This window comes from Anopheles darlingi, chromosome 2, assembly GCF_943734745.1.
Source record: "Anopheles darlingi chromosome 2, idAnoDarlMG_H_01, whole genome shotgun sequence".
Classification (NCBI taxonomy): Eukaryota; Metazoa; Arthropoda; class Insecta; order Diptera; family Culicidae; genus Anopheles; species Anopheles darlingi.
Window position 1 is genome coordinate 42425979 of NC_064874.1, and position 72089 is coordinate 42498067.

Consider the following 72089-nt stretch of genomic DNA (forward strand, 5'->3'; position numbering starts at 1 on the left):
CCCGGTGCCATGCCGAGTTTTTTCGTAAACTTTGCGTTCATGCTCAGCAACAGAATGTAGAACAACCCATTGATCGATCCGTTCGTCTGGATGATGGTGCGCATTTTGGCCAAGTTCATGTTTTTGGCCTCCTCCAGCAGTGTCTGCTCATCGTGGCGCAGTATGTGGACACGCGATGGGCACAGTTCCAGCATGACCACGTTGGGTTGCACGTTGCGCATCACCAGCGATACGTCCCGCTGTGAGCTTTCGCTGAAGTGTGCCGTCCCCACCAGATACACTTTGGCACCATCCGGTGTCGTTAGTACGGTGACCGTCTCCGGCAGATGCCGGTCGAATTCCTCCAGCGAGCCGTACACGGGAATCAATGGATCGCCGCCGCTTGTGGTGGCGATGCTTTCGATCGGTATCAGCGACACGTTAGCCGTAGTGTCCCGAGAATCTCGCTCTCCACCAGCCGTTGTCACCGTGTCCGACGTTTCGGAGGACTGTGACATGTTGATGCTAACGTCCGCTGGGCTCGGGCGCGGTTTCACACCCGCCGGTTCCGTATCCTCTTCCTCCGAGGAGCTGACGAACGAAAGTGTCACATTGTTCGCCGTATCGGAGGCACTCAGATCGAGGCTTAGCGTGCTGGCGGTACTGTTCAGTGCGTTACTCGTGTTGTTGTTACTGCTGGCATCCCCGATGCTACCACTTCCCGCTGTCTGTGACTGCTGGTTTAGATTATTGTTACGCAGACTGTCCAGGAGTTGGCGTGTGGAATCTTTCACATTTTTGCTCTGCCGCGCCCGGAGCGTATCATTCCAGTCGCTAGTGAGGAGGCTTACATCTTCGGTATCTGTGAGATGGTAAATAGCTAGATTAGAAAACACGCACGGTCCAATCATCAAAACCTAAACGCCCGGCCCTGCGTACATTACCATTGTCCGAGTTGTCCAGTTTGCTTGAGTCGAGCGTGGAGTTGAGCGTCGTATCTAGCGCACTGTTGTACTCCGACGATGAGCTGAACGGGGAAGACATGTTACAAGCGGTAGATGGTGGCGGCGTAACGATGCCACCGCGGATTAGCAAAAGGATCTCTACGAAACTCGCTGGACACCTGGAACACCCGACCACTGCCACATACACACAATGCAGGCCCACTATCAACAATCCACCACGTAATCGCTTACGCACAAAAAAATCGTCATACGTTGTGGTCTCGAAGTACGGACGAACGAGAGCATAGAATTTGTGGCTTGCTATGATGGATCACGGAACAGGGAGAAAAGTGCCACGAATTCAACCTTTAGCTGCCCCCTTTCATTTGCACCCTCGGAATTTTGCTGCGTAAATGCGGTGCAGCGAATCGAAGAGGGCACGGTGGGGGAGCGGCTCGCGTGCACCTTTTAGATTTTAAAACACTATTTTTCACAAACTTTGTTAACACCTGCATCTAACAACTTTTTTCATAGTGCTTAGGGTGCTGCTACACCTCTGGCTACGGTGACAGCTGCAACCGAGCTCACAAGCTCAATATTATTGGTCAATATTCTGGGTTACCTGGATTTATTGGCGTATTTACGATCTGCAAAATATTTTTAAGTTTCTGAAATTATGGACCTGAAACCTGGAATGTTGCTCAATAATCAATAAAAAATACTGCAAAATTTATCTTAAAAATCAATCCAAACTAGCATAAGGTGGTGATTGTTCCAGCCAATTTGGAATCTATTTCCCTAAGTAGAAGGGGGCGACGAAACCGGATTAAGCACCCTGGAATTTTGAACTCGACGTTGAAAAAAGGCACAGAATTCCTTAAAATCGTCGGCTCCAACGTGCAAATAAGCGATTGCTACTTTCTATTTTTCATAAATAATAACTTACCTTATTGCAAGAGTACGGCTACTTACCTCTTTCCAAAATAGTAAACGGTTTACATTTCGCGCTATTCAAACTCACCCGAGTGTTCGCGCTTTCTTTGAACTCAAATGAAAGAACCCCAAGTGGGTTTTGCTTTTATATCATAGATTTTTTTTGTCATTTAGGGAAAAAATTATGCACCTTTGAACCATTCGATGACCAAACAACAACGAACAGCACTGCCTTTTCGGTGTGTTTGATCGTTTTTTGTTTGTTTTGCAACTCGATTACACAACTTCGCTTTCACACTTTTACATCTCTCACTTCTTCGGTATGCAGATTCCATTCATGCATGCTCCGGCTCATCATCACATGTGCACGCCTACTTAGCTTGACGATCACCATCCTTCCACACGCCATCCTTTCTCATTACTTTAACGTTCCTGTGCGCTGTGTGGCTCCACTAATCGTCGTTTGTGGATAACTCACTGCATGCTTTTCGCTCAGCCGTTATTTTAAACGGCACTTTTCGAGACGACTCGTCCAACTACAGCCTCCTATGTATATTACTTCATTATTAACGCTGCGCAATCATCCTTTTTTGCCTTTTTCTTTTTACATTGGGAAAAACAAAACGGGTTCGCTCGCTGCTTGCTGTACTTTAATTTACTAAATTATTCGATATTAATGTAATAAACTACCTCGCTATGTTGCCTTTACCTATAGTTTCTTGTACCGCGTGTCGGGCAGAGGAATGCGACAGCTCAAACGCATAGCTCGACAGACAAGATTAGAGCACTTCTCGGACAACACCGTAATAGAAAATTGATAGTAAAATTAAAATATAACCACAACAGTACAAAAACAAAAGAACATCTCTAACACGGATGTTTGATGGTGTTTGCTTTCTACTGCCGCAAGGTGTGGGTTTTCTTAATGCTTTTCTTGTCTTTTTTTGCCTAGAGAGGAAAGCGCCAGATCACTACTGCCGTTTAAAGATTGGTGGAAGAGGCAAAAACACATTCTGTGATGGTGGAGCATCAAGATTTGATCGAATATGAACTACGGAAACCCTATCCCCGCCTAGTGCGTGGCTGGAAGCCATTGTCTCGCCTGATGAAATCGGATAGCATGTTACATAGCGTCGTAAAATAAACCTACAGTAAGTTTCCATTCTATAATAAATCGTTGGAAAACAGATTCAAACCTCTTCCAAAAATAACACACCCTTACCTCCCGGTCAGCAGACACTACCTCGCCGCTTCTCGTTGTCGGTACTAACATACCAGCAAAACATCATCCAACGGACATCCTTCTGTTCTCTATCTTTGCGATTTTTTGTTTTGTTTCGTTTATCATTTCGTTTTTCTACTCAGTCTTTTTTCGGCATGGTGGTAAGTTGTTCCAAGTATTCGAGTCAAGTGTAAAAGCGTAGCCAGCAGCCGTTGTGGGTGTGAGGAAAACAACAGAAAAAGGGACATCGCACGAATCAGCTGTAAGTAAGATTCCCTCGAGGACACCTCGATGTTCTGAAACAGACAGTGGAATGAACGAATCCAATCTATCAACAAAAAAGAACTCTGAAAACTCCGCGATCTACCTGCCATATCCGTGTTGTCTCTCCTTATGATCGCGCTTAACACTCGGTTGTTGACAAGGTTTACGTGCGTTCTAGTTACTTTCGCTTTTGTTATCATATCTAATAATTGTTATGATCCTGCTTACAATTGCTTAAGCACCTCATTGCTGTCGTCTTCGTTCGTTTGTTGTTTTGCCCAATTGATTTGAATCATCCGTTAAGCTACCCGCTCTAATATGCTTTACCTCAACGTCGGATTGCGGCGACGCTTAATCACATCCTTCGCACTTTTCTCAACCTGCTATGTGTGTCATCTCTTTATGTCAGGAAGAAGAAAAATCTCCACAACACAACCATCCTTTCAGTAGCAGCATCGTTTGGAGGGGTAAAGATTGGTTCCTTGAGCAGTCGGATTCATGCCACTCTCATACTTCCCTATAGCCCCTATAGAACCGGGTGCATAGGGTTAAGTGCAATTGTTTTGAGAAGATATGGATCCGCCAAAGAGACGAAGCACTCGGTTTATTTCGTTTCATATACACAAACCACCATCAACTGGTGCCATTCGTTATGACAAACGATTGCGCCATCCTATGGTTTCTATGATACGGTCAATTGCATTCTCTTTGTTCAGTAGAGCCCAACATTCACCACCTCATAGTGAGTATCTAAGATATTCGGTTTGTGTATCTGTGTGTTTTTCTATGTGCAATTTACGTTTTCTCTTCCCTCTTCACTCACCGTAAGATTTTTTTTTTGCATAATTTTATCCGTTTTTGCTCCTAAGACTTACACAACTATAAAAAAAGAAGGTTTCTGCGATATTTGATCGCGCCGAGAAGAACCCATTGTTCAAGGTTCTTGGTGTGCTACGTCCTATTTTCATCACTTTCCCGCCTCTACCAATCACTCACTTTCGCTGTCGCGCTCTATATTAACGAAGATCTTTAGATCAGTATCTAAAAAAACCTTAATCGAGTCATATTTGCAATCTTTGTCTTACACAATTACACGCCATTTGCTATTGGCTCCACAGTTGTTGCTTACACTTTCTCCTTTGTTGCACCGTTCAACACCTCACCTGTGGTTACTACACAATCTCATTGCCTGTCTATGATCCCATTTCAAACCAACCATTTTACGTGCGCGTGTTGTTAGTTAGTTTTTGTTAAATTTTGTTTTAACAGGTTTAAAATTAAAACTATCCAAATGTGAAATTGAATGATCATCCACCTCGCTGGCTGCCTCAATTTAAGGGCGATCCAGGAGGAAAAGTTGCGATGAAAAACGGGGAAGGAGGAAGGAGATGGTAAACGGTGTATCACCATTTCCTATCTCTACACTTTTGTCGTATTTTTTACACCAACCCCATAACGCTACACCTTTATGATCAATTCCTTCCTTGCATATCCTCCCATTTTCCTTTCCCACATTTTCCACGCTACCACACAAACGCACACGAAACAATCACACCTTTTCATACACACAAAACACCCAAACAGGCCGGCATTTAATTGAGCAGTGCCTCCATCGTGTACGGATGGGGTGGCTGTTGTTGCGATTGGTTCTGTTGCCGATGCAGTATGCTATTGCCACTTTGCTGGTGGTGATGATAATGACTGCTGGGGTGATGGGATAGGTGTTGATGCAGCTGCTGTTGTTGGTTTTGTTGGTATGGTTGGTGTTGTTGCAGTAGCAAGTGTTGCTGTTGGTGGTGGTGGAGATGTTGCTGTTGCTGTAGCTGGGAGTTATTATAGTGTCGTAAATTTTGTTGTTGCTGTGAGGACTGATGATGAAATGTAGGAAGTTGGAGATGGGAATGATATTGCTGCTGCTGCTGCTGCTGCGGTTGGCGATGTTGATTTGCGAGTGTCGTTGTAGTCTGTCGATGCTGTTGCTGCTGCTGCTGGTGAAGATGATGGTGCTGCTGCTGTTGGTGGTTGTGGTGGTGATGGGTTGAAGGTTGAAGTTGGTGGTGTTGCGAAAAGTGCATATTTTTCGGCGGTTCGGGTCAGTCTAGGATTACAACCTGTAGTTCACTATTTTTGCTATCAGCAGCGATTGCATTACTGCTGTTGCTGCTTCCACTATTGTGGGTACTACTGTTAGCATTGCTGTTACCAGCACCAGTCGCCGTAGAACAAGCCAGAGCAGAGGATGCTCCTACCGGTGACGATACAGCAGGAACGCCAGCAGCACCACCACCAACTCCTCCGAGGGTCCCACTAAGGGCTAGCGATGAAGCGGCAGTTAGAGGATGGGCGCCTACAAGCGCTGCGGCAGCGGCTGCCGCTGCTGCTGCAGCATTGAGATTGAGATTAAGATTCGCTGCCACGGGATGAGCTGAACTAGCGGCCGCTAACTGGGCGGACAGTTGTGCCGGTAGGCTAGCGGGCGAAGGAGCGGCGGGCAAGAGTGCAGCCAATATTGAGGTGTATTTCGGATGAACGGTTCGCCATGGTTTGCGGGCAGCACGACGTAATTCCATCATAGGTATATCGCGCCGCAATTTACTAGAATATTGAATGCAGGAAATGTATCGTGACTAAACCTTGTATGTGCTGCATATGAGATGACAATGGTAGACGAGATATGCAACTTACCGGCCCACTTTGGTGGAACGATAAAAGACATCATCCGGAGCATCATTCCAGCTGATCACTTGCTTCCGACCAGAACCGGTTCGTGCCATTTGGGCAATTTTTGGTTTACCATTCATCTGAACCACGGCGGAGTCCAAAGAAACATAGAAAAAGATTAGTTCTAATCTATCTTCTATGACAAAACACGATTATGATCCTTACATGGTGACGTGGAAGAGGTTGTCCGGCTGATTGAGCGGCCGCTATCATTGCTGCATATTGCTCCGGTGTTGGACGATGCGATGGCATCGGGTCTTTGTTTGGTCGCTTAGCCGGTGGGGCAATAGTACCTAATAAAGAGAGAGCCCCGTCATGAATGAGATTGATCTCTTCGAATTGGACACGGATTACTTACCATCGACACCGTTCGAATCTTCGTAGGTTCGTCGCTTTAGCGATGAAACCCCGCTAGATGAATTTAACACATTCGGAGATTGAGCCATGTTGCCGCTGCTGTTAGTAGAGGAGCTGTTGCCTGACGTTAGTGCAGTAGCATGAAGATTCATAGAAGCTGTAGTACCGCCGGCAGACGGAGTCAGAGCCGTACAGCTGGAGGACGATGTGCTGTTGCTGCTATTGGATCCGATGACGATCGGGGTGACGGCGAGGCCACCGGAACCGACGAGTGGTGCCAGTTTACCACTGAGCGCCCCACCAACAGCTGCCACTATATTGGCGGCAGCGGAGGTACCGGTAGGCATCAATAGCTTCCCACCACCAACACCGCCTGGGGTCGATGATGGTGACTGCAGTGTCACGTCATCACACTTGTTAGGTATCCGCTCGTACAGTAGCGTACCATCCGGAGCTTTCGGAGGCTTTGGAAAAGCTACCACGTCCGGTTTTGGCATTCGGTCCTTCGGTGTCAACAGCAACCAGTCACCAACGGTACCCCCCGGATTGCCTAAACGGTTGGCGATGTGTGTCACGCTGCCACGCTCCTTTTTGCGGAAGGTAAGCAATCGACGGATCTCTGCTGAACTTTTCCCAGTTTCGGCTTGAGCAACTATAAAGAAGGCAAATGATAAATTGATCGATTGATTGATGATGCTGCAATGTCGTCTAGTATACACCATTCAGAACCTGCATACTTACATTCTTGTTTCACACTCGCAATGTTAATTGCGTACGACGGCTGGCGTGCCGCTTTCTTAGATCGGATAATATGGCGACAGAGCCGCCGCGATAGGCGCGTCGTAAGGGTCGTGTGCAGATAGAAAGCCGTTCGTGTTTTCATTATCGGGCGAGGCGATCCGGATCGTATTTGAATACCGTGCGCTTGAGCGTAGTGCCGCGCAAGATGAGCCTTCAGCTTAAACTCCTTTCCGCAATTCACAATCGAACATTTGAATGATGGGCTGGCAGTTGGAAGAAAGGGTTCGTTTTTATTAAAATTTGCAAAATATGCAATCAGCCGCAATTGCTACAAGTTAACTACTACTTACCTATGCGGTCGATGGTTGCTCATTCCACCGACCAAGGCACCGCCCGGAGCAGTAGCACCAACGACTAGTCCACTGCCCACTGATGTACCGCCGGGGATACCGACACCTGCCACCAGAGGCCCGGAACTAGCAATGATCGTAAGATCCTCATCCAGGTCACTTCCGGCGCTGCGCTTTTTAAGCGAGACTGGCGATGCCGTGTTGCTGCTGTTAATAGTGGCGGCTGACGGATCAATCTCGCCGTTATCCGCTAACCTGGATGCGACTTTAAGGCCACCATACCGCTTCCAGTAGTTCCAGCAACTCTGGCACAGCTTGTTACTAAGATGGGCCGGTCCCCAGGAGTACCACTGTAGATATGATAAGGCATTGCATTAAAACGAGTTTCGATACACTCTTCTTCGCTTCTCTCTCTCTCACCTGTGGCGATGCCGTCGTGGCACACGACTCACAAGCCCTACTGCTGCTGTACAGCATAATGTCGACGTTGCTACCGTTGGAGTTACCATTCAAGATACTCTTATTGTTGTTCGTAATTAGGGCCGGGCTCGGTTTGGTGTAGTTCGGAATGTAAACCTGTTTCAGCTTCGATTCCGCCTCGACCGCTTTGACACGCTTTTGCTGCACGTACCGATCGGTTGTCTTCCACATGTAGTAGTACTCTACTATGCTTTTGAGAGTTTTCCAAGGAAGCTAAAACAGGAAGATTCAACGTTATTCAGTTGCTTCAATCAGGTCGCCTTCCGATTTTGCTCTTCTCTGTTTTCTCGTTTATACTCGGGCTGATAGGAAATAGTAAAGGTAGCTCGATAGGTACTCTCCCAGTTACTCACAAAGTCGTTTCTGATATCGTTAAAGTCCTTGCCGTACTTCTCGAGTGCGTCTTCGAAGAGATTCGCTTCCGAGGCGCTCCACTCTTCCATCTCATCGCGACACAGCACCGGTCCGCTCGATGGTACCAACGAACACATGGCAGTCTCTATCGAATAGTTGTGTTTGTGAAGCGTATCCATCGCATGAAACTGTCGGGTGGTGATGTGCGACAAAAAAAAAACAAAATGAAACATGAAATGTCGTTCTACGGATGACTCCAGTTACGTATTACGAAAGGGGCATTGGCTACATACTAAGGTAATATCACGGCTGGCAGCGGCAGCAGACATGTGGAGGGACGGTTGCTTTACGGAACTGGTGCAGTCGAGCGCACGAGCAAACGTACCAACCGATCGCGATACAACCAGAAACTGATCAATCTTCTTATCGGTCAGCGAATGCTGCGGGGTCCATACGAGCGTTTCCAGCTCTTCCAGCACACGATCATCCTTGTCGCCAGGCTTCAGCATCTGCTGCAGATCGGTCTGGTAGCGGGCTCCGACTCGAATCTCGCCCTTGTCCGCCAGTAGCGTCTTCTGCGTTGGATCGAACACGAGGCAGTAGAAGAACGTGTCCTGCAAAATAACAACAAGAGTGTCTCTTATTCACTTTATCCTTGTCATTCACAACAAGACCATCACGACCCACTAGTACCACACCACGACAGTGCATCGATTCCTTCTGCCCTTGGGTGACCCCCTACTCCCAATTATTACACTCTCTTCTAACACAAAGCGCCGGTTTGGAAATCGATCCTTTACTACTACTCACGTCTTTGTTCAAGTAGCTGAGCAGCGATTCTTCCTCGTTCAGCAACGTCACAGAGCATTTGGCCCGTATTTGGGTGGCAGGGAGTGTTTCAACTTGCCGCGACAGGAACAGTTCTCGCTGTTTCATTTGGTGTCGCTGTTTCGGGTTGAGGTGCTCGCCACGCTCACTTCCACCACCACCACCGCCACCTCCCCCACCGCCCGTGTTGTTGGGACTGTTCCGTTCCTCCTCCAGAGCAGCTAAAAACGGAAGAAAAAAGATAAGAAAATGAAATCGATTGCGCAACTGGTATGATTGTAAACTGCTAGACTGCCGAAAATCATATATCTCCTATCAATAGAACACACATTTTGGTTGAAATGCGTTAGTTGGATGCAATCGCCCAAGTTTACTTTGTTAGTTAGAAAACATAGTTACGGCGAACCTAAAACAATTGACAATAGTTGTTTGCCATTACAACCCTCAGTCAAAACATCATGTTTTGCCATTACAACCCTCAGTCAAAACATCATGTTTTGCCATTACAAAACTCAGTCAAAGTAACGTGACTTAATTCATTATTAAATTACATTTTATACGCAAATAATACAAAGCATATTAATTGGAGCTACAATAGTATTATTTTTGTTCGTGTGTTATTCAAATACAAAGCTGTCGAAAAGTTCACGATTAAGTGAAGTGACGACAAGAATCCTAAACGCAATAAAAATCAATGATTACACGGACATTGAAACATGATAACGCAACCACACTCAAGGATTAAGTAGAAGGTTGAATTCTCCAAGATGGTACAACTAGGTTGTTGCAGAAACTAAGCGGGATTTTGGATACACTATGCGTATTTTTACGAACTCGTAAATTACTAGCATCTCTCGATATTTGCATCAATCCCATACTAGAGCTTTTCGTCATTTTCGACCAATTCGTTCGTTTCGATTATTCCGCTGTACAGATGCGTGGTTCGAATTTTCGCTATATGTAGGCCTACACTCTCTACATAACGGCATTAGGGCGGAGAACAAGAGACCAGAGTGGCCGATACTCGTCGCTTCCCTATGCGCTAAACGCTAAAGCAACAAGAGCAAGCAGTGAGCCAGGTCCAGGTCGTAGCAAGCGCGCATCTGAAAGCGCAAACCATATCAGATAGTGCGGAAGCTTGCACCGAGCGGGCGCTTATTCCGAGTCCTGCACACCTATATATGGGTTCCACGCAACGCTCCGCAGAAAACCTCCGCAAACAACCGGAAGGCGACCGTATTAATTAAGCATGCATGCAATCAATTTCATGCATGTCCGCGTCATCATCGCTTCCGAAACGGGGCTTGATGTGATACACACAGGAGGGGGGGAGCAGTAGAAGGATGAGGTCATTCTTGTTCATGCGTGAATATTCCCTCCCCCGGTACGTTTTTCTCTATATACAGTGCTGGCTGCGACAAATTAATTTTCTTCGCCCACCATGTCCTGTCCTCTCCTCTCTACGCAACATCCGCTACTGCCGGATTGAGCTTCGCCGTTTCGGCGAGAGCAAAGCACAGGTCATTCTCTCCTTTGCGTATACGAGGAGGACGGCATTGGCCTCCTCCTAAATATTGATTATGTGATGGAGGTTCTGACGATACGTTGACCATTATTAATATTAGATATATGTATATATTTTCCAAACGGCGGATACGCGTTCAATAGTTTCCTTTCTGAAGTAGTTCTACCTCTGCGAGCATACGAAACACTCGGCCCATAAAAGAATGTTATTTATGATACCTCCACACACCGTGTCAAAGGCGAGTTGTATGGAAGGCGCTAAAAGGCGCTCTTCTGTTAGTTGCTTTATGACCAGCAATTCACTGATGACGTTTACCAGCTGCTGGTTAGGTTTTTATCGTTACCAATCGGAGCGCGGATCCCGGCCTCTGTACCGGTACCGCAACTTTATTTACATTAGCTACCATTATCAGCAGTTCAACTACAACAAATCATCCGTAACCATCCGACGGCTTCGTCAATCGGAACAGTAGTTGGGAGTAGAGTGCGAATACTAAAACAAAAAACTAAAATAAATGTAAAACCACAAATACCGTAGAATATAGTCGGTACAAGGAAAGATATATACTTTTTAAAAGTAATGAATTATGAACGGAGCCATATTTAGAGAGATATCACATATGAATGATAATTAGAGTGTCACATATTTGGCTTTCTGCCTCGCTACTTTGCCTAATCTTTAATCAATCCGTTCGATTCACTTTACATTCTTGTTCCCAGTTGCACCTCAGCCCGTTACTGGTGAACCGCACGACGAATCGAACCATTTCAAATATATGTAGCTCGCGCGGAAGGAATATCGATTTATTCTATTTTCCCAGGGGTTTGGGAGCTTCAGGTTTAGTATTCCTTCGGTAACATTGGCATATCGCGCCGTGAAGTGCGCGCTGCGCGAGTCTTAACATACAGCGGCGCGTGACACAACAAACACAGAGAGAAAGTGAACATGAGAGCGAGAGAGCGTGAGAGAGAGAGATGGGGTGGGTGGGCGAGGGGGAGGAGGAGAGTGGGGAGGAGGGGAGTTCTGCATATGTACGTTGCTGTGTACACCATCATTGTGCATCTGTCACCTGACCATGCAATCTCCCAGCGTCTGGTTATATCCTAAAGTCCGCGCATCTAATGTTCAATACATTAACAAACAATTTTCTCTTCCTTGGCTCCGTTTGGTTTTCAAATGATCCCTAATTATGCATCTCCACCAGGTTGCTAGTTTTGTTCAAAATGGCAACCAGTTAGTGCTGAGTGTTTCATGACATACTGTTTCACCTTGTCCAACCACCGTGTCCGAACTCGAAACCCCAAATAATTCTAGTCTCTAGTCGTCGAATGTCGAAAAACAAAATCGCCTACTATGACCCAGTAGAAGAGATGCTACAATTCAGCTCCGATATTAGGTAGAAGCGGTGGACTTTCGGCGAATAATTTATTCTGATGTATGATCCCCGCCTTCCTGTTCCTCCAGCTTCTGGTCCTCGGTGATGTCTGCACACTACATCTATCGCACATCCTTCTCACTCTTCCGGCCAACATTTCAGCGGAACCACAAACGACCGCTGTTGTGTGTGTGGCCGCTTGGAGCATGAGCAGGTATTCCCATCGCACGGCATGCTATACGTGAATCGGTCATGCGGATATCTGCGGCTGTATTCAAATTGTGACTGCGAAAGTGTGTGTGGTTAAAAAAAAAAGAAACTGCCCTGGGTAAGGGTATTCGGTGATGTTATTAAAGCTGCCACATCTTCCTCCCTCCGCTGCTATTCGCTACGGTTCAGTCTTCGTCGAGCATCCATCCATCCCCATCCCTGTATCGGGTTGCTACAGCCAGAGCGGTCTGGTAGGCTTGCGTGCCACCATCCTCCATATAAAATGGAAGCGGGAGAAGAAAGGCCTAACGTTCTCTCCTTCTAGCCAGCCTTCGAACGGAAGCGGACAACACCGGATGCGAATATGGTGGTGCACCATGAAGGATCTTCCTATCGACCGAGCGACCAGCTGGCAGACCGACCAGCCGGCCGGCCGGCTGGGATCGACACTAAAAGGACACTTTCTCCCTCTCACTAGTGCGCGCCCGAACACGCTACACATGGGGGGATGGTGCGCGATGTTTATTTGCGCTTTGTTTACGCACACCATTACGCATGCAACCCGTTTATTCTGTTCGCTAGTGTCCCTTTTCCTACAACTTCTCCTTAACACTCCTCCTCTAGAGCACGCCCCAGGACCGGGGTGATGCCCGGACTGCTGGCTCGCTCGATTTGTGCCGGTTTTGGATTCCTGTGCACCCCCCGATGGAGGGTTTTTGATTTTGCGAAGCGCTATACAAGTACACCACAACCACACACAGGCACATACACTTATTCATACAAAAACAGGATACTAACGGTGCGCGTCTCGGTATTGGAAAGGACTCATATGTGCATGTGTGTGTGATAAAGGAAAGGAAGGAGTGGTGGGGGGGGGGGGGAACATTGAAGGATTTCATATCAGGAATTAAATGCTTGAGGGTGGAAGGAAAAGTATAGGAGCAAAGTTAGACAGTTCCTGTTTTTCTTCGAAAACTGTAGTATCTGTTTTCACATTAACAATTTGGAAATTTTTTTCAAACTGTTTAAGACATCAAAGGCAGCCTGACACGGTACAGGAGACAGCTGAACATAAGTGACATAGCCTACTGCGAAATGTAGAAGACAGCACGCGATATGCTCTGTTCGAACATGTATGAGGGAAACCTCAGGACTTTACGACCATCCTCTGCCTTCCGCTGTATGTTGTGTGTGTGTGAGTTAGCACTGTATGTGAGAACAGAGTGCACTCCCTGCGCTAAAAAAGCCTTTTCGTGGTCACAAATTGAAGGGAAAATCCATTTGTTTTTCTCCCTTCCTGCTTCCCATTTCTAAAAGCTCACCTAGCTCCTCTTCCTTGCTCGCATACACTACCGCTATCCGGGGTGATGAAGTGAGGCCCAGTGCGCTGGTGGTGGGTATTGTGGTACTTCAGTTTCGACAAAATTCGATTTCTAAACCGAGGATACAACAGAACAGTACCACCGCCGTTGCCTTTTCCGCGCTACACACCATGACAGCGATGGCGACCGTGGAAAAGTTTTTACAGATTTCCATAGTAACTCCCGGTGACGAGAGAGCAGGAGAAAAAGAGAGAGGGAGGGAGAAAGAGAGAGAGAGAGAGAGAGAGAGAACGAGCGGTACGCGTTGGTTCCGGTTCGAGAGATGTGCTCAGCACAGTGTTTCCGGTCATACGGGGGTCTCGTGAAGATGAATGACCAGTCACCAAAGTGTTCTAGGGTTAAACGAAATTGAAAATGCGGTTCCCAAGCGCAATGTTGAGCAACTGCAAATTAAATATTATTTTCTTTTTAATACGTAAAACATTATTATGTTTTGTACCATTTGAACTAGAAGATAAACTAACAGAAGAAACGCAATTTTTGAAATCGAACTGTGATAAGATATACATGAAATAAACATTATATTTTAAATAATATCAGCGTCTAATAAACGCATCAACATCTAGTGAGCAATCGAAGCTACCATAGAAAAAGAAAATGGGGCCCGGTTCGCGGATTGAAACTGTATACAACCGGATCGTAGAAGATGCTTCTCCAAAAAATCTCAGAACTCCGGAGATTAGAGATTTTGGTCGCCGTTAGGTCGATGGCTTTGCTGTGCGCGAATTCTTCTGTCCGGGAGCAAGCAGCCAAAGCTGCCTTTGTGCTGGGTAACCAACCAGAATGCCGGAACCTTTTCGAGCAACGAATATAAAAGAACACACGTCGTCGGCACCGGTGGCCGGGTAGAAACCGTCCACTCCCTCTCGATGAAAACATGGCGTGAGCGTTGAGCGCAGAAGAAGCAACCAGCATGAGGTGATGGGCGAGTGGAAGGCAGGAGGGCAATGGGTGCTCAATATTTAATGAAATTTCTCCCACTTTTCTAATTGCACCACAGCGAAACCTTCCGATGACGGACCTCCTCTCGTATTAGCATTGCGCCATACTGGTAGCACCGACCGACCGACCGACCGACCGGCAAGGGTGGCAGCAACAGCAGCAGCAGTCCGTACTCTTCTTCTCCCATTCTCTCTCGCTCTCGCTCTTTCGTCCTGTTTTTCCGCCATCCGCCAGGACATCGCCAAACTGCGTGGAGTCGGGCTGGAAAGGTGATGAACCGACTGTACACCCTTAACGGCACAGAGCGGTGGCTGCTGTGTGCCAACCCCAGCAGTAGCAGCAACAGAGAGAAAGGTTTTTGTATCGAAAATTTTCGTATAATCTACCCACCCGCGCCAACCGCCAACCGCCTTCCTTTTCCCATTTTCTCTGTATCATCCACCATCCCCCTCTCGCAACGCAATGGCCACTCGTGCAAATGCCTTCACTCTTTTCGCCCCCCTTCCCGGTAGCAGGGAGAGTTTTCGGAAAAAAAACGATTTTCGCGGGGTGAAATGAAAAAAGGAGGCTGCGCTGCTTCTGTTGCTCATGGTTGCCGGTGCCCGGAGTTGAGTTGAGCTGGTTGCTGGTTTGCTTCTTCCGTTGGTAAAGATTTACATACTACCACACTCGCTAAAACACACTCACACACAGATATACCTACATAGTACATTTTGACAGAAATCTACTAGGCGTAACTTCCCTACTTCGCCTTCCGCTGCCTTTCATTCATATTAAGCGAAAGCATGTGCGGTAAGCTATCGGTAAGATGAGCGATTTCTTATTTTTATTTTTTGGCTTTTACTCTATGAATATTTTATTAAAATAAAACCAGTTTTTGTGCTACTACATGGGTAAGCATATTATTAACCAACACACGCATCGGAACGTGTAGTAGCTTGGAAAAGGACATTTCACATTGCCGTACCAAGCTCGATTCGGCCAAATATCATGTCAAATAACATATTTCCTAAATGCGGCATGATAATATCGTACGATAGAGAGTAAACAACAGAAACTAAATTTTCTGTTGTTGCAGACTGGCCGTTGATTGAGGACTACATACATAAGGATGAAACGTTAAACTTCTTTTAAAACATTATGATAAGAGATGTCAATTAGATTAGAAAGAGTAACCCAAATGGCATTTCCTTCGGTAGCTTTTAGAAAGCTAGATAGAGAAAATTCACCCAAAGAGACGTCTCATGATGTGAAATATTAGTCAAAGCCAAAATCTACTAAATCCCAATAGTCACAGCTAATATGTGTAATAATAACGTAAAACATTAATTGAAATCACTGAACCATTATCAAAACAGTGGCAATCTGCGTTTAGTTAGCTTAACATTTGATCGATTTTGTTTACCAAAATCTTTTTCGATAAAACAGATCTTCCAAAAGACATCTGAGAGCGGAATCTACAAAGTAGTGGTGGATAAACGGTTTAATATGTCACATTACGATATGTAAACAGTAAGTAGAAATATCCGTTCGATGGATATTGTGACAAAACCCATTTTATTTCAATGCTGAAATATAACGAAGGCACAATATGTGTCAACACAACGCTTATCAATCAAGCGCTGGTAAGATAATGTGTTGGTGGGCGTCGTGGTCAACCACAAAAACCTTGCGAATGGAACCATCGGCCTGCCGCTACCTGTCAACAGAGTAGTCCTATGCTGCGCAGGGTAACAAGCATGGCCATCTACTGCCTGGCAAACCGGATGACAGTGAAAACATAATTACGACCGTTTTGCGTATTGTACACTTCATGTGTCATGTGTCATGTTCCTTTTTGTTTTTATTATTTATCCCTGACACCATTCCAGTGTTCCGGATTGTTCCGGACGCTTTACGTTCATACCAATATTCAGATGCGAATCAGGGCTTCCGGTATGCGATAATGAAAATGACGATCCCGTCAATGGGAATCGCAAAACCATGAATCTATGGTTCGTGAACATCTGATTTCATGGATGCTGGCCGGGTGCTTGTGCCTTCACAGCCAATAATGGTAACCACAATTTAAAACGCAGGCCCGAGAGTCTGGACAAGCCTGTATGGTTCAGCAAATGATGTCAAAACAGTCGAATGAAAGGTTATTAAAGGGCAGCGAGACACATGTTGGCGGTTGGTGGTACATCGATAATGAGAGATAGAGAAAGAGAGAGCACACGCCGGGCCAATGCGCCATCCTGTCGAAAATGTTTTATTTTTTTAATGTTGTTTGCACTCCAAAAGTCAGATTTAACAGTACTCTCCCGTCCTCTTTAGTCACGTAGCTGGTTGCACCACTCTCCGGAAGGGATGTGACGTTTGGGGACACAATGCCATTAAGCTGTACTGTTAATCGATTGTTTTCAATAACCTTTTTTTTTCGTTTGGCTTTCATTTTTACAGCGCTCGGAAGTGTTTCAATTATACGCTGCAAAATGATCAGATGAGGGGTTACAGGTAAAAGGAGAGGAAAGGTATATGAATTTTCATGATCCACTTGCACTATTGACCATCGCACAGCTACTATACCAGGAGATTGCAGGCTATGATTTTCAATTTTTCTGACATTATCGATTCACTGACACGATTTTACATGCAACACATATCGATTGGGGTCATCATCATCATCGGATGCTGTCGGAATTCCGAAAGGTGTTATCAATTTCCCTCTCATTGACCTTCGCGGATTGCTGTGCCATCTGACATTGACACTAATAAACGATTTACGTCGCGCCTCTCAAACACAGGATCATAGCCCATTGCTTCACAACGATTCGTAGGCGGCGCTGAGATATTAGTGCACAATAAAAACAGATCTAAAGCTAAAAAAAACGATTTGGATGTTGAAAAAGATACACTGCTCAAGAATCACACTCCGGTATTTAAATACCTGTTACAAAAATGTTTATCGTGATCATTTTAATTCTTGTTACAATGAGAATTTTTAAAAACGATGAGATATCTAATTTTTGTAAATTACAAAAGCCACATTTGCATTATACTAGTAGTACCAAATAATGTGTTCTCATTTTCTTAGTACATCTCACACATTTTAAACAGTTCGTGACAATATCAGCGAGCTAAGCTTGCATTAAAGTCACTTGCCAAAAGTCCATCTCATTTGGGGTCATTTTGGTAAAAGGCTCGTTCCACCTTACGGGCCTGGTAGTCATGACAGGCGTTATCTTGTGACACGGTACATAGCTTAGCGTAGTACTGGTTTCTCCATAATTCAAGCCCCCATATGGAGCATAGGATCTTTATGAGAAGCTTCCAACCGAGTGATTCTAACAGATGAATTTATCGTTACTAGTAGTTCAGATGGCAGTGACGTATGTTAGAACAGGCACATTATAAAGGCTCGCAAACGGTATTGTTCTTGTGATTTTTATATGAATGAATCTCTTTCACCAGAAGAATGTAGTATCCGTAATCATATCCCCTCTGGTCATTGGTCATCCCTATTATATTCACTCCTCTGGATATTGAATTAAAGATTGCTATTAGGTAAAAAGCATAGTTTGGTATCTTCTACTCATCGTTGCTTGATACGTCCAATCAAGACGTAAGGACCAATCTATCGTAAAACAATGAATATGTTTTTCTATACATTCGAATGCAGCATTGTGGACATTGTACTCCTGTAATTGTTGCAGTTCAATTTCTTCATTTTCTTGAAATTGAAATTTTCTTGAAATATGCAATCTATCAGCTCAGCATTGACTCACTCCGACAGCAACACTCCGTCGTTTAAGAATGTGGACAGTGTTTATCACCCTGACTTATCATTCCAAGTAAACGACTTTTACAATGTTCAATCAATGACACTTTGAGTTGCACCTAATCATGATAGTTGTATCGTTGATATTCGAAGCTGCGCAGTGGGATCAGTAAATTTCAGATTTTACCATATGATATCGAACCCTTCGTGCCCATTAGTTGGTTGGTTTTAACGAAATTAAAATTCATTACAGGCCCCCTTCCCAAGATGGGAGATTTGGGATGAGTTAACCGTGAAGTGATCGACGTTTAAGATCCTAAATAACAATATTTTTCTGATGTTTTTGAAGTCTGCTAGGGATCTTCTACTGTCTCCACACTCTTAGGCTAATGCTGAAGTTGATTCGCGCGATTGTACGTCTAGATTCTACAAATGATATCATGCTAGAAAAAGGATAAGAAAGGCGAACGAATGAAAGGAAACTAATGCGAGTGCATATAAAACCGTATACCAGCTAGTACTCAAATAAAGGAAGTCTGACCTAGAGGACCGCCAAATGTAAACCCAGAGTGGTATCTCTTACACTCCCTATGGCCCCTATGGGCAACGATAAGTGCAATCGCAATAGAACGTACAATAAAACAACTGAATGTGTTTCAGTTCTCCTGTTTCTTCCTCGCCCTCATCCCAATTTAAACTATTATCAAATTAGTTCATCGTCACTGGTAGTGTAGTGACTAATTCGTCCGCTATCCGTTATCAGTCATTTTTCTAACTAAAATTAGGTTCCCCTTGGCCACGCCAACTTTCAAGCCGGTCAACGCACCACCTACGCCAACTTGAAACAGCGATACACGCCATTAACACACAAACGAGGACAGTTCCTCTTTTGGGCCTCTGCTGTTGTTCCTCGCTCACATGCGCGAAAGCCTTACGTCAGCCAGAACACGCATTTCGCGTGATACACGGCCACTAGCAGCAGGCGGACGAGGGGCGGGGGAGACAAGCCGACCAGAACCCGCTTCTTATCAATCCGTACGGCAAGCGTCAAACGCGCAAAACCAAAGTGCGTGTAGCTGGTGTGCTTTTTATACTTCGTTTCCGTTGCCACCGCTCCGTGATTCACGCACCCATTCTCCCTGCTATTTATCCTATCGGGAGGAGCATGAAGCCGAATGAAACAGAACACCACCACCACACGACACGACACACAGCATGATCTTACTCTCCTCCGTAGGTCACGAGTCGTCACTCCTTCACCGGATGGAGCGCGCAGGCACATTGACTGCAAGGATGATTGTTGTGCGAGGGGTCCTTGCAGGGGTGGTGGTAGTGGTGCGTAATTTTATTTTTCCACTTTTCCAATTTTATTTTTTCCTTTTTCCCGCCAACAACAACAAGCACCAGCTCCAGTGGCAACAGCAGCAGCAACGGTGCGCGGCCCCCCGTTCTCCACAAATCATGCGCTGCTCACACACACACGCACACACAGTCACACATACATATACAAATACCGCTCTCTACACTGTGTTTCATCCCCACGAAATTTCCTCCCATTTTTTTTGTTCATTTTGCCTCCCCCTCGTTGTAGCCTTTGCCCAGCCAAATAAATTCGCTCCACCACCCTCCACCCCCAACTAACACTCTCCCTCCCTCCTTGCGCCCTACCCCTCTCTCTCTCTTTCTCTCTCTCTCTCTCTCGGGAGAAGGTCCTCCCGCGGTCCGACGGGATATATCGAACCCACATCCCATGGTGCGGATCCGCCCGAAAGGCGGTCAAGGAGTAGAGGGTGGGAAATATGGCGGAAGGATCTTCATCCTTCGGTTGACGATGGTTAGGAGGTGGGAGAAGGGGAGGGGGGGGGGGTGTAGAGAATGAGGAAAAAGCGCGTCAACTACCCCCCGTGCCCAGAGTGGGTGGTGGTGGTGGTGGCTGTAGAATGCAGCTACCAAAAGCATGAGGAAACGGTGGATAGGTGGGTGGGTAGGTGGGAGGATGGGTGATGGCTAGTGAGTGTGACTTCTCTCTCTCTCTCTCTCTCTCTTTCTATCTCTCTCTTGCTCTCTCTGTTTCTCTCTGTCTCCCTCTGTTTCTCTCTATCTCCCTCTATCTTTCTCTCTCTCTTTCTCTCTTTTTCTATCTTTCAACGAATGTAATATGTTGGCTAAGAGACCGGAACGGGAACGAACGAGACGGAGTGCTCCACACAGCATTAGTTCTGAGTTCAATCTGCCCCGGCTTCGCGACGCGTGTGAGTCGACTAGAGGGGTGTGGGAAGGGGGGCGAGGGGTGTTTGGAGGACAGACGCAAGTGAATGTAATTCATTCCAAGTTCAGTACTTTCTCTCGCCTCATCCCCAGTAGGCTATCTCATTCACATACTCTCTCTCGCGCTCTCTCTCTCTCTCTCTCTCTCTCTTTCTCTCTGCCTTTCTCTTTCTCTCGCCGGTCCCCATCGTTGTTACCTTTGGAAAGGATCAACGGAAAAGAGGAGAACCACCACCATCCGAGAGCACCAAGAGGGTTGGGAGGCGAGGGGAGGGGATGGGGGTTTGGGTGGCTGGTGTCGGAGATTGTTTAAGCTGAAAGCCCTCTCTTCCCTCACCAGCAGGGCCCCAAAGGATGCTCTCAGTGTGGACAGGCGACAGGCGGTGGTGGTGACTGGGATTGGGAAGGAGAAGGACGTTGGGTTTGTGATAAGGATGAGGAGCACCAGGGAACGAATGGAACGACGTAACTGGGCGGGGGTGGCGGCACAAGTTTCGAGTTTACATTATTTTCTGCATACATCGAATACGGGACCACCGCGGAAACTGATGCTGTCGGCTCGGGTGGGCGGATGGGGCGTTTGGGAGAAGGAAGTGGGAGAAGGGGGAAGAGGGAGAGAAGGGGATCTTTTTCTCCGCGTAGAGAACCGGGGAAATTGGGAAAATTTGTATTCGACGTTGGCGAAAAATGGAGAAGGTTCGGGGGGGCTAACAGAAGGAGAAAGAGAGAGTAGGGGCATGAAGAGACAGAAATAGAGAGAGAGAGAAATAAAGATGGAGACGGGAAGATCGAGAAGGAGCGGGGAGGGAGTTGGGGAGTATGGTGTGCTGTTGGTTTGGCGGTTATTGGGTGGGCAGTGATGATGATAGTGATTGGATCGGGTGGTAGATGCCAAGGACGAAAGTGTTGGTAGTTGTTGGGGGAGGGGGGTGTGTTGAAATTGTACCACAGAGCATCAAAGCACTAACAACAACAACAACAGCAGCAGCAGCGCCGCCAATGGGGACGAGCAGGCAGTACGAGAAGGCGAAAAGTGATGCAGCAGCAGAAGAGAAACAGAAGGAACGCCGGGATGTGGGAAGAGGGGGAGGGGGGGGGAGGTAAGGTATGAAGGGCAGCCACCCAGCCGCGAAAGGTGGTCGCTGGTTTGGGTGGTTCGACTCCCGTCGTCCCATCACAAACCGTGCAGCAGCAGCATCGCATTCGGTTTCGGCCCACGATTTAGTGCACAGTGTACGAACGCGCACACACGTGTGTGTGTGTGTGTGTGTGTGTGGTTGTATTTGTAGGTGTGCGAACCTACGTTAGCCATGGCGACACACACAACACACACACACACACACACACAGCGACAAACCTTGCGCCACTCCACGGACATACGGAACACCCGTGGTATCGCGCGCCCGGCCATAGCAAAGGATTCTCCCCGGAATATCTGAGAGAAAGGCAAAAGAGAAAGGGAGAGAGAAAGAGAGAGAGAGAGAGCACACGAGAGAGAGAGAGCGAGAAACGAAGAGTTGACCCAGAGCAGGATCGGAAGAGGGTGAGGGAGGTGGGGGTGATGTGAAAAAGGAAAAACCAACTGGCGCTGGCGATATATTTCACCACCAGCGCCGCGTTGCCTCCTTACCACCCACCACCCACAACCAACCTCCCACTCACCCTTGTACTGTGTACTTCCAGTCACCAAGGACGACTTGGATTTTGTGGATGGTGTGTGGGACGGGAAGCTAGGGAGGGAGGGAGGGAGGGAGGGGGCATTGATGATGCCCAGGATATTGCTAGGGACAACTGCGAGTTTGGTGCGCGGAGCGTCGTTACCGACGCGCAAGCAAAAGGGTCAATGTTTGAACATGCCGAGTGCGCCGATGAACCCCCCCCCCTTCCTTCACCTCCTCACCCCTACCATTTCCTCTTCCTTTGCCCTCGGCCGGTCCTGGAGTGCTGCTACTGGATGGAGATGGTTGTGTTGGTGCTGTGCTCGTGGTTATGTATGGGTTGTATTTTGTCAAGCAGCGCGCTGACGACGCTACTGTTATCCTTCTGGTGAGCGCGCTTACGGGCGTTAATGTGAATTGATATGTTTCAGGGAGTCCCCGGCCCGCTAGGCCTAGTGCACACCTTATTATAATGATCGATCGAAGGAACACTATCAACGAACACCAGAGATCAGCGGTGGTGTATTGCTGGTTAACTATTATGCCATGCACTGTATCTGCATCACATTGACGAACTATGAGTAACTCGAACTGTTTTACAGGACAAATGTTCTCCTCGTATACAAGCTTTCAAAGAAGGACGGTTATCGAAACAAAAATGTGATCTTCACACCTGATACTATTTCCGCATATTCCCATTCCTTTCGTAGTGCCATGAATTATCGATCTGCGTGTGCTAGATAGAAGAACTGTAGCAAACAAGTGACAGTCGTTGTCGCGTTGTATTCTTCGTCGACCGAGGGCTGGTAGTTTCATGAACAGAGCACCGGCGACATCAGGTGAACTATGATCACAAATAGCAATCATCGTAGACGTTCAATCATCTCAGTAGACCGGTCGTTTCATTGCATCGGAAAGCCCTGTAAAGTAGGGTTCGATGTACCTATTTCGATTCTTTCAAAACCTTTTTCCGACTAATAAGCATGTGAACTGCATGTGAGCGATAGAAACAAGTAAAATTAACAAGTAAATTAAACATCTTTTCCTGAAGATATTACGCCAAAGATTTAAACACATCAACATCTTCCATTTACGAGCAACAAACATAATTTTGATACGTGAAGCATGATATTATGACCATTCTTGCTTTCGATGTATCCTTCAATAGCTTGGTAACCGCTTGCATTGCTCCGGCAAGATGTTGGGAACGATTTTAGAAACCTGAAAAGAATATCAAATACACTTGCAAAATAGCACATTCCATGCAATAGAAATCCAGTACAGCAGACATCCTCCAACACTGGTATAAGAGACTACCGAAAATGGATTAATTCTTTCTAAAAGCGAAGATACTATTCTATCTTCAGTCGCCAGCAGTACAGTTCCCCATCCAACCAAAAAACCCAAGACATCGTTCCATTACATGTTGCTGACGGTAAAACCTTGAGAGGTAAAAACGTAAAAGTGTAAACGACACTCTTCTCTTTCTTCACGCTCATGCTCATCGGTCCATTCGCTATTCTTCAACCGATGGTGACACCATCGCCAAAGGAACCGTTCTACAATCTTTTTCTCACTATCTCTAATACCATGGCACGTCTGAAAAGGATTCTTCTTCCTTCTCGTGATGCACAGCAGTTCATTTGGAGAGTTGATCTGATAATTTTTGCCTCGATTCACAAGGATTTAGTGGGATACCTAAAATGCATAGACCAATGCTTGGCGTTAAAGGGAGAAAAGAAGCTCCAATCTGAGAATAAAATAGGCTATTTTATGAAGAATTTCTATTGCACACTTAAGCCCTAGATAATTTTTTTTGTTGATAACAAACTTTGCAAGTGGCCGCTAAAGAAACATTGAAAAAGGATGTTCATTTCAACCATGGCCACCCCTTTGGAAGGCCAAATAATGGCGCGCTAGACCTGAATTACGATAAAACTTGGAAAGCGCTGGTACCACGGCGCGATACCGAGGACACATAACGGCGGCGGATTGTGAGACCCCGAGAAGGAAGAAAAAAAGGAAAAATAATTCCCTAATTGCTAGCAACCGGTCAGTGAATGCAAATTATCCCCGAAATGAGCGAAACGAAGGAATGGAGAAGAATTCAGGACGAAAAACTGCGACAAACGATACCAAAACTTCAACCACGCCCAAAGGAATCTCTCAAATGGCCAGACCAGGGTGCTCTCTGCCACCATCACCACATCGGTTCCCGTTTGTGATCGAAGTTCAGCAGTTTGCCTTCGAGCCGTTCCGGAGTGTGGGGTAAGGCAGTACAGAATATCGAAGATGAAAATCGCTCCTAAGGCGTCATCCAAACTATAATTATGCTTTCGTTCCTAAGGGCATCCAGCAAGAAAATTGCCATTTAGCTCCCGCACGCTCTTCGAGGCTTGTTGTGCTGCTTTTGCTTTGCTTCAAGGTTATGTCAATATTTTATCGACCACGATAAAGGCAGTAAAGCGAGGAGTTTTACGAAATTTCTCTATCGGAGTGAGAGCAATAGGTTTGCTGAGGAATGAGGAAATATCTACCAAATGTATAGAAAAATCTTTGAAAACAGAAAACGACCAGAAATGCGCTGTACAATGTCGTTTCTACTTGACATTCTGGTTCCAGGAAATTTTCAATGTAAAAAGCATCCATACCAGCCACTAACTTACCTAGGGCAGGATCGAGAACTGCTTGGGCAGCCTGCTCTTCGCTGACTGGAGTCTTCAGCCACATCTTCTTCAGCTTCATCGCCACCGGCGAATCCTCGGATGTTGCCACTGAAAACGAAAGAATAATCAGCGATAGTCAGACGGCGTTTGTGGAAAGGGGGACACAGAGATCTAGCGCGAGTTGAAAGAGAAGTAGAAACCATTTCAAGCGTTTCCTTTCCCTTGGTTTGGAGAGAAGTGCCATTGCCGGTCGGAGCTTGCTACGTTTCTCGGCGGTCTTCCTGATACACCTTTCCATAGTTGAAGGTGCGGTAGCGATGGTAATGCGGATGTGATTGCGATTGTGGTGCATTGTCGCTTTCAGAAACTCATTGGCGTTTGGTCTGCTTGCTGCCAAACGATTTCTAAAGAATGCTTTATATAATTTCTGTCAGTTTCTGTTCCTTCGTACTCTATTAAAACTTTAAAAGTATTTCTAATGACTGCACTTGTGCTTAAATATCCATTTTAAGTTTTTAACTTTTCGTTTCCAATTTTCCGATGTGTGTACGTAGAGTAAAAAAAATTTCAATTATTTAAATAGTGGATTTGTGCATCTAGTTGATTTGATTGGCAAAAAATTAAATTTAATTAAAAAAAACAATAATGTTTCATGTTTTTGTAAGTGAAGTAATTCACTTACATAAATGAAGAGTAAATAATGCAAATTAAATAAAATGAACGAGTGATTTATATTGTATGTATGTCGACACGATATCGTGATAACATGATTTCAAGTTATTCAGTTCTGACGGCCGACTTATACCAAGAATTCACAATCAACATTCTTTACTCATTCGTCTATCCATCTATCAAACGAACAAGTTAATGTGACAAAAGTACAGAAACTGTTTGAATTTGACAAATGATCAACGTAACATCTAGGCATCAGTTGCTAATATCTAAAGATACCTTTATGAAAAATGCGATTTTGCTGCATTTTTCCAAATAAACGCGTACAACATGAGCACTGGTGGCGAGTTCTTCATATGTTTTCCATACCAAAAAAAAAAACAGTTCGATGAAGTTATTTTCTAAAGTGTGCGCTACCCTAGTTTCAATGGACTATAGCTGATGTGAGAGCGAAAACCAGAGTGCACCCAAAGTGCATTTTTCACGAAAATATTTCGTTAATCGAAACTTCACCGAGACCCGGAACCCGATCGATCGGTGATGTTGAAGGGGTACACAACAACTATATATGATGAACCAGCGCCACTAGCCAGCGAGCTCTAGTCCTCAGCATGCCTGCCTGCCTGCCAGCCGGATGATAACCGAGAAAGCATCGAGCACTTCCACATCCCAAACCCCCAACCGTGTCCCCGCCACCAGTAGAAGGGGGGGGGGGGGGGATTGAGAATGCACAAATAAATGCATTTCACATTCTGCTGACCGCCACTGCGCGCCAGCACCATTACCCATCATCACCATCTGCCTTCCAGGGAAGGAGCGCAGAAATCGATACTTTTACTCGTTACGCGTAGCGAGCGAAATGCATATGGCCGGATCTGAAAGATCGCTTCTCCGACGCCCAGGCCCAGGCCCAGGTACCCGAATCCCACACATGCGTGGATATGCCCGGACCCTGGAACACCGCCGGCACGGCACCGGCGAGATCACCACGCACCAGGATTTCGGTACGCACAATTTTGTGCCTTGATGCTGCACCAATTTAGATGCACTTTTGGGCAAGAGCGAGCGAACGAACAAGCGAGTGTGCTTTGTCTGTGTGTGTGTGTGTGGAACGGGTGGGTGCGGAGAGCGGCGTTGTGTGGAGACCGCCACCTGCCTTCTCGCCGCCACTAACATACACCGCGAATTGCAGTGAAACAGGAAACGCATCGACATCGTCTGTCCACTTCTCCTCACGGGCCCAACAACGATGTACACGAATGCATACAGCACACACACACATACACACTGGGCAGTGCATCGTATCCGCTCTTGTCCAGGGGTCCTTGTTCATCCTCGTCGTCGTCGTAGTCGTCGTCGTCGTATCTACATTTCCCGCGAAATCAATTCGAAATCAGTTTGCTTCGAGGTGCATCCCCAGTACACCACGATAATGCCTACAACGGAACCCCGGGCGACGAGCAGGACGGACGACAGACCAACTAGCGGACGGATCGGATGAGGGGCGCTTGGGAAATGCGGAAAGGGATCCTAGTAGATGCACTCTAGGAGCAGGAACCACCACCACCACCACCAGTGCCAACCATTACCCAAAAGTACGCAGATGAATGCTTGTGTTGTGTTGTGTGCTGGGGGGGATGAGATATGCTATATACTCTCTTCCTGTACCCATCTCGCACGGTACTATCCTAACTCTCTGTCTCGCTGCTGTTTGGTGGCTGCGGGTGCCGATGTAGCCCGAGAACGAGCGCCTTTATACATATATGCGTAACTGTTATTGCGGGAAAGATTTGAGAAGTGCACATGTGGTGCATCCCACCGTTCCGCCATCATTCCGTGGCTCAACAACGGTGAATAGAATTCGATCCGTCAACCGCACACACTAGGAGCGCTGCCCGGTTCCGCCCGGTAGGAGAGAAAGTCTCGTTTAGTTTTAGCCTAAAAGGCATCGAAAGGTGATAAGGAGCCCCCCTAAATACTACACACAAACACACACACACACCCTAGCCCTGGCCCCTGTCGTTTTCACTCTATTTCGTTCCCCACATCCATCGCTCTCTGTTACGTTTTCTCTCTTTCTCTCTCTCTCTCTCTCTCTGTTTCTCGGTCTGTCTCTCGCTACCGCGACAACGGCTCGGCCTCGAACTTGGCGGAAAGATTGCGCTTTTATATAAACATATTTGGAGTACAAAACTTCCGAATTATATGTACACCAACGGACGGACGGACGGACGGACGACGCGCTTGGTTTGGTCGTATCGTTCGCTCGCTCGCGACACGCTCACCACCACACGCATGTCACACAGGAGGAGTCGCCGGTCCTCTATCAACCACCTCAACGCCCACCACACCAAGCCACCCCACCTTTAGCTCCCTTTCGTCCTTCCACCATTATTTGTCGGATTTTCAGGCTTGGCCAAGGAGCTTGAGCCCTAGTGGTGCCCCGGGAATACGTAGAATGGTGGTGTGGTGTGATGTGATGCACCAGCAGAACCAGCGCTACCTACTACTACTACCCATATGATGATGGGGAGTGGGTGGGTTGTGGTGGATAGGATTTTCACCACCCATTCTCATACCCAGGTGGTGCTGGATACAGCGGAATTATTTCAACCGCGAGAAACTAGCCCTTTCGAATGGGGTTGAAGAGACATCAGGCAGAGGAAGAGAAAGAAAGAAATTTACGTTCAAACTAAAGGTTGTGGTCTGTGATGGGACCGAAAAAAATAATCGGTTGAGAGTTCTATACCAAAACAGGATCGTCAAAAAAAATCGTTGGGTATTGAACTGATGGGAGATGGGTAAAAAATATGACTGCAAATGATACGGATTTTGGACGGATTTTGAGAACTTATCACAACGTGCTAGTTATATTGTCGAACAAAATCAAATGTGTTTCCAATGTTGAGTAGTTCTTGGAACTTTTCAATTTTCCCTGCGTATAAGCTTTATCGAATCGTTCTTGTTATGCTTCAGAACGAAGGAGGCGCATGTTTTTCACTTTACAACCTGCGGTAGCAACGGTGCAACCAGCGCACTATAAGTTCTCGCGAGAAATTACTGCCAAATATCAAGAAATCGACGATATCGACCTTATTGTGGCCATCGATCTTATCGCACGGCCAAATGAAATGGCCGACTATTTTTATCACCTTTAAATTAGACTAGCTAATTTGGAAAATATTAAATGGATTCTTTAAAAAGTTTCGAAGCCTAAAAAATCGCCATACATTTCAGACTATAAGTACCAGCACAATGCTAGTACGTTGTATTTTCCATTCCATTAATTGAATAAATTCGAAAATTTTCGTCTTGTCAATGACTTTCGGGACAAAAATTAAATAACTAGGAAGATGTTTCATGATGAATTGTACTTCCATTCAATAGACGTTCATCTCCTATACCATGCACATTTACATACAGGTTCAAATCATTGTAGTTGTTTAATAGAAGCAAAAACAAAAAGACCACATGCGTGTGCACGTGCACACGACGACTACAGCGCTTAAAATCCCCGTTTATCCCCGGTGCATATCAATCCGTTCATCCGGGGATGCAAGCTGGTAGTTTGTGCTGGTTGGCTAGGTAGACCCGGGAATTGATGGTAGCGTCCGTAGTGTCCGTCTGTCTTCTATGATAATGCCGTGGTGAATACGTTTGCTCCGAGAGTCCAGCTAATGTGTTACCACTACGCTGCTTTCGGTTCCGTAACGATGATGATACTGCCCAACTACATCATCAATGGTTATGAACGCATAGACTCTAATAATTAATTATCCAGACTGAACAAGAACAACAAGAACCGAGAATACTCTACATAATAGAATACTCTCTTAGGTTGCTCTAGAGTACCACCAGCAGCAGCAGTAGTAGCTGCACCCAAGATAATAATATAGGATGTGTGTTCCTAACTGCTGAACGGTTTTCTAATTTGCAGCATGCTTTTCAATGATGAGTTTCTACCTGGTCGACTCGTTAACTGCAAGGAATGCAACTGGAGTTTTGTAAACGAAAATTATAATATTGAAGCACCTCATTCAAATAAGTTCAATCAAATTTGTTATGCTGATAAATTGAAAAGAAGATACTGAAGAAAAACTTGACTGGTTCTTTTTTTAATTCTTAAATTGATAGTTTATGCAGCTCATTGTATGTATGTATATATGTATTGTATGGAATTTGTGAATCAATGCTGAAGTAGTGCTGAAGGTTAACGCTATACACCTTAAACGGAGCGCAACTCTAGATCCTTTGTGAACGGATCTAATCTTTGTCACGCATGATCGATTATTTACTGTGTGTACTTCTCTAAACGCAGAACATTGGCTGATCTTTCGATGTTCGCGTAGTCTTGAGTACATTTTATTTGGTTTAGTTTTTTGTTTAATTTTAAAGATACAAATAACGTTATTCAACAAATGAGAAATATATCGCAGCTGCAAAAGAATTAAATTTCTAGATGCTAAACTATAACAAAAAATATGCTCGCAAACATCAAGAATAACGTGCTAAAAATATGCAAAGTATTACTATTTTCTTCTAGCAATAGCAATCTAAATCAACATTACACAGTCCAACTAGCAAACCTTCAATATTCAACGACTAAATGGACAGCTGTTTCCTCTTTTCATTTCCCAGAAGCATCACATCCGGACAGAAATTACGATGTCCAAACTGGAATCTCTTACTATCGTTTTGCTTGCACCACCTTGGTCGAGCAACTGTACATCCAGAGACATTCAAACACACCAGCTACGACTGTTTAGCCACTGGTAAAGATCAAAGGGAGGGAGGTAAGTTGCTCGAAACTTCTTCAACTCTAGCCGTCTTTGCCAGCTAGTCACTAGCCACAGTAACACCACATTTAGTAGATCGGTACTTCGTTTTACTTCACCGCAGTTCCAATACTACTAGTTGCTTGTGGTGTTGAGTAGGCCGTTGCCAAACTTCCTGTTTCAATCAGGGATGTAACAATAGTTGTGTAGAGGAAAACATTTTATCTTTGCATTATCAGGGAATATTTTTATAGTTTTGCTTATTGAACGATTGTCGGAAGTTATGGAAGAAGATAATTCATTTATTAAGATGAGTCGTTAATTATATATTCATCTTAGTATCTTTTTATAAAACGCCGTAAATGGTTTGTTACAACTCTACGACATTGTCACGCTTGAGAGAAACTAAAACATAAACGTAACACTTACTCTGGTGCTTATCAGCTAACTGTACAAGCGGCGTTGGAAGATCTCTTCGCCTGTAGAAGCACATTACTTTTGCTTCGACGTTGCCGTTCGGTGTTTTGTTCAGTTCCTCGATACGCCGAATCTGGAACGGTGTCGTGGGCGAGGTCTCCACGTACACGTAATCTGAAATCGAAACAAGATTGTTTAAATTACAAAAATGATAAGTTCACATTTTTTCCAGCAAAATAACGATCAGAAATATAAAAACACAACTCAACAGATGTATTACAAAGCAAGACCCGTCAAATAAAGTACATCTTTGTTCTTTGTGGTGTAAAATACGTTGAACAATTGTCAAAGTATGATATTACCCTTTCCATCCACAACACAACACACTTTGGTTATTCTCCGATTTGCATCCGTGCGAGCGAATAATAATATTGAACTAGCGTTTCCAAAAGCTAAACTTTTCGCAAAACACCTCGGCACATCACGAAAACCAAAGGCTGGTATAGTGTGTCCATGTTCAGGTCACATGAAAAGAATTGAACACCAAACACCTACCCCAGTGGCACCAGTTCGAACATAATGATGACGCAAACATGAAAGCAGCAGAAACGCAGAATGCTGCAACAGGGGGATGCCAGCACGAAGAAGGAAAAATGAAACCATTTTTCGCGTAAGAGCATTGCCTACGACCAGGTGGAAATGACGATTTAGCAACCCCTTTCCCTCTCTCTTTGTCATAATTTATCGACCGCAGACATTTTGGAAAAAATCACACGACCACTTTTCGATTTGCAACGTGTCGAGAGAACACCACTTTATCGAACGTAAGCAGTAAAAAAGCCATGTGGTAACCATCTCGCTACTACTTGGGACTATTTATGAAAACAATTAATTACGTGTAATTACGTGTGTATTAGTTTATGATTATCACATACCGAGGCCAAATATTCAATAACTATGAGATAAGCTTGGCAATCATGCTATCTGTTCTTTTCGTGTTTGTTAAAACAAAAAAGATACGGCTGTTAAAATAAAAACTTTGAAAAAATCTCCGCACCGTGTTAACTGCACCAAATTCCAATCGTCGGTTATAGGGTGTTATAATCTAGACTGTAGAAGAATGAAACCGAACAGAATTTGAAATCATTGTATGGTTCTGAAGATTTGGTCGGATTAAATTACCGAATATATTGAGATTGATATTGAACTTGGCTTTGTAAACACTGACGAATCACTGAAAAAGCAATAGAATCAAAGCATTCTGCGACTAAATGCGTTTGTTTCTGATTAACTGAAAAGCATCAATTTGATAACTTTTGAACCAAATTTATGTCACTTGTGCATAAATTGGTAATAAAAAATATACGATTATATACATTACGATTATTTGAACGATTTGATTTCATTATTACTTCAGCATTTTACAAATAGTATAGTCATATCATCAGTGTTAATGTTTTTGCACGAGCAGCAATGCGTTCGACAGACTGTTCAACGATTACCAGCCCAAAAGTATTCCACCTTTAACCAGCAGAAGAAAGCCTCAGAATGCATAGGTTTCTCACGGATTTCCGCCTTCGTCGTCGTGGTAAAACTTGGCCTCCTCCGTCTGATGTGCTACTGGCGTTACCTAACGTTCCATCTATCTTCCAGCGGTTTTTAACAGCGCAATGCAAATCAATGGCTACACGATGGATGGCTGCTGGCTGTTGCGTTCAAATCACTGGGCAGCATCACCAGATTCACGCGCCAGAGGTCGAAGAATCAATCATGTGAACGAAAGCACCATTGCCAAAGGTGTGCAGTAGCGCAGGGGAGAAGTTCATCACATACGCAGTGCGCGCTGCTGGTGGTGGCAGATTGGTCCATCAGGCCATTCAACTCTCCCCGCTCTGCCGGTGCTTCGGGCAATAGAGACAGATACGTTTAGCTGGTGGGTCGCGGGTATAATGGTTAGCCGGGGGATGTTGGAAGTTGTTATACAGTGATGGCCGCATAATTAACTCACTCAACCATCTCCTCGCTTTTTCTTTTCGTGGTTCGATTCTTGGCTGGTTATATTCACGTTTTAAGCATCATTTGAAGAGTGAGGTACAAGTCCAGGGATTTCTCGAGACTTATTCAAGTTAATTATCTGTACCATAGGCATGAAACGTTTGTTGGATGATAGTAGCAGTCCTAAAGACATTAACTGGAGCATATTTTCATGAAAAATGCTCGCCAAAGAACTAGCGTCCTAGAAAAAGGACCTTTACACTGTGTACATCATCGTCAAGAAGGAAGCAAAACTCATCTATATATATAAAAATCTCGTGTCACATTTTTTTGTGTCCAAACTCCTCCGAAACGGCTGAACCGATTCGAACCAAACTTTGTGGGTCTCTTCTGTAGGTGTCAGAATCGGATGTAAACTATATTTCATTCCCATTACTTAACTTTTTCAAAAAATAGGAAAATTATTTTTCGTAACTTTCTGTTAAACTATGATTTGATATTTTTCTTAGATTTTTAATACAAAAAAACTAATAATATCAAATTTTCTAAGTCCTAGCTCAAACAGTTATTTTTTTATGATTTTTTGAAAATCCACTAATTCACCGAACAGTAGTTGCCATACTGACCGCCAGGTAGCGTTGCCAGCGCAAATTAATTCAATTGATGAGAATTTTATCCTAGAAGGCTTAGCTCAGACCGGTTTAAGCAGGCAATATGCATAGTTCGAATTTTCGAAATTTCATCAAAGATCAAAAAATTATGTATAGAAAATTAAAATGTGCACACACATTACTAACAGTTTAGGATGTACTCGATTGCACGTTTAGTAGGAGGTAAAAAAATCCTCACTTTCCCCAAACAACAATGATGATAATTGAAGCGCAATATGAAAAATCCAGATATTTTCAATCGTCGAGTTAGACACCGATATCCGGCCGTATCGATGAAAATACGGAACATTCATATTCATGTTGAATTCTATAGTTTATTTGCAAGCATTTACTACATCATTCATCACATCAGCTAAAAAAAATGGGATTCATATCGAATTTATACTGAATGGCAGTATATATCAAATATTAACATTATCATAAGTGCTGTTCCCCGGGGTCTAAACTCCAGGTGGCAACGTGAGGAGCTCAACTCAGTTATTGGAAAAATGAGTCATTATGTGTGTTGTGTGTAAAAGGGCAGTAGATTAGCGAATAAAGGAGAATGTGACTAGAAAACTCAGATTCTTTGCGACGCTAATGGTATCCCAAAAGCGAGGACCCCTTTCCGAGGGCCTAGCACCAACGACAAAAACCTGAGCTCGATAGTCCCCCAAAAGCGAGGAGGAATTAAAGGCAACGGGATTACATACACAACAAGCAGTCTGCGTTAGTCGCAGCAATGCTTCCGATTCCTTCGCAGGCAAAAGGGAAGCGTGCCAGCCGAGTATCAACTGCCAATGATAATTTAGTAATAGTAGCTGATTAATCCATGAAATTCAAAAATACGCTCAATACCATGGTTGGCGATCATGTAACCAAGTTTGAATCATCGGCAAATATTAACAACCATCATAACACACAAAGTACTAACACAAAGAAATAGAACATTTCAGTAAAACCTAATCTTCTACGCGTAGCGACGCACGCGGGTCATGCTAGTTACACTATATGCGCATATTTCCGCTCTTTTTCCAGTTTGTCCTCCCAGCTTGATCTAATTCTCTCCTTCATCCTCATCCCTTGTACGCTACGCTGCTCTCATCGCCGTAGCCACTCCACTCTCATCCTATGCTTTCGTTCGAAAGTTGTTGACCCTGAACCGAGCATGAGACCCAAACCCAAAATCCAACGCGCGGACCTTCGCAAAGAGTAACATCCCATTACGCCTGCTTCTCAAGGTGCGTTGTTCAGGGGGCTCTCCACCGCGGCACTCTATGGCCAGATAAAAGGGAACGAATGTAAGACAGAGAGGGCCAAGAAAAGGAAACAGGCAACGCGATGGCGGCGTTTGCCTTCTCCGTCATCGATTGACTTCTTTCCTATTTTCCTTCTCGCGGCAAAGGGGGACCGCCGCCGGCCGCCCTACTCTAAGTGACTTGGTGGGTCATTTCGTCAGGAAGCCAACTAATCATGCTGCACAAGGTGTATCTATGTGTGTGTGTTTGTGTTTGTTTGTGCGCGCGCGCGTAGAGCAACGATGATCACTAGACATGCGAAAAAGTATAGCAGCATGATGGCGTTGATTCGGAAGAAGACGAGGCCCATTCACTAAGGTGGCTACGAAGCGTGTGTTGATTCGAGTCTTTGATATCTCCCTCTCATTTTTCTTTTCGTCCATTTCCTTTCACAAGGATCCCAAAACGATAGAAATCGGTTAAAGTAGAGCGGATCAACAGAATGGGGAACACATTTCAAGGGATTCATAGCTCTAGAGATCGTATTTGTCACAAGAACCGAACAAGACAGCGGTAAAATGGAGAACTAACGAAGCGAAGTTATGGCGTAGGCTATCAAATGAGGTTTGGTGAGAGCGACATACCATAGCAACCTATAGTACTTGCCGAAAAAACCAGATTTCTGTTTATATGCGACACTATAAAACCTACAAATTCTTTATATTTAACCAAAAATTATTGTCAATTCAATCGGATTGCCAAACATTGTGTAAAGGCAACAGTAAGAAGCAACGTTGAAGCAATGTGTCAATGACCATAAAATGGAACAACGGCTTCAAACAACTAAGCGCACTCGCAAAAAATGGTACACTCTCTTGGTTAGAACACAAGACGGCAGGCAATGGGAATGATTTTCGTCACAACGTTGATTCAAAGCGGCCACAGATCGGTGCACCACAAATGTGCACAAACGGATGGTGCGACACACACGAAATGTGTACTATTTTTAGGATCCAAAGCCTATCACCCTTTCCAACGCCACATTTCTTTGCCACCTCATCGGTCGGCGACGATCGCTGATCGATTCTTCCTGTTGCCAAACACAGTGTGCGAGGCGTTAGCAGCGAAAATAACGATTCCGGCTGCACATCTGCCTAACCAAACTAACAAAGAACTGTCGATATCAGCTGCGCTCTCAAATACGGCGTATCATTAAAATTGATCCAACCAACCAATGGAAAGTTCAACCGGACACATAGCGAGGTTCAACATAAAAAAATGAAAATTAATCGTGGCTAAAATAAGGTGTCATTGCTCCTACCCCACCTCCTTCACAGAGAGACATGCTTACCTCCAACGCGATACATGTTTGTTGTCATAGTGTTGCTATTGTTGTTTTGTAGCGCGCCTGTATCTATCAGCAAACTCGCGGCTCTTCCCAACAGCGGATCACTCGCTGTTTATGCTCACGCAACCCTCTCGCGCACTCGATGATTTTCCCGCTGTTCCTGCTTTTCGCTGCACTATGGGCGCTTTGGTTTTTTCTCCTCTTTCTCTCTCTATCTCCCTTTCCCGCTACACACACACACACACAATCACCCGTTATCAACCGATAACGTTGCCTTGACACGCAGCTGCTTCTTTACACACTGTCAATAACACAAGCACACACACTCGAGGTGACGACGACGACGACGCTACGACGACGTGAGCCCCCAGGAACCGTTGAGAGCAGGGCCGCAGGAACGCAGAGCTACAAAGAAGGAAACGACGACTTTAAGCTTTTCACGAAGCACGCACAATTCACGCTCATTTTTTTTTTATTTGCTTCGACAGCGAGGTCCAAGCAGCCCGTCTTTCACGCATAGGAATACATTCACCTCGCCGGCGTTGTCACCGCACTTTTCACTGGCGCACGCCAACACATACATATGCAGCTGCTGTCGGGCTTCCGTACCAGATACTTTGTTTTAATTTCACTTTTTTTTCGATCTGGGACAGCATGTTTCGCTCAAACATTATCGTGGCTTTGTGATAGAGACCTGTGTCACGCTGCTTATCACTTCGTACAGTGGCTGTTCGATTTCTAACGCCTACTGGCGTTTTCTTTGTTGGATAACAAGCTGTATGCAGATGAGTGACACGAGGTGGAGCATGTGAAGCATGTTTCATATAGAACTTTTCAGAACTGTATCACATATACTCAGCGAGAGAGTAGCCGGATTCCCTTTTATTTCGCTTCATTTCTATAGATGCTAGAGAGGAAGCTCTTCGATACCGGCTTCCAACAAATAGCGTGTGCCCACCCTTCGCTAAATGACTTCCGAGGGGAAATGCGTGTAGGATGCGTGAGGTGTTGATCGTTGCAACAACAACAAGAAAAAATAAACCAAGTGTTGTTCCATATATTGCTTTCAGGCAGCACGCTGAGGTGGATTCCTCCGACAAGGGGCGCGCTCAGGAAACGCTCGATTGCCTTTAACTTTCTCGCTCTTTCGCTCTCTCCTTCTCATTCTCTGTCTCCTTGCGCCATTCTTCTTTTCCCTCTTATTTATCATTCCTACGTTGGTGGTGTGTTCTTTGCATCTTTGCTTCTCTCTCCACAATCATTTGCAAACCATTTTATTTTAGATTTCACCGGAACAGATATTGATTCGTTAAATAAAAAAAAATCAAAGGCGTTATGGACCCTAATCATCGATTAGTGTGTTATGAAAAACCTTTTCAAAATTATAAACATAAGCAAAACAAACAAACTCATTTCCCCAAATTACTCAATGCAATAAGCCCCCCCACCGCCATCCTCCTCATTTATCATGTTCCATTAGCAAGCCAGCGATGTGCGATACGGTAGAGTGTTATAATAGTACCGGCCACACATGTAACAACGTTCGTCTACTTGCTTGCAGACACTCGCTGTCCCTCTCTTTCCTTCTTGGTCGCTTTCTTTACCACGCTCCACGCTCTGCGCCACCACGGCTCATCGCAGCAGTCCTTCCCTAGCTACTTCGTTTTTTTTTTGCATCTTGTACTGCTCTCGCGTGTGCGTTTGTGCTCCAGTATTTTGTGATCATGCTACAACCCCCCCCCCTTTCCACCCCTTCACTTCTACTTCATCCTTCCGCATCTGTTATCCATCTTTGTCGTTTCCCTACAGCGCCAGCACCGGTCCCCTTTCGCTCTCTTTCTTGCTTTCGCATCGTTTCCCCGAGTCTTGGGGTGATGTACCAGCGGAATGCCGAGAGATGGGGGGAGAGCGTCGCCTGAAGGGGTTCCCGTTACACTCTGCCTTTGAATGGCTTTGGAGATTTTTCCTGTTTTTCCTTTTCGCCATACGCACCACACACTCGCGTACAGCTTGCCGCGACAACGGTTTTGCTGTCAAGGTGTTGTACCACCGCCGTCTTGGGGAAGACATTCATAATTAAAAAATTATCCACCCTGCTGCTTCTCCATGTAAAACCGAATTCAGTCGACCATCGTCCGACACCATCCGGCGACGATTTCAATAAGTCATGGCTCACTAAGCATCGTCGCGAACTAAATTCGATTATCTCGGTGACTGCTGGCTGGGGTGTCCCGTTGCCCCTCACACTGTAGCTGTTGCAGCTTATCACTTATTCATTTGTTGAAAGCACCTCCCTCCTCCCAACCCACGCATCGTACAGTGCTGCGCCTTGCACGAACACCACCATCGCTTTTTGCTAATAATCTTTGTCTTCACGATTTCTTCCCGTATCACATCTCATCAACCTTCACCTCTGTCACCGTCCTAGGGCCTCATCGTCATTTTGCCTGTACACCCCGCAACGCACCGCGCACCGTGCGGATGTTCCGCGTCCCTTCGTCCCACCAGTAGTCCAAGAGGGCAGAGGTAAATGTTTCTAAACGATTGTCTCTGCCCAGCTTCCCAACCGAAGCGCGACCCCCGTCGGTAAAGTCCATACTGAGATGGCCATCTCACTTTGGAGCTCACTACGCCGCGGGGACAAGACCGTGTTCGGATTAATCGGCTAGCATATCGCTTCAGCGATTCGCGACTTTCGGCAAAATAAGAGCACGCTGTTGATTTTTGTCCAAACTGTGCACATCCACGAGCATCCACGATCATCGAGTATCGGAATCGTGGTCAGCGCCGTCAGCTAGGAACTTTTCACCGAGTAACTGCTGGTGGGCTGGTGGCGACCGAATTCAACCGACCGTAACGAGAAGCATCGCGTTCGTCCGGCCAGAGAGCAACGTTTGCACCACCACCTTTCCTCCAACGGCGTGTAGCCACTCACCCACAACCAATGACAGCGACAATCGCGGTAGCGGATTGTGACGAAAAAAAAAAACTTTTATTGCTATTTAAGCAAAGCAGCTCGCACTCACTATCCTCTACTGGCGCCCTTTCGTCGTCCAAATAATTAGAACACTAAGCCTTTAAGCCCACTTTGCCGCCGCCCTCTTCATCTTCCCTTCCCTTCATTCCGATATGATAATGACGACGGTAACTGCTTCTGGGCTGAGACGGCTGGATGGCGTTGATCCGGGGCAGCGAAAAACTGATCCGGATGTCGCACCACCGCACCGTGCATATCCTGTTTTGCGACGCACACCACCGCGGATCTTCACATACCGGTTCCGGTATTCTTTCGCTCGTGCCGTTACTCTCGAATATCGATACCACCGCAAGTGCCGCTTTGGTGGCCACCGCGACCAGTTCCATGAAGAATATCAAACCGGCAGATTTGGTGACACTTTTCACGCACGCACGCAGCCACGCCAAGCACACGGTTTAGCACGATCCCAGCGGAAAAGGGGGAAAATCCGCGTACCTCTAGTTGTTTTCCTTTCCCGTGTTTCCCGACGCAGACGACGCTTTTCCAACTTTTCTTTTCATCTTTTTTTTTTTACGCGAGCCACGCCACGGGAGCCATGATGATCGGGATTCCGAATCGGGTTGAAACTGAGTTTAGTTTGAAGCGCGATTGAGATCACGCTCTCACCGTCGACTTTTTTCTCACTATAGACTTTTTTCTCACTATGGTAAAAAATTATCGTTTTTTATTTCGTTCGTTGTGTCGTTTATATCGTTTATCTGATTTTTTTTTAACTCCGACACCTCGCTGCGGCAGCTTAAAAAAAACCCGTTGCGTGTGCTCAAAGCAGAGGGCTCAAGACTCAGAGAATCGTTCGGGCGGAAGCAGAAAATGACTTCACGGCTGAAACGACTGAAACTTGGAACTTCTTCGCCGTTACGACGACACTAGACTAGTTTATTGGGTGTTTCCACAAAAAAGAACAACTTACAGGCGCAACCTACGAACTATCATGGACGCCGCCTAGCTTAAGAAACTAGTGCTCGTCTCAGTCGTGTTACTTAACACGTGTTAATTTGCGTTGCGTCTCTTACCTACTCTTTCAGCTGAACCTTTCAGCCTAAACCTCAACACTTCGAACAGAACAGAGGCTTTCCAACTAACTAACTAACCTACTAACCACTCTTACAAGTCACCACCAGCACCTTTGCAGGAAAACCCAAAGTACGCGCCTGCACTGGCGCCTGCCAGTGGATTTTGAGAACGTTCAGCCTTCCGCAGGTCATTTGGCAGGAGGTAGCGAGGCGCGAATTTTGGTCACTCTGGTTCCTCTAGCAAAGTTGTGGCGGCTCAATACAAAGCGGTCAATAGCCTAGCTGTTCATTTTCCTAACTTCGTCCTTGCTTTTAGGCAGTTTTCGTAAACCTTACACTGATAATTTCCTTAAAACTACCTCACTAACTAACTACCTACCTACCTCACTAGAAACTAACTACACTACACTAACTAACTACTTAAACGTCTATAACTCGGCCGATTTTCTTCGTCGCCCAGTACGCCGTTCCTCCCTATCTACACCCACTCGAATAGCGCCGGCCGCTCTTGCTGTTAATTGCTTCCTGAAGTTCCCAGACGAAAGGAACTCAACCAGCTCTGGTAGTTTAGGCTAGTGCCGGCGGCTGACTTTGAGAAAACGTCCCAGTACTGAAGGTGAAGGCGCCCAGCTGAAGGTATTTCGGTGAACAGCAAGGCCACACGGGCAAGAAAACCAACTCTTGTTCGAAGAATTTCCGTACATTGGTCTCATGAAGCTGAGCTGCTCCCTGAGGTGCTGCACTTGTTGCTAAGGAGGAGGTGCTGTGGCTCTTTGTGGCTGTTGGTCTCTTTTCTCTTGTCCGATCCGACCTGCGATGGTGGCCAGTGGGATATGCTGGTTAATCTGATCAACAAGCACGGGCCAATGCCGAAGTCTTCCCGGAGAGCTACAGCTCGTATGAACTCGGTCATTAAGAGCAAGGTACTGATTGATTGAACGGCTAGTTTGCGTTCGGTATCCCATGATACCGCCGGAAAAGTTCCATAGGAGTGCTACGACAAGTCGAAGAAGTATCTAACGATCGGGCCGATCCGACCGATCGATTTTTACGAAAAGTAAGTCAAACCGTACTTCGACGTGGACGATAAGGTGACGGATCCTCGCAGCTCGAACCTATACGGACGGTCGTTCACCGTCGAGACAAGCGGTAGACTGGCCAGTAGGAAGGCGAAGGTGATAGCGACCGTCCAGCGATGGATCCAACACATTTTCCTGTCCCGAAAGGTCCACTCCTGCTCCTGGCTTGCACAGATTGCCATCGAACAAACCTTGCAAAAAAGCGATCGCCTGGGTGATTTTCTTAGGCGATAATGATCTCGAAAATGAACAAAAATAAATTTGACGCCTGGGGCCGCCTTCGCTAACCACTACCGGTCATATTCCACTAGAAAACACATTTCAGTACCATTTCACATGATTTCTTCTTTATTTATAGTCATTTGTAGTCAATTTATGCATAAGGACATAATAAGGTTTTGAAATTAGGCCCCAAAATACTGTACAGCTACTTAGTTACATGGTGTTTTTAAAAATAAAAACTAATCTTGCCACACCTTTATAGATTCCCGCTTCCGTACGACAAGACATCATTTCATTTCAGCCGTCAAGGTTGCACTCTTGAGTCATTTTTGCTTGTGCGAGAGGAAGCGTATCTTGCTCAGTAGACAAAAATTAAAACAGCAACATCGAGAAACCTTAGCGCAAAAAACATACTACTATTTATAAACAAATCTTATGAAATCTTGGTTTTTCCCAAATGTCTTTAAGCGCTTCAATCAGTCATACCAGTACGAACATCGCGGATCTGAATATGCGCGGCCTGGCGCGGTGTTGAACTCACTGAGCCGTGTGCATTTGTAATCAGAGCTATTGTTACTATCATTATTGGAGAAGAGCAAACTGTATGTCGGAATAAATCTTGTTTGTTTCCAAAAATATAAAGCAAGAAGCAAAATACACGGCTCTTGCACTTTTGCAGGCTAAAATGGCTGGAGAAAACACGTGAAGCAGGAAAGCATTCGATGAAAAGCGATGAGATCGACGGAACTGACGATATTAGTTGTGAATACTTGGTCCTAGTACCTAGTGCATTCAACGCATTCTGCTGTTTCGTTTATCCACAATGTAACCACAAACACTCTAATATCGTCATCATTGACCCCTTTTACATCCGTTCAGCAAGAACCGTTTAGTATGTTTTAGCTTATTGTATTACAATCGTCCAATCATTTGTAAAATTTAAATCCTACCATTTTCCCCACGATGTGGACGCAAATCCATCTGCGACTATTTTGAAAATTGGTTATTAAGTTTAAAAACCTTTCACCACTTCTGCACGCTGCTAATAAGTGGGATTATATTAAAAGTCGAAAAATATGTTTGTATATGGTATTTTAAGCTTTCTCTTGCCACATTTCATCGTTTTCAAGCATATCTGTTCCACCCTTCTCCATCATCTGACCTATATACTATCTTGTTGGTGTACGTTTTAAGAGAAATATACAACGCATCATTTATATGTTTTAGACATTGTTTGTATAATTCTCTTCCAACATACTGAATAGGATTCAATAATAATATTTATGATAACTTTATTTACGACAATATATAAGAAGCGAGTATATCTAATTCTATCCACAATATATATGTATATATATTTTTTAGTGTTATATATACGTGTATATATCAATGTATATATGCATATATATACATATACACATAATAGCTTTATACAAAAAAGGAAATCTTTTAGTTTTCTGTTTTGTTGATTTTCATGACCAAGATCGGTTGCTTCGTCAGTTTCTTGGTTGCTTCTCTCTCTCTTACATACATTAAGCTTTGCTTTTGCACCGTTTTGGACACAGACCACAAGGTGGCCGCTCCCTTTCCTTCGAAGGCTAAAAAGAAAGGATGTCAGTCCAGACAGAGTATATATATATATTACACGTTTTCGCCTATACGAAAGCTGATTTGCTGTTTAGCAAGGATATACAAAAATATCTCGAAACCTTGAGTTCTTATGGCCACGCCATCGTTCTTGTATTGTTCGCTTCATTATTGGTTCGTTTCGTTGTTACTTTTGTCTTAGTTTTGTCTTTTACTATCCATTTGTTTTTACCATTTGTTGCGTTTTTGATTAACACCTCTACCCATCTAATAATCTAAATAAATAAGATAAATTAACAAAACGTGTGTACGCTGCTTCCTCATGTGTATTTGATCTTAAATGTGCCTGATCGGTACAAAGCCTATCAATTGGGCACACCAAAAACCTCTTTTCAATTGTTTTCTTATGTCGTATTATTAGTAGTACCACAATCTCAATCCAATTGCAAAAATGAAATCGATATTTTCCATGGAGGCAGCGACAAACTGGAATTTGTATATGTGGTCTCATCATTTCGAGATTGAAGGAAAACCGCAAAACGAATGTTATGGAATGTGTCGTTGCCTTAATGGACGCATATTTGCCTCCAGATCCGTTACAAATTTGCTAAGCACACAATCTATTTTTCATAAACATGCGATGAAATGAAATCTTTAGTGCAAGAAGTTCCACATCTGCTTTTCACATTCTTGTTTTGCTGATGATTAAATCTAAAGTGATTAATGACAATTGAGCTGGAAATCATCGTAGTTGAGGGCACGCCACTAGACTTGGTGTGCCTTTGGTGCTGATTAAAAACAAACCAGGTAATGGGCCGAAATCGACAATCATAGCGAGATCAATTGTAGAGTTTGAATGTTTGGCACTCGAGTAAAAAAAAGGCAACGATGAAATTAAAAAGACTGTTGTTAATAAAAGAAGTTAATTAAATTAAAATGATTAAGTCTTGAGAATCGTATCTGTTACAACGAAGCAACCATACGCCCTCCCCAAATTAGGCTCAGTACAATAGTTGTCCACTTGACGAAGGAATTATCGCATTCAATACTAGATAAGCTAATCGATAGAGTCATTCAATGATCAATGTTCGGGATACGGATACGTATCCTTGACAGAGTTCGCTTGAGTTGCTGTACTAAATTGGTTGACTCAATTTCTATACGCACGATAAGAGCGATAAGAAAACCAGGCAAGCAATTTAATGATGTTGTCGTTTGTATCAACATGATGAAAAACAGCTGCAAAATCGGCACATGCTACTGCCACATGCCACAAACCCTTGTGAAAATTTCATGATGCGGAATATACACGAATTTCAATGGAAAAAATTGTATCCACAAAATGCCAATGGCACCTAAAAACTTAAATTCGCTAGCATATTATTTTCATGACTGATAGAACTTGCCATTCAAATATATATGCTAGTGAGTTTAGTTAGAAGGTGAAAAAAGCTTTTTATGCCAATAGAGTAAAAAAGAGCATCAAAATGGAATGCCATGTTTGTATCCAATATACGACATCAGTCAAGGCATTGCGCAAAATATCAATCAAAGGTTACGGAAAGTATTTCAGTACGATAATTTCAACCAAGTATGACATGAATCTCTGGGGGCTGCCCCACATGGGATGCGTTAGTTACGGCAACTGCGATCAATCTATGATTTTGTCCAGAATCGCCGCAATTACCGCATCAGCAGCACGTCTGAACTGTCCCGCCATTAGATCCCGTGTTTGACTAGCCAAAAGGAATCCGCAGCTGCCGCATCCTATATGTGGCAGCCTTTAAACCTCGAGTTACTGGGATGTCGTTTTTCAAATTCTTGTGACATTTCTATTCTTGCTTCATAATGTTTGATCGGTACAAGAGAGGTAGTAGTACAAAATTGTGCGCTCCCGCCGTTCGTTTCATCTTTGCCTTTTTGTTTCTTTCCTGCCAGCTCGCCTGCTCCCAATAATATCATGATCGCTTTGATTAAATATTAATACATCCTCAACCCGGTCAGGCATCAATGCGTCTTGCGCGGCTTCTTGGCATGTTGTTGTTAATTGGATTGTTATTTTGTATCAATTGTTCCACTCTGTTTGTATGTCTTCGTTTTGTTAGTTAAGTTGGTTTTCCATTTCGATTTACAAGGCACACGGTTTGTTTTGTTACTTTTGTGGTTCCAGGTTTTTCATTCGTTTCAGTAATTTTCGCGTGAAAAAATTTGTTTAAAATTTTGATACACCCCTTCTGCACAACGACGCCCTGAAGCGCAATTTTCTGTATATATTCACCCTCTGTTTGAAAAAACATATTTCTAGTAGCACATCTATGGAGATTTGGACGCCTTTAAAATTATATTCCTACTCTCTGCTTGCATTAATTTTTGATAGATTTCTCCAGCAGCGTGTTTCTCGTTCCTCAAGGTGTATAAAAATAGCGAAAAATATTTTCTCTATCTTTGTCATCAAGCAATTCTCTTCGGTGCTCAAACTGAGCTTCCCGCGATAAAACGAATTTGGATTGCCCTGCCCGTTTTTTTTTAATACGGATTTTCTTAGCTCCTAGATAGGTTTCATATAAGGAGGTAACGCCAGTATGTTACCTCTACTCGGTGTAAATAACGTGACTTGTTCGATCCATCGTAAAATCTACGAGTAATGTGTTTCAGTCTGTCAATCGAGCGGCTCTATGCGCAGCTGCTCGATGATCCGCTCTCGTTTTGCATTTTCCTTTGTTTTCATTCCGTGGAACACAAATCGGGGTTTCGTGTTGTTCCGTTATATGAGATTCCCTTTATCTTAACTTTATACAGTACAATCTACAATCATCTTTCCTTTTTTCAGTCTGATATATTGTTGGAATATTATGTTCATTTCTTGTAAATTGTTTGCTCCCTTGCGACGCTTCTGTGCATAATAATCAGCGTGCTAAGAACACGTGCTACAATTTTCACGTGGCCGAAACACTACATGAATCACAAAACACGAAAAACGTGTTGCCGTAACATCGGGTATGCACACAATTACAAACATACGACGCACACATGCAAACACACACAAACGCACGCACATTATTGGTGCATCTGATGACATCTAGTCAAAGCGATTAGGGGCGGGAGATCGCGCTCAGCGTGCAATTGTTTTATCCAAAAGTTGGTAGTGTAAACTTGGACCACCCATTCCACATTATCGATTTCAAAGCTTCGAATGCACAACGAAGCCTTTGGACCGATTCGATCCGAATGACGAAGCCGACCTCCGAAACCGTGAGGTTGTGGATGGGAGAATGAAACTGGGATGGATATGGAAAGGCGCCGTTGGGGACATATCCCGGATGGATCTCTCTGGAACACTCTCTGTTTACTGATGATGGACTTTCTTTTATATTCAATGGCTTGGCTTTAGTATGAGTAGTTCATGTCCACATCTGCCCTGTTTGATACCAATCGGATCGGACCGAGATATCGGTTAAAGTAGCAAAAATAGTCTGCCGGTATAGCATGTATAGGAATATATAATACAACAGGTTTCCTCTCCACATAGGTCATTCTTCTTTTAGTTCCAGTGTAAAACACACGCACACGCACACACACACAGACACATGCGTCAAACATCCATCATTTCGCCAGCAAATGTTACTTAGCAAAAATAGTTTCACTTCTGTGTTCCCTCCACAGTTCATCGTCAGACACATGTTCCCTGTTCCGTCAAACTATTTAATCCTATCCCAAGCAACCACCATTGCGGCTAAATTTGATCACGTAGCACACTGTATCACGTAACCATTAATGCGCTTATCTTCCACTGCCTCTCTTCACGCACCTGTTGTTTGTTTTTGTTTTTTTAAATTATACTCTCTACACTCACTCGTTGTTCATTATGTGCTTCACATTTGATGCCTCGGATGCAGTTGATCAAATCCACAGGAGATGCATTTCTTGTTTGATACGCAATCCGTTGTTTGTCTTCATATCATCTTAATGCTCTTAGTGTTTAGACAAATTTAGAGGTACATCTGCAAAGATAAACAGCTCATTAGTATATAAATATGTATTTTCTAGCCAAATTATCGAAATCCAAATTATCATGCCCAACTACAACAAGAAAAACAAAAAAGAGCCCGCCGATTTTTTTTTATGGAAGCTTAATAATTTAAGCTCTTGTATAACACTATTCAATGAGGATGAAATTCAATAATTCTATACTTTCTAATATCACTTTAATCACCGTAACAATCGAAACCCCTCATGTGATTCCATCTTCGTTTTAGAAGGTACATGCGGATTCTTAACCAGCGATAAGCACTGATTGGAAAATGAACCTGATGAATGAAATGGAAACACTATCAACTGCATTCACAAAAAGTAAAAAACATCACATCAAACAGATTTGTTGCAACAAAAATCAAGAAACACCATAATAAAGAAGCTAATGTTATATGTGAATGTAAAGTCTCGTATCTTACATGGCCGGTATCCCACTTGCACGCACTCACCGTTGGCGGGTTCTTCCTTAAAGGGGCCACTGGTAGCAGACGACATAGTACCGGCAGCACTTGTAGTGACAGCCATGGAATGATCAAGAGGAAGTGGGTGATGGTGATGTGGATGAGAATGATAAGCGGTACCATCGCCACCCTCAGTCGATACCCGTTCGGGCCAGCCCGAACCAGGCACGGTACTACTACCACCGCCATTGACGATCAGCGGAGCGCTAGCGCGCGTAACGGTGTTCGAGGAGGATGTTAAAGCGGTAACACTGTAATTAAGGGCTGCCGATACTGGGTAAGTGGAATGGAGCAGCCGTTGTTGCTCTTTACTAGTATCGTGGTACGCTGTTGGTTGTGTTGGTGGTGGCGGTGGAGGTGGTGGCGGAGGCGGTTGATGAGGATGAGATGGTACTGATAGTGGAGGTCCTTGAGGTGCGACGGCCGCCAATCCAGGATAGTGCATCCACAGTGGATTACGATAAGCGGCAGCAACGGTGGCGGCATAGGCGTGCTGATAGTAGGCCGCTGCGGATGCGGGCAGGAATGGTACAGAAGCGGCGGCCGCGGCAGCCGCTGCTGCTGCCGCTGCAGCCGGGCCACCGAGGTTTGCTGTTTGCTGAGCACTAAGCAACGAGGCAGCAAATTGGTGGGACGGGTAGAGCGAGTAGAAAGAACTCGGAGCAACAGGATGATGAGGTGTCGGCGAGGCAAGCATCGTTGGACCCCCGTTATTTCCTCTAATCGCAACTCCACCGCTCGGACTACTCTGGCGTCGAGCAGAGGTAGTAGAGGAAGAGGAAGAGGAAGTCGATCCTACGTCGATTGCATCCGTTGCCGTCGTCGTCGTCATTGGCGCAGCACCTGTTACTCCACCTCCCCGGCTATCGTCATGATGAAGCTGTTCTTTCTTCGAAGAAGAACTGGAAGCGCTCGAGTTGGAGCGTTGGTCACGGGGGTGCGATGAAGGAGAAGATGATGGTGAGTGGCTACCACCGACAGTGAACGGATGCCGCAGGGCAGCCGACTTTTTTGGCACCGTACGTATCATCTGCGTTGGTGAAGAGTTTGTTGTGAGGGATGCCATTGCCATGGTAGGTGTGGAAGCGCTGCTGGCAGCGCCGTTACTGCCATTGCAACTGTCACCCGGTGAGGCACGTGGTGACAAGGTTGAATGTTGATCGTTCCGACGAGCTGGGGGTGGCGAAGAGGATCCGGTACGACCAAAGTTTAATGGAGAAGTTCGCGAGTAGTGCTGCGGAGAGACATTACTCGGTGGAGAGCTGCTACTGGCCGCTAGAAATGCGGCACGGTACGAGCTACGCGAGGACGAGCCCGGATAAGGTGGTGTCGTCGAATCGTTCGTTATGGTCGGTGACGGAGAGAAACGAGATGGAGCGGACGAGTAGCTGTTCGGGCTGCCTCCGTACGGATGCTGTCGATAACGCGTGAAGCCACCACTAGGGCCGATGGCAGCGGCGGCGGCTCCCGATATGGGAGTATGGTGAAGATGGTGTGGATGTTGTGGATGATTTTGCGAAATTCCGGAATGATGTAGCTCAGGACTGGGACTAAGATCGGGAGAACGAATCATCGTTCCATAATCCATTCCTCCGGTACTTTCCGCCGAACCAGCGGGAGATGTGGAGTTGCCACCACCACCACCACCATAACTCGGAGATGATCGTTTCCTGCCGCCTTGGCTGCGAGACGAGTTCTGATGCTGCTGCCGACTATAGTGATGCACTTGCGGAGATCCTATCGCATGTTCCGTTGAGGGTGTTGCATGCGACGAGGACGTCGACGAAGACGACGAACCGGTCACCTGATGATGATGCGGATGATGGTGAAGAGGAGGGTAGTGCTGATGAGCATGGTGGTAATGACTAGCTGTTGATGTTACCGATGCAACCGTAGATGCAGCGGATAATGATATCGACGAGCTGGCAGAACCGTAATCGGATGGTTTCCGATGAGAGGTCGCCTCACTGGAAGAATTTGTGCTGTCGCTGTGGCCGAGCAGGGACGTTATGCTGTAGCTGCTGAATGGGCGGGAAACGGGCGGCGGAGTTGGGACTGTAGCGGCCGATGTCGTATTTCCATTCGTTAAATGCTTCCCAGCGGTTCCGTTGACTATGCTACCGCCGGTACCGTTGCTACTGACGTGGGAATCATGGCTGTAACCATTCGTTCGATGGTGCCCAGATCCGGCTCCACTACCCATGCTTACACTCCCATTAGCTGCCAGTGTAGCAGTGGTTGCTGTTACAATAACCGGAGCCACTGTTGCAGTAACTGCAGATGAAGAGGAGGACGAAGATGACGATCCGTTGCCACTGGTAGCGGACGATTTTGGACGCGACCGCTTCATCGTACTGCCATCATCGATGGATACTTTCTCCAGCTCACGCAAAATCCGCTTGCGAGGGGATACATGCTGTGGGTGTGATGACGAAGAAGCACTCCCTAATACATTCCGAAGACTGCTGCTGCCCACACTGAGCACAGATCCTAATCGAAAGGGACCACCAGCAACACGTGTCTCACTGTTCGAGGCGTTCATAGCAGCAGCTATTCTATGTTGCTGTTCGGTAAGTGTGTGCAAGATCGTCTTTAAATCATTACCGCCTCTTCGCTTTAGACGTCCTCGCATCGATGTCGGATGGGAGGTGCTAGGATGGATGCCGAAACCGTTCGTTACTGGATGGTGATGGACACCGTTGGTTTTACCCAAACCGTGCTCCTCCGATTTATTCGGCTTCGGCTTGTTCTGTTGCCCTTCATCATCGTTCCCGCTTGTTGCCACTGGTGATCTACGGTCCTCCGTCGTATCCATCGGATCATCATCTGCTGTTTCTCCATTCAATTTTAAATCCATTGCCTGTTCGCTCTTCTTGGCATCCTCGTTACTCCCATCGACACCATTTGCCGACGCAGCAGACACTTCCGTCCGGTTCCGTGGCTCAACTGCAGCGGCAGTAGCAGCATCAACAGCATCTTGTACGAGTCCGCCATTCACAATGCATTGCCGTCGCGTCGTGAGCTCGAACGGTAAGATCGGCAACCCGGCCTCGTTCTGTTTCACTTCCTGCGGGAAGCTGGTCTCGTACGGTCGGCGTCGTTTCACACGCAACCGTGCCCGTGTACCATTTTTCAACCGAAAGCGTACATTCGCCGGTCGGAAGTAGTACAATGATAGTTCCTTTGAGATGTTTGCCCGTGGGTTCGCTTGCTTCCAACAGTGATCCCGTTGCCATGGCGAGGACTGGACGGAGCTGTTATCGTCAGAAACTGCAAAACCGAAAGAAGAAATAATACAATGAACAATTGAGGACAGATGGGCTAATAGCGGATGAGACAGCGGTGGCCCATGATTTAACAAACACAAATGTGTTGACAAGGAAAGACCAACTTACAACTCAGTGAGGTGGAACTTTCGTGCTTGTGAAAGTTGGCACTGGTGGAGGACACGGTCGGTGGCCAGAAAGTTTTCCTTGGTACCGATATCCAGCTAGTTTTTTCACCTTCCCTCGCTCGCGCCAATTCCAGGATGAACTTGCCATCTGCGGAGAAAAAAAAATGCAAAAATGGTTCACTTCTTGGAAGATTTCAATTATCATATCATTAATTTAATTATCTTATTGCAACCATATTCCTACGACAGTCACATATTCACTATCTTCCCGTGCCTTTGATTTAGTTCATAGTATATCGTTTAGTACAAGTTTAGTACAATACATCCAAACACGGCAGCTACATTCAGCCGGAGTAAAAAAATTAAAAAAAAAACTCTAATATCATTTTAAATCTACACGCACATCGCACCACTGACTGCTGACTGGAATTGTTTTTCCGCCTTCATGCGGAAAATGCCGATCCTCCATCGTTATGCTTTGATGAGAGCTACCCTTCCACCCTTTTACGATTCATATTGTTCTCGAATCGTAACATATTCACCACCACGTACCTTCTTCCAGTTCTTTGTCCCAGAGTAGAAAACTTTAAGCTGACTATTGTTTCTCTATTTTGAAATCGAAAGAAATAGATAGATACCATGCGGATCCTTAAAAAAAAATACCGTAAACAATGACCCGCGCATAATGGTGCTAGCAGCGCAAGTCGGTGTGCTACAAATATCGAAAAGAAAAGCCAAGCCCCGTGTACACCTTACGAGCGCATTAGGACCGTGGATGGTGGAGAAAGTTAATGGAAGTAACAATTCAATCAGATCCGCATGGGATCCGCACTGCTTCTCTCGCGTACCTTTATCCCATAGCGAGTGGCATAGGAACACGGTGTGCCGGTGGCCGTGTACACACTGTGCTCGGTCAATTGTTTAGTAAATGTAGCGATATCATTACGGCATTATACCCAAAACCGGGCGCCACTCTTGCGAAAGGTAGCGAGAAACTTGTGATGAGGACAAAAACCAAGACGATCAGTTACTTGAGACTGCACTGTAGCTTGCTTTGTTGCTGCTACTACTAGCAACAGCGAAACTGATCTTTGTGGATCACGTAGTTTCTTCATGGACTAAAACTCATCGGATAGCAATGGTACACACATTGTATCTCTGTCTCCAGTTTCCGCTCGTTGGATTTACATTTGCAACCCGGTAATGAATTGGACGGCGAAAGCTGAATAATAAAATTCATCTACTTTACTAGTCACTACGTATACCACAGAATTAACTAACCGTGAAGACACACTTTGATACAAAAACTAGTACAGAAGAAGCTTGTTACAGTGACGATTTCAACCGTAGCTTTGTAACTGTCGACTGATAAAGTTGATCATTTTGACGAGATATTACGAATCTAGCCAGTTTTTTTTTTTTTGGAAAAGTTTACAGGAAAACAAAACTTTGGCTTGGACGTTTGCTGTTTGTTGGAAGTGTCCCAAATGAAACGAGAGTTTGAATAAAGGTTTTACGACTCCCTTTGCCCGAACACCCGCACCCAGATATCTTAAACGATCATGATGATTAGCATTCTCAGACGTTGTAGGCAGCAATGCCGTCGCCACCGCCGCAGTGGGTGGGAGGAGTAGTGTAAGGTGTCGGTGAGGATTGGAATCATTTAAATCCACATTCACCAACTGGGCGGGAATGACCAAGAGGAGTTAAAGAAGTTGACCGGGAGAGGCCGCGAACACAACGCGACTGTCTTCCGTCGCTAATGCGTTTTATTGCCTTCAAAACAGCACCAGAAACTCCGTGGGAGATATTCTTCCGGTGATCGCGGGCAGCAGATGGCCGCAGCAAACAACAAGGCATGTGGTTGATTACCGCTCGCTGCTCACCGTTGCAACTCGACCAAAGACGACGACAATGACGACGACCCATCGAGCTTGTTGATCGATCGTGGGAGGCAGCCACTTGATCGTTCCGGTGGACCCGCCGACGTATGCGCGCGGCACTGTTTTACTCCGGAGAAAGGGCACAACACGGTAGGCATGGGATAGAAATTGAGGGAATCTCCAATCATATAATCATCTCCTCCTACGCGCATTGCCGAGACGATTGGTATTAAGACGGTCCTCGAACTATTAACCACAGCGCTCCCGTCGGTTGCAGTCTATAAAATGTGCTTGATTAAGCATAATGTAGTCCAAAAATGTGCTCCATTTGGGAGCAGAATTTGAACTTTAATCAGAGGAATGGAATTGAAATTGAAGTAGATTACTTCACTGCCGGAATAACTTCCGTATGTTTAAACTTTACATACACGCCCATTTTAAGACGAATGACTGTAGCAATCACACCATCTTGTACTTATGTGCTAAAGTATCTCTAAGTGCATTATTTTGATGAAGCCCATGAACATTGTGCTCAGTTAAAAACATAAAAAAATCTATCTGTCATGTATTAATCAATAAAAATAACCTTTTGCATTTAACTTTTTATATTTTCGTAAAGATACAACCAAAGTTGATACGGAAACAAATGAAATGATAAATAATATTCTCATTCCCGAGAACAAAATGGTCTATAGCTGATACACTAAAAACGATCAAAGTAACCTATATGACTTTTCAAGCTAAAGATCTTAGCTAGAAATAAGCAAGACTAGAACATTACAACCGAAGCCAACTGTGACACTGAATAGAAATTTAATAAAATATAACACTTTGTGTTTAAGTAGATCTGAGTATTGCAGAACGCCTTTTTAGTATTAATTTTCTATTATTGATATTAAAAATGTAACTGTAAATTAAAAACGGAAAAATGTAAACTTTATGCGTTTCAAATTAAAAGCGTGCTCATAACTTTGAGGACATATATAAAGTAATAAAGGAAAGGGGGATTTTCTTCGAGTTTAAGATTTTTGGGAATTTCAAAAAGAATTCCCAAAAATTCTGAATGCACAGTTCCGCCCGGTACATTGATCAATCGGAAGTTGACAAATGCAAATGCGTGAGGTCGAATAAATGTTATGTGCACCCGGATGAACCATCCGTGATATCTCTAGGCAGCAAACCCACCAACGGCAGGAGGTGCGCGCTACACACAGAGACGAAACACAGACAAGAAGCTTGGCAGGAGACGAAGGCGGCGGCGGGCGTGAAAGGAAACGCGCAGGACCCAACGAGATACAGCTGGTGGTAGCGAGCATCTGCTCGCACGGTGAAGAATCATTACAGACACCATCATCAACCTTCTCTTCCCCCTACCGCTGCTCCTCTCCCTAGCATCATCATCATCATCATCGCCCGTCTCCGATGCCGCGCGCCGCTGCTGCTCTTGCTATTATTGCTGCGGCCAGTGCAAAGGAATTATGATTGCGGTTGTGAGCGGAAAGAGATCTCGTTTAGGCGACACACGCGCGCCACACACGGATCTCGCAAGCCCGGCAACGCGCAGGAGGGAAAGTACGACGGTGAGGGGCTGGGTGAGGTGTGGAAGCGAGCTCTCGACCGATCCGAAAAGGGGTAGCTAGAAAGAGAGGGCACGAGCGGGCACTGCTACAACCCGAATTGCCACCGGATTGCCCCCGCGTGAAGACGACGCTTTCCATCGGATCGCTTTCAAGAGCAACAGCAACAGCAACAGCAGCAGCGGCGGCAGGAACATTGCCATTCGTGGTCGCCGCAAAGTTGCCCTTCCGTCTCACTCTTCTGACTCTTCCACATCCATCCCATTTTTCCACTCACTCCCTTTCTCTGTCATTTCCACACTTCTTCGCCGCTCGCCGGCCTTTTCTCTGCAGCCGCCACCCTCTCCAACTCCTGCTCCTCCTACCCCCTACCGTCCTTCGACGCACGCATACCGGGCTCGTGCCTAAACGCCTCGCTCGCTGCGCACGTGCCCCTCTGTGAACATTTCTTGTTTGCGAGAGGGTAGTACGGGTGGCATGGGGTGGACGGAGCGGATGAGGGTGGAGGAAAGTCGCCGCGCGCGCCACACCACACATTATGCATTCAAAGCTAACACGGCACTTCAACGTTCGTCGCTCGCGTGCTGGAGATAGGTACGCGCCACGCAGAAACGGCGCCCGCCGGTTAAGCCCGGTATCCACATTCATGCACGTCGTCATGCACGGAGCTGGAATCCATGTCGGAGGCGAAAACGGAAAGTGAGTGGCTAGGATCTGGACGGATCCGAGATTTTCGAGCTCGACCGAAAATTTATGCTTGCATGAAGGCGATAGGCCACGCCCCTCGGTTTAATTTGGCAAGCAACACTGCCAAAGTGTTGCCAAACTTCAGCCAGGTCGAAATGAAACACAAACTTACTTTGACTACTACAAAATTGATTACAAATCCCGGAAAGAGAGTGAAAAATATTTTTAGAAAGAGTTTATTCAACTCTACAAGGAGTGCTGCGAGGTTTAGAAAGTAAAAAGTTTCAGGTGTAGTTTATAACTCTCAAATTGAATGCGCCTTGAAATTGAAGTAGGCTTTGAGCTTGGATTGATCCTAACGTTAGTTGAGCAACGGCGGACGTGGGATGAGCTTCGTGCATGACGACCTGCATGAATGTGGATGCCGGGCTTTACGCCACTGCCGCTGCTGACTCTGCGACCGATTTCTTCCATCGCCATCTCTACGCCGCACACACATACGGAGCGCGTTTTGTACGGGCCCCCCCGGCATGGCGGGGCAGTGTCAGATTTTGTGAGCCATTAGCGATAGAAAACTTATGAACCGTTCGCGTTTTCGAGTACCTCAACAGACGTCGTCAAATTCAATTACGTTTGTTATCCATCCCTGCAAGAAGCGATGCATTAGAGAACATCTTCGAAATCAATTCGCGGCTTTCATTAGTTTGTTGTCGTCACTTTATGAGGGACCACTATACCTGCCCTTTTGTGACGCAGTTGACGCTGCTTTCTTTTAAAATCGTTTCGAGAATCGGTCATCGTAAGCTGTGTGCTATGGTTACTACGAATCGTAATTTGCCTTTTCCTCCCCAACAACATTCTATTGCACTTTCATGTGAGCATAGGCAACCGCGTTTGCAGAGACTGCTATGATCAGCCCAAGCGGAACGCAGCACGCAACGTCAACCGCCGCTCAGTTGCCCCAACAAACACATGACAGAGGAGGAGGAAGAAAGGAAAGAAGGAGACGAACAAACTAAGCGAGCAAGGGGTGGTGGCTAGTAAAGTGTACAGCCAAAGGGACACGGGCGGTGGGGTGAAAGTGGCGAGAAAGACAATAAAACGAGCACGCGTCCCTCGTAAAGGTAGCATGCACAGAATGGAAGAGCGTTGGTCAGGGGGAGGGGAGGGGGAGCAAAGGTAATGAACACATCAACAACAGCCTCCCTCGGCCACCCCAACCACTACCGAAGGTTCGTGCATCGAACACTAGCAGGGAAACTCCTCTAGCGATCAAGAGGGGGCGTGGAGGGAGGGCTCGTCTTCATGTCTCTGCCTCTGTCTACTGTCTGCGTACACCACCATCGTGGATGTTGTTTAGATGCGGTTACGCATTCGGGGCCATGTCTTAAACTCCGTCCAGACGAGCAACAAAGTTATCGCGATAACTTTTGCTCAATTTGAGCAAAAGTTATCGCGATAACTTTCTCGCCCTACTGTTTACATACGATTTGACAGCTCCTAAGGGGGTTTTCACTCGTTCTCGCTTGCTCGCTGTCTACACGTGCATTCCAGTTATCGCGATAACTTCTCGACGGATTTGTATGGGATGACGTTTGTTTGCGAAGTTCTCGTCGAGAAATTCTCCAACATTCGTCATCGTCTGGACGGAGTTTTAAACTCCGTCCAGACGATGACGAATGTTGGAGAATTTCTCGACGAGAACTTCTAAATTAAACGTCATCCCATACAAATCCGGCGAGAAGTTATCGCGATAACTGGAATGCACGTGTAGACAGCGAGCAAGCGAGAACGAGTGAAAACCCCCTTAGGAGCTGTCAAATCGTATGTAAACAGTAGGGCGAGAAAGTTATCGCGATAACTTTTGCTCAAATTGAGCAAAAGTTATCGCGATAACTTTGTTGCTCGTCTGGACGGAGTTTTAAACTCCGTCCAGACGATGACGAATGTTGGAGAATTTCTCGACGAGAACTTCTAAATTAAACGTCATCCCATACAAATCCGGCGAGAAGTTATCGCGATAACTGGAATGCACGTGTAGACAGCGAGCAAGCGAGAACGAGTGAAAACCCCCTTAGGAGCTGTCAAATCGTATGTAAACAGTAGGGCGAGAAAGTTATCGCGATAACTTTTGCTCAAATTGAGCAAAAGTTATCGCGATAACTTTGTTGCTCGTCTGGACGGAGTTTTACGCATTGGGCGATGGCCGTGCTGGCATCTAGCAGAGACGCATACAGTTCCGATTTCCAAGTCCGATGCCCTGCGCCACGGGCTTTTCATTCAACCACAGCCTACACACTCCGCATAAACTAGCCCTTAACACACCACCAACACACCAACCACAATTTGCCTCAACCCGCCACTCTCCTAGCCCACGCTGCCTTTTGCCCTGTAGCATGAGCAGCCACAGAAGCGAAGGCGCGCGCGCGCGCTGGCGCGTGTGTCACAGTCATTACACACCCGAGACACAGGCACACAAACGTGTACACCACGGAGCACACCCACGTAAACACGTTTTCATGATTCCTACGCAACAAAAGCACCACAATTCACGACCTGCCCCGCTGTGTACAGCGTTGGGATGCCACCGTTACCGCGTATCGTGGCGCAGACTGAAGACAGCAGAGAAAGGGTGGGGTGAGGGAGGAGAATGGAATTACTGAGCCCCGTTTTAGCGTATTATCAGATATGCCGTCCTATCCGGGAGTGACTACCAGTATCTTATCAATAGCAATGCACCTATTCTCGCTAGCTTCAGACGTCCGGTTGAAGAAGTCGAACGACCCCCCTGTGCGCTTGGTCTACACGTCTCCTGGTCAATGCGTTATCTAAAAATTCTCATCCACTAGTTATAGTTTTTGTTGAATTCAACTTTTGTGGCTGTTCGTGTTGTGGCAGGTTCGAATAAACTACTATGACTATTTTTGATCAGAAAGGTAAAATAGAAATCCAGCATATTTGATGTCTTCTTATTATATCTCCTGATACATTTTTTCGTCAATGGCCCGTGCTACACGAAGCGTAAATTTACGCGTAAATTTACAAATTAATGCCAAAACGTTTATTTTTAACCCTTACACGCTGTCAAATCTTTGACATTGACAGCGTGTAAGGGTTAAAAATAAACGTGTTGGCATTATTTTTTTTGTTTACGCTAGAGTTTACGCTCCGTGTGCTAGGACCTAATAGATTTTATTTTTTCTCTAGTAGTCATCGAATTATTTCCATCACACTTCGTTAGTTATTAAACTGTTGTTAACTTGTTAACCAAAAGCATTACCACAGTTATTGCTTTGATAAATATGTCAATTCTGTATGAGAATCATTTCTAAAAAGTGTAAAATCAGTTGCGATTGCTTTTACCCAATACTGCGTAATGGCTTTGAAGGCTAACAAGGATACCGAGACGTGATGCCGAGAAGCGACGAGATGAATGGTGAATGGCTTCGCAAATCACACTTTTGGAGCCATATGGCAGGAGAATAAGCAGTTACCAATAGAAATCCAGTAAGGGTCTGTAACGAATGACGAATCTCAATCATGCCTTCTCTACACAAACACCTGCTACTAATGCGCTACACGGCATGGTGCTAGCTTTCTATTGCTCATATTAGGCTTACACGCTGTGCTTAACGTTTATTAGTGGCTGCGGGATGATTGCAGATGAAGCACACTTTCAGAAGAATTCCTAAACGAAACCATCAACAAAACTCCCACTGGTGCGTGTGTCACCGTTCATTCAAATATGCATCCGTTTGATGAGCGTTTTTAAATCCGAGCCACAAACACAAAATTAACACACTTCAGCCCTTTCGTAAAGATGGCTGGATCCATTGAAGATTTTTTTCCCTCTTGTGTGTGCCAGGCGGCCATGCAGCAATCAACACGGATAGGGGATTTGGGAAGCGAAGCAACATCGGAAAAAATACAGGAGAAGCTTCAAAATTTTTTTTCTGGCATTTCCGGCCACCAACACACCATCACACCCTCCACACACCATAAACCTAGAAAGACGATTTTAGTGCTGCTTAATGTTTCTCCCGTTTGTTCTCTCTCTCTCTCTCTCTCTCTTTTTTTTTTTCTTTCCATATTCCCGTACCCGCTTATATACGCATTCTCCCGGTCTGGTCCTCTATCTCTCATCCTGCTGGTTGAAGCATCGCTAGAACAGAGCCTCGCCCTCGCTCCCTCGCGTGATGTTTGGGCTCACGTGCCCAGTCACCACCGCCACCAACCATCAACATTCTAGGGGTTTTTATTTCAATACGCATCTCGTGGCACACGCCAAACACCCAACTAGGAGGAGATGGTGTGATGAGTACGACAGATGGCAAATGTTTCCCGTTTCTCGCCGTTGCTACGATTGCTGTGTAGTTTTCCTTGCTTTTTTTGTTGGCTGGACCCTTTTCAGGGTCTTTGGGTGCTCCCTCTTTCTCTCTGTCACAGAAAGCGGCACAACAGCATTGATGGCATCAGGCAGCATTGATGTAGCAGCCCAATGTTCACCGCACTATGGACGGTTGGTTCAAAGAGAATGCAGTATGCAATATTCAGCAAATTTAGCTAATCATGATAATACATTCTTAAGAATCTGGTGTAACTTATAGCGTTTTATGATGATACTCGAACCATATCGCATAGAAAATAAAGCTTTGATTTTATAAACATCGTATACAAGTGCATGTGAGGATGCCGAAGCGAATGGTTGAAAGTACATTTGTGATGCTCGCTAGGTGGCTGCTGTGCCATCGCATTGCGACGCAATCGTCACAAATCAACTGCTCACCCTCCCTTCTGCCTGTCTGAATATGATAGACACGACCGGCTGGAATGAAGAAACCTTTCGCAAAGCACGTCGTCTAGCACCTGAACCCCTTATTCCCGACCAACGCGATTTAGCAGGCACGATCGCAGCCAGACGGCCAGGACAACACAACCACATAAGAGGAGCTTCCACCACGCTTCACCAAGCAAAACAACATTTTTCGCTCGTGCTCGATCGCCCCGGAGCCCGTCATCTTTCCGCGTTTCTCTCCCTTTTGTTTGGTGTTTTCCCTATTTTTTTTCCTCAACCTGAAAATACACTCACCTTCCATCCTTCATCCCAATGCCCAGCCCCATCACTAACCGAACCCAACACTTTTCATCCCATTCCAAAGTCGCTTCCACTTCTTTTTCCAACCACCTGAAGTCCCTGTACCATGATGTTTGTGGACAAGCGACGGTTAACGTGCGTCCGAGTCACAGTGCAGATATACATTTCACATGCCGCGTGTATGGGGCTTACACCTGTTGCCTGATGTCTGCTGGCTGAAAAGTGCGTTGAAATTTTAAGCTTTTGTGCTACTTTTTTCTCCTTAAGCAAGCGTAACTGTAGCTACTCAGGTAACGTCATTTTCGACATTTCGTTTGCAAGGATTGTTTATTCTGTATTTAAATCAGCAGGTCATGAATATATCCATGTAATGGCATCGGGATCGTGGGAATACGTCACAGGTTGCTTAGAATGCCCATAGCAACCATCAAAATATGTAGTTTAATTTAATTATTACGAGAGGATATCCGATCTGGCCAATTGCCACTGGCCTTAGGTCCTAGCGGTGGCGGACACCTCGCGAGGTCGCTGCTTCACCCGTCACATACAGGTTGATGCTTCATTCGTAAGAAGCCTTGTGAAGCTAAATCCCCTTTTTTCAGCATCCAAGCTATTGGAGTTGGAGAAACTCTACACAACTGGCACCAGACCTCGAACCCAGAAGATAGGATAAGATAGCAACCAGTAACGGCAGTAGTAGCTGAAAGGAAAGGGAGAACCTAGCTCCGGAGCCTTTGGCCACATATTCATCCTACCTAGCCGTATATTTCGCTTTCTCGCTCTCTCTCTCCCTCTCTCTTGTGCCAAGGTGTTGTTTCGCGGAAGACGCACGCACGGAGCAGCAGCCGTCGCCGCCGCCGCAGCAGCCATGCGAGTCGAATCGCTCGCTCGGTTATTTGACGTGTGCGCACGAGCCATTCCTTGGCCCCTTTGGCAAGCCTGCTGTGGCTGCTCCATCGCATCCTCTCTCTCTCCCCCTCGTCGCTATGCCAACCCCTTCAAGATACTGGAGGGCACAGAGAGGAGGCCAACGAACGGTGGAACGATCGTTCAGCAGCAGCAGCAGCATCAACGGAGTGTGTACGGGGGGAAGAAGGTTGTTACAGCCGGCGATTCATGAAACCACGGCAAAGAAGAAGGCCGAGAGTGGGGGACCGGTATACAGTGGTGGTATGTAGCACGAGCCCAATTTCACCCTGCAAAACGTCCCCCCCCCCGCCCATCCTCCCCTCCACTCGTCTACTTACTCACTCTCTCGCTCGCTCGTAATCTTTCGCTTGTCATCGTTCGGCTACACACCGACCCGACCTGGTACGTCGTCCCCGCCCGTCTGCTGGCTGGCTTTTCCTATGCTCTTTCACTTAATCCAATGCTCGTTTCATGAGTTTTCTGCTCATTTTTTTTTTACTTTTATTTCACTCCCTTTCGTTCTTTTCTCCAGCCATCCAGATAACTCCATAGTTCTCTGTCCCGTTTTTACCTGTTAAATCTGTATCAATTCTCCCAGCCCGGACCGATGATCGAGTCTCGGACTCGAGCAAAAGCATCATCTCCCTCCAAAAGACCATAAAACGGACCCAACAGCGCGCTTCTCTTCATCTCTTCGCGCACATCGAGGGGCGCGCGTGCGCGCACACTCCTCTTTCTCGCTCTCTCTTTTTTTCTTATTTCTCGATCGCTTGCTCGTTCGCTCGCCAACTCTCTCTCTCTCCCTCTCTCTCTCGATCTTCAACATACCCCACATCCTTTCAACACAACAATCTTACCCCCCCGTAATCCTCGGGCATCCCCAGATCGCCCCACTGTAAGGGGGCGATCATCTCATCCACCATCCTCAAACATCCATGCCCGGGTGTTTCTCGCTTTATCTTCACAACGTTGTGCGATAACCCGTACCAACACCGCACCACACCTCACGGTCGCGGTTTAAGCCGTGTCCTCCAACTTGCTGGCTGGATGCTGCACAGGAGGAGAGCACATCGCAAGATGAAGAACGACGGTGATGATGCCGCGACCGGGTCCTCACCACAGCAGGCATCACATTTCTGCAGAAGCCCGTGCGATCTGTCATTTTTGGGAACACACTTGTAGCGGTGACCGGGGTGCGTGGAGCCAGCCACCCGATGGAAGCAACAACAGCAACGGCAGCAGCCGCAGCTCATCGACGCCACGGGAAAAGGGGTGCCTCTGCGTGCCTGTTTGGGGCTGGTGGTTCGTGGGGTGGCAGGGCACGTAAAAGAGAGAAGGAGATTGGAGACTGTCGGGATTAAAGGGGGCAACGACGGCAGATGGGTGTGTGGACATTAGTAATTGGACGCGCACGCGCGCTCGCCATACCATTTTGCTACCAACTGTTTTTCCTCTTTTCTTCCGTCTGCTTCGTCCATCTTGAGCCACAAAACTCTCGGCAATCGAGGAGGCTCTGCGCCCGTCCCGTCCCGCGTGAGCGCGCTTTATTGTGGCCCTGTTGTTGTGCACGATTTGCTTCCACCGGCTGGTCATTTGTTTCTCTCGTTACCACAGCCTGCTGCTTTGTCTTGGAGAAAGCGCAAAACTTTTGGAGCGAATAAACCGCCGAGCAGCAGCCACACCAGCTGGGGTGTACTAGCGATGGGGCCAACCGCAACCTTTCAGTTTCAGTGGATGAGCTGATGAGTGCTTTTTATTCGGTTTTCCACACAACCTATGTCACCTTTTGTGGAAACCTATCCGATCGAATGTTTACTCACAAGACTCACGAAACAAGACACATTTATCTATTGGTTCGCCGTGATCTACGGAAGACCTGGCGCCCACTATGCGTGTCAGCTGACACCGGGCTCACCTTTTAGCGCATAAAAAAACCGATGTCGATAGACGAGATACACCATATGTGTGTTCGCGTTGGCAAAATGGACCTCCTCCTCATTCCATTGGTCCACCGTTATTATGTTGTTAAATTAAATTACCATAATGTGACCAATTAACGGTGGCTAAATCACTTCCACGAAACATAGATCAACGGGAATGGCACGATTTAGCGATTAGAGTGTGAGCGAGAGAGAGAGCGGGAATGACAGACGCATGTACGGCAAACTTCACGACGCACTCGACACTGGACTCAAAGGGCCATCACTTAATTGCTTGCGTGCAAGAAATTCAATCTTTTCTCGAAAGTCAAACCCAACATTTCTCCGGACTCGACTCTGCCGCAACCGGGAGTCATCCCGTTTTGTCACGTGGACCGAGCGTGTATTGCAACTACTTTCTTCCAGCATCCAACGGGATGGGAGTACAGAAGGGATGGGTGCGGAAGCAGCAACTGTTGCTAAGCAAGCTACTACCTTTGAAGCGTTGTAGGTCGAAGTTCTAAGAAACAATTCACCGCGTACGGTAATACTAAATTGAGCACTGTATCCCTTTGATGTGCTAAACCTACCACCGATGTTCTCCATATTGCAGTAAGTGCTTCGGGCAAATTATGTGTACACGATAGCAACATTACCGTTGAGAGCTATCAAAACGAGTTTTACTTGAAGATGCTATATAGTAAAAAGTCGAAAGTTGAAGATGTTATATCATCAAAAGTTCTAATTAATAGTGAAAACACAAGGTTTGTGGAATGGAAATGATTTAAAATGGGATGCTTAAGCACCGTCTTTACATTGTAACTCAGTTCTGATATCTAAATATTTTTTATTAATTGTACATTAAATTGAAACATCTCTAAATTACTGCTTGTTCAATTTTTCTAAGGATTCTACAAGATCTTGTTGCACTTAACACGACACCGATGATCGGGAAATGATGTCAACTTTCCATATGATCATATGATGTCCCTGGTTGCTAATAATAATTGTGCACATACTCCATCTGCCATACATGAGACATGCGCTACAAGTGAGATGTTCAACAAACGTAGACTATTATAAAGGGAATCGAAGCGACAATTACACGATGTGTGATCGAAACCGATCGAATCGAAAAAATTCACAGTCCGGATATATCACAATTTTTAAAATTTAACAATCATTGTGTGGGAAGTGATTGTACCTATGATTTACAACTCAACCCAAAAACACACACTAGCATACATACATATGCAGACGTATCGACTTTTGATAGCGGGGTTATTCTTCTTATGGTTGGAATGATTCTCTCACGCAACCATTATTCTCTCATGCTTGGGGAAGTAACGCACCGTGGGCCCGCTGCCACCACAGCTTGGAGCACTAGGCAACGGCTGGAAAGGGGTACGGGAACGGGTACTAATATTCCATTGTTTCGTCAACCCCGCCAACCCCCCTTCGGCATCTTCTACGCTAAGGGGTCTGCCTGCCGCTTGAGGTTAGCAAGTGAAAAGAGGCACCGACACGCTCGGTAGCCAGGATTGAACGACACCCCTCGTTCCTTCATCATACCCTCTCTATTGGTACGCTATGGCTGTATGAAACACTGCTGCGTTCAACACAGATCATCGCCCAAGCGGAAAAGTGTGTATTGTTTGGCCTTTTCGTTCCTCGGAAGAAGATTCGGGGGACAAGAAGCAGCCGGGTCCGCTGTTGGGTTGCGATGCAAGACGATCGCGGCAGGAAACTTCCTCCGTCGTTTCCCGAAGTTAAGACGTGTGTATTCTTCTGCTAGAGCGACTCGCGCGTTCAATATATGCGCGCATCATAGACGCCTTTAGAAGGAGCCATTTTTCGTTCTCCATGTTACAGGGCAAAACAAAACTTTAATGATGTTTATAATACTTCCCTACAAAAGAACAAATATTTTAGTCAGTCAAATAAAGTATGAACTATATTATTCTCGACTCATCCAGAACGGCTAACCCCCTTTCCTTTTTCGTCACTGCGCAATAGCAAGCTCGTGGCGTCACAGCTGTGGCGACCATAAATCGAGTTAAGGTTGGCGCATTCCAGTGGCTAATGAAGTGCGAAGTGCACATTCCACATTCGCCTACGCAACTGCTTAAATGAATCAAGCGAGCATCTCGAGAATGATGCCTACATGCGGGGAACTACAACCCAACAGATTCTTATGATTGCAGGCAGCCACCAACTAATAAACGACCATATTACAGATCCTTCATTTTTCACATCAATGGGAATGAAATGGGACGAAAAACCTCCGATCCATACTATTGAATAATTTCAATTTTGGGTTGCAATTAGGAACATGAGAAATCCTAAGTTCCCAACCTACCAGACCCGTTTACTTGTTTTGAAGGCTGATTGGTAGTGTCCAGGTGCAAATGTCCTACTGTTGAATGGATATGAAATTGGTCGAATAGATTTTGGACACATTTTGAAATATCCATCATCACAAAAGTTGAAGTACATGGTTTATATTCCAAAACAATTGTTAAAAATGTATGCCTATTAAATGAAAAGAACAGCGAAAGTTAACAAGCATGTCAATGAGTAAGAAGTGAGATTTATAATATTTCAAAATGTACATCCTAGAGCTTTGTACATTGTCCCTATGTCTAGCTTGCCGTTTGGTGGTGGCAGTAGCGCTACTCCGGTCCGGGCGGTGTACAATCGCTTTTGATAACAGATTCACCTCTGGGAGGACAAGCGCAAAACCATCAAGACCTAAGAAGTGTCCAAGAACAATAATAATAATAAGATTCTATATGTCTATTACGCACTTCGCGGTGGTCATGAACGCATCGTCATGCAGCGGCGATAATGAAGGGTGGCGGTATATTGCGAACGCCACAAGTGGTCTCTTCTTGATAACCGGGATTTTTCGGACCAGCCGGCCCACCAACCATCGCGTCGTCCATCAGCTATACTACATATACACATACTACACTCCTTATCAGTACCAGCCTCCACGGGCGGTCGGCTGGTCAGTGCGGCAGAGCTTCTTTCAGGTCGCCGGGGGGGTCGCGTCGTTGTTGTCTTAAGTAAGGGCGACTTATCAGTCACAAACGCAGGAGGTGTGGCATTACGCGTAATCTTGACGCACGCCCAAGTATCTCTCTTAGCGACGACGACGACCTACGCCCAAAGTTTCCGTGCCAAAACGCGTTTAATTATTCTCTTATGCGATAGGCAGGGAAACAAACAGAGAGCCCCCCTGCACTGTATAGCTGCTGTGTTAGCTATCGCTGATTTCGGTTATCGCATGTAAACCGTAGTTGAACTCAAGCGAGCCTATGTACAATCTTCATTTCATTCATTCTGTGAACTAGGAAAAATTGTATTTCATTTTATGAGACCCCCTGATGACATATATTGTGTAAACGGAAAACTTCAAAATTCATCAAGTAACTGTTCAAAGCTACTAAACCCTCGACTGAGAAGCACTGATAAGGAGTGATTTATTTTTGACACAAACCATCGTGAGGTAGAGACATATCGGTTAAACGGCACAACGTTGGTGGTCCCATTGGTATCGGGAATGAGACAAACCAATGGCCTTCCCACAGTAGTCTCTTTGACATTTTGCGAATGATAACACTTGTATTTTTTATGTGTATCCTCGGACCTCTTAGAAACGAACATAACTTCTCACAGTTATCACAAAGCATGTAGTAACATTTCCCAGGCGATCGCATACAATATACACGATCACCAAATAACTATAGTGTGAAGCTAACTTTAAAAAAAATCCACTATGAATCTGCCATTAGACTAAATGAAACCATGTCAGAAATTGATACACGACAAACGCCGATGTTATAGCGGCAACCGGGATTGCTTGCGACTTACCCTTGAAAAATTGCAACCTTCCACCGTGCACCGAGCCGCATCCAGCTGTTGTCGTCACACCAGAAGTTCCGGCGCCCCCGACGCAATTACTATTCGCTGCTCCTCTTAGGATTGCTCCTCCTGCAGGCGATCCGCTGCTGCCTGAAGATTTACCGTTGGCAACCTTCACCGCTGTTCCGATTCCTTTCTCCACGGTAGGGCTTCCACCGTTGGCCGCTGCCACAGCTATCGAACGTAGAGCCCGTTCTTTCGGATGAACAACACTGGAAAAGGTGGCTGGAGATAGTGTCGTAGCGTTTGTCGTAGGTGCTTCACAATGCGAATCAACGGAATCCAATGGCTGGCCAGACAACGATGAGCTGGAAGATGTGGTGTTTACTGCCACTGCACTGCCCTCCACTTTCGACGGTTGATTGGACGACAGCGAAGAGGATTTCGATTCGGCGGAACACGTGGTCCTATGCTTATCACTAAGGGACACTTTCGCCGACACATCCGACATGCGTGGGGGCGAAAGTGTCCCCGAGGCGGAGGAGCAAAATGGGTCAACGCGGCCATTCACTTCAACCTGAGGATCATCCTCGGCATGATGCCTCGTGGTCGGAGGAGGAGGACCGGCCTCTTCCGAATGTCGCGTACCGCGGGGCGAAGTCGCTGGAGATGCTTGTGACGGTGGTGTGGCAACGGTTGCGGGGATCGGCGATGTCAGCGCAATGGCGGCGGAAGGAGGAGGCGTTTTGTCGCGCGGGCTACTAAAATTGGCCGCCTCCTTCGACATTTCGACGGTGCATTTTGTCAATAGTTGCGTTAAGATTTCGTTGTTTGTCCTTGGAACCAGAATCGACTCAGTAACGGTACCTGCACTACCTGCAGACGGGGGCCCCTTTTTGAAGGTATTTGGAAGATCCTGCGGCGCTGAAGCCGGATTAATAACGTACATGTTACGTTCCCGAACAGCAGCACAACTGGTAGCCCGTAACGCTAGTACACTTTTCCGGATAAAGTAGCGTTGGCGCGCGGTGCGGCGTCTGTCTAGTTGCTTCGCGCCTTGTTACTGTCATTAGTGAAGCTTCGATAAACGGTGCGACTGAGGGATTATTTTGTATATGGAATGTTGCCGTTCTCGTGCGCCGATAGTTCTTCCATTATGTTTGCGAACGATTGTTTGTTATTGAACGCTCCTTTTCGGCCAATAGTTTAACAAACCGCCACCATTCATTGCCTCCGAGAACGTTCAAATAAAGTGCGTAAGGCAAGCAACTGATGATTTGTTGATTTCCATTTCATTCCAATGATTTACTCAGTCTGTCCGAATGTGGTGTGTGGCTATGTATTGCTCTCTGCCAAATGGATATATTGTACTGAGCTAGGGGACTAGAGATCTTCCTTTCCATTTACCGACGATGTTGCACATTCAATGGTGTTAAACTATCTGGAACAATAAAATGAAGAAAAAAACTAGTTAGCTGGCGCTGCATTCAAAGCCCATGCTATTTTTGAGATCGCGAGCCAATGCCATATTATCGATAGAGAATGAGAATGAATTCTTCAGATTCATGTTGGGGTTCACAAGTTTGGGAGACTTTTCAAAGAGGAAATAACACAACAAGGGGGATTTTGAGGCGATGAACCAAATACCACTAAACGTGTTTTTAAACGAACGCATTTTTGTTGGTCTTGCACCGATTAATAGAACCATGTGGCTAATAAAAAACAACCTTTGGAAAGGATCATGTTCTCTATTCTAAAACTCCGTCCAGACGATGACGAATGTTGGAGAATTTCTCGACGAGAACTTCGCAAACAAACGTCATCCCATACAAATCCGTCGAGAAGTTATCGCGATAACTGGAATGCACGTGTAGACAGCGAGCAAGCGAGAACGAGTGAAAACCCCCTTAGGAGCTGTCAAATCGTATGTAAACAGTAGGGCGAGAAAGTTATCGCGATAACTTTGTTGCTCGTCTGGACGGAGTTTAAGGTTCTCCATGCTTACCATGAACATAAGGCGTCATGGAACGACAGCTCAGGCGCACTGGCTGCTGTAACTATCATTTGGTCATATTGAAGACGCCCCCGGCACGGAATAATATTGTTCAGTCCTTGTTAGAGATGCACAACATGACGAGAATTGTTTGGCTACTAGCAGCTTGTACTAATAGTTTCGTGTCGCTTAGAATTCGGTTATCTTGCCTTGACGATATGCGCGGTTGTTTCAGGAAAGCACTATTGCACAGATAGTTACAGCAGCCACCGGAAAGGAACACTCAATTTCATCGCTTCAAGAGAAGCGATAGCAGGGCGTTAGTTTTGTGAGTTGCCATATTTACCAATGCTGGACATGTTTGATTCCTGCTGCGTTTTCAAAACATACTGGCTGCATTGTTGTTTTATATTTTTGTAAAATAGCAGGGCGCCCGTTTGTACGGCTTACAGACAGGCGGCGCGTTTTTGTTAATTGATGATGTTAGGGGGTGCACACAGGTTTGTCGTACTTGCAACGTCATATATCATCACTTCATGTTTTCGTTAAACGCTACTACATACACGCCAACTATGGGCACTTGGGCAACATGTCGCACACTTTACATTTAGGCACATTTGCTGAACATAAAAAACTATGGAGCAGAAAAACATTGTCGAATTAATTCTTTTCTTTAGCACACCGTAGCATATATACACATTGCCACTCACGAACCACACAGCAGCGTCAACAACACAACACGATTTCTTTACAACTGGCGGATTTGTTGCTGACAAGGTTGCTTTGGTCGCAAAGTCGAGGCGCCAGACCGTCGGCCACGTGTATCAGAGAGGGAACAGCTATGCACTGAAACTTTCGACGTTACACAAAACTAGAGGAACATATTTTGCGCAAAGAGAACCGCGCCATTTTTACACAACTTTTCCAACTGTTCTCTACTGGACATACGGAAATTCTGCTGTCGCCAAAAATCCACTTGTTACGACAGCTTGGGGAATCCTTGCTCTCCAATGGTATCCATGAGTACTGCTACAATGGTAATCCTTTGTCGGGACGAGGTTGTTTACGTTCGTTCTTCAATATCAATTGATTTTGCAACAAGGAACTGTTGCTTTTTACAGCGGGCTTTTGGGCCGCAACACTTGGCAATATAGAACATTCCCTCCAGGCTCGTTATGCGCGCGCGCACTTTGACGTTGTTTCAAATGAAGGCAAATTCGAATTGTTGTGCGTGCGTATTGGCAAGTGTTGTCTCTCGCTGATAACGACCTTTGTCTAAATACTTTAACCAAATGTCCCTGATTAACTTGTCGTGAAAAATGTGTAGGGAAATGCAATCCAGATTCACACAGGGGGTTGTTCACAGGAGCTCCGTATTTCCCCTTACCCGGAAGCATTACCGTCCTTGGGTTGACGATAAAAGGGGCTTTTCTATTTCCCCCCTTTCCTTAGTAAATCTGGCTAGCGCTAGTTAGTACAAATCCTTGGAGGGCCGGTAAAATCCATTGGCTGGAAGGAGAGAGCATAAGATAAAGAAGGAGACCGGTTTCTCCCTCTAGCCATCTCGCTCGCCGCAGCGTTTCCCATTTCCCTCTAGCGCTTGCGTGCTCCTTTCGTTCACACCTTGGAGTCTCCTCCACGCACACCAACGACGAAATCGTCGCGACGAGAAGAAGAAGACAACGCCGCAAAAACCCTTTCGGCAAGAAGAAAACCTTGGTTTTGCAGAAGCCTACCGCACCCCCTCCCCCTCCAGCTTGCACGTTGGCATCTTTTACGCGGTTTCACGGAGTAAGAGAGAGAGGGCGGATCATCAGGACCAACGGCCAAAGATTCTAGAGATCGCTGGGGGAATCGGAATGTGAATTGAAGCCAATCGACCAAGAGACCATTTTTCTTCTTGACCCCCAAATAAACCCCCTAGATTTCTTTATAATTTTTAGAAGAGAGATTTGCTCTCATCAAAGCAAGTCACGTACAAGAACATGGGCTTGCGGGGGAGGCGGGAGGAGGGCTGCCGCCGCTGCTGGCTTTTACTCAATTTTCTTCCATTTTTTATTCGTTCTAAACCGCGCGGACACGCACACACGCACAGCGGTTTCTCGCATTCACGCACACCAAGGCAAAAATTTTTCCAAACACGGTTCTAGCCGCCGTCGGCAATGTTTCTTCTCGTTCTCTCGCTCTCATCGTTTCCACATCCCGCGCACTCGCTGTAGCCATCTCGCCCACTCTTCACGTCGAACCATACCCTGCTCCCTCTCTCTCACTCTCTCCCTCTCTTTCACTCTCTCCCTCTCTCTCTCACTCTCTCCCTCTCTCTTTCACACACGCTGTCGCTTGTGTGTGTGTCGCAACCTCATTATTCCACCTTCTCGGTTTCTTCTTCTTCTTTTTCTTCTTCTTTTCGGTGCCGGCGGCGGGGTAGTTATATTGCCACACATTCACAATCCCCCCCCGCCCCTCCTCCCCACAAACTGACCACATTCTTCCACTTCCAAAAAAGGAAACTTCCTTCCGCCGCCCCGCCGCCCCGCCGCCGTACTGCCGTCGGGCGATCCTCGTCCACTCCGGTGATCGCGGACGGCGGCGGCGGCACACAAACACTGGCGAACACCCCCCCCCCCCCCTCCCCCCTGCTCCCCACCCTGCTATCCTTTCGCGAGATATACAGGAATTTCTGGTAAACTCCAATAACCGTCATTCAAACATCGCAACAACACTGCACCAAGAAACAATAGCCCCTCTGCCATTCCTCTCCGCTTCCCCTTTCTTCGACTATTTTGCCTACGCATTTGTTTGTTTTTTTCACTTTTAGGACAGGTTTACATCCGCTTGCACGCAAAGGGAAGGATGAACCGGGTTCGCCCCCCTCTCCTTGCCGTTGATCGGTTGATCGACCACCTTAGGCAGATTTCGGATATCAGGGGGGGAGGGAGGGGCGCCAACCCGTGCCACACAATCTTCCTTAACCGAAAATCCCGTGGATCCCGCATGTACCGGGAGGACTGAGGGGGGCAAGGGGGAACAATTCATCTCGGGGCACCAGGCACCAGGCCCGGATCATCGCAGCTTCCCATCTTCTCCATATCACACCACACCTCCCCCTCAGTGCAAACCCACGAAAACACATAACAACGCGGCAGCAGCATAGATTTTCACAAAATTGACTTTTCCTGGGCACCGCCAACCCAAGTTCACGTTCACGGGGTTTCTTAAATTTTTCCTGGCTTTTCTTATCACACTTAAATGTTTCTTAAATCATGCCTGCAATTTATTG

General features: G+C 45.8%; 3 protein-coding genes across 7 annotated transcripts in view; all 3 read right to left on the bottom strand.

Annotated features, from left to right (window-relative positions):
- The window catches only part of LOC125949328 (traB domain-containing protein), a 2111-nt gene extending 694 nt beyond the window's left edge, over nucleotides 1–1417 (bottom strand). The window contains exons 1-2 of the mRNA XM_049676287.1: nucleotides 924–1417; nucleotides 1–841 (exon numbers count right to left, since the gene is read on the bottom strand). The exon at nucleotides 1–841 is cut by the window's left edge and continues 694 nt beyond it. Of these exons, the coding sequence (XP_049532244.1) occupies nucleotides 1–841; nucleotides 924–1023 (941 nt within the window). The 5' untranslated portion in view covers nucleotides 1024–1417. The remainder of the gene's footprint in view (nucleotides 842–923) is intronic.
- Nucleotides 1418–5435: 4018 nt separating this feature from the next.
- LOC125949250 (metastasis-associated protein MTA1) lies at nucleotides 5436–39613 on the bottom strand. Of its 2 annotated transcripts, none has more exons than XM_049676108.1 (14): nucleotides 39527–39613; nucleotides 36058–36459; nucleotides 30836–30997; nucleotides 24960–25067; nucleotides 9156–9394; nucleotides 8639–8959; nucleotides 8345–8533; nucleotides 7932–8204; nucleotides 7512–7861; nucleotides 7162–7424; nucleotides 6422–7072; nucleotides 6229–6356; nucleotides 6028–6143; nucleotides 5436–5937 (listed from the first exon to the last, which is right to left on the bottom strand). In XM_049676108.1, exons 2-14 carry the CDS (start codon nucleotides 36083–36085, stop codon nucleotides 5436–5438), a joined length of 3330 nt encoding a protein of 1109 aa, XP_049532065.1. In that variant the 5' UTR covers nucleotides 36086–36459; nucleotides 39527–39613. The 2 variants fall into 2 exon arrangements, with proteins under 2 accessions (XP_049532065.1, XP_049532064.1); XM_049676107.1 differs by lacking the exon at nucleotides 39527–39613 and adding an exon at nucleotides 39328–39491.
- Nucleotides 39614–41508: 1895 nt separating this feature from the next.
- LOC125949238 (protein hairless) overlaps nucleotides 41509–72089 on the bottom strand; it is a 30897-nt gene continuing 316 nt past the window's right edge. For 2 of the 4 annotated variants that reach the window (XM_049676066.1, XM_049676068.1), the window contains exons 2-6: nucleotides 68822–69443; nucleotides 66826–68257; nucleotides 50881–51027; nucleotides 47444–50755; nucleotides 41509–46993 (exon numbers count right to left, since the gene is read on the bottom strand). In XM_049676066.1, coding sequence (XP_049532023.1) covers nucleotides 46965–46993; nucleotides 47444–50755; nucleotides 50881–51027; nucleotides 66826–67765 — 4428 coding nt within the window. In that variant the 5' untranslated portion in view covers nucleotides 67766–68257; nucleotides 68822–69443 and the 3' untranslated portion in view covers nucleotides 41509–46964. The remainder of the gene's footprint in view (nucleotides 46994–47443; nucleotides 50756–50880; nucleotides 51028–66825; nucleotides 68258–68821; nucleotides 69444–72089) is intronic. The other 2 variants (XM_049676069.1, XM_049676070.1) reach the window with 2 other exon arrangements.

Bases quoted from the DNA above. Each gene is read 5' to 3' on its own strand.
- LOC125949250 (XM_049676108.1), bottom strand. From the start codon at position 36,085: ATGACAACAAACATGTATCGCGTTGGAG. The intron at 8,205-8,344 runs GTGAGTAACTGG...TTCCTGTTTTAG, and splicing joins ACGATATCAGAAACGACTTT to CTTCCTTGGAAAACTCTCAA. The intron at 6,357-6,421 runs GTAAGTAATCCG...TCTCTTTATTAG, and splicing joins AGATTCGAACGGTGTCGATG to GTACTATTGCCCCACCGGCT.